We start from the raw sequence: 57,277 nt of genomic DNA, 5'->3' as shown, positions 1-57,277 counted from the left end.
CTGAAATACATAACATATGGAGTGAGGATGAGCCCAGAGTGCCTTGATTTTAATAAGAGAAGGCTGTGTGTTATCACACGTCTCACAAGCTGAACTTCCGATGGAAGCAAATTAATGAAAATCTGAATTGCTGTGAAATGAAAAGTTTGAGTAACAACTAAGTTTCCAGCCAGTCATCTTGCTGAGAAGAAGTGACACACAACAGACCTGTCTTTTGGGAAAGGCAATGCTTTTGTGCTTTGGATAAGAAACGGGATTTTTCAAGCAGAGACATGAAAATAGAGATGGGCATAGTCAGAAGGTTCAGAGCCAAGTCAGAAAAACTGCCAGAAACTGGAAGCAAAGGCGACTTAAATAGCTTTGATCCAAGTTTTGAGTATTCACTTAAAAATATCTTGTTCAGAATTATTTAAAAAAATAATCTGCTAGTCTGAAGTCAGTGTTCAAGCCCTGGTATAAGCAAGGCACTGAACCTCAGGGTTCTGCCCTATAAGCGGAGCAGCTGGAGCGCAGTGTACTTGCCATCATGCCACCATTTCTCCTTTTACTTTTGATTTTAGATACCTTATTGGCACTGGAGAAAAGCTGGTTTGTAAAATGAGATCCTCTTGCAGGCAACATTATGTGAAGGAGCGACAGAATCACTGATGGCCATTACTGGGAAGAGCAAGGAGTGAAAGAGTAACTCTGAGCCTACGAGCCAGATTATGTAAAGGCTTTCCAAGTAAAGCCAGCTACTGCTTATCATCTTTCTCTGAATAGTCCTTGTTTATATCTTTGTTGTTTTACTCTATTGCAACTGAAATTGTAATACTCACCTTTTGCAAAAATGGTGAGCTATTCCAGGAGAAACTCCATTGTGCAAGGCAGTGTGACCCTAGCCAGCTTAGGATCATCCTTTCCTTGTAACCATCAAGAGAAATGTGTGAAAGAAGTCAGCAGTTAAAATAAATAAGCTTTCCTGCCTAGCTCTGTAGAAATATGAGTCCTGCGGAAAATAAAAACTTCCCAATCAGCTCTGGCATATCGGAGAGCTGGCCCTACAGTTGTCACCTTAACATTGTCATTTTGATTGTAACAATGAGTTACAGATCAATTAGATGATTTATGATAGATGCAGCAACTTGGGACATCTGGGTTCTAACTGTGCTTGAACTAACTATAAGACCCTCATGCATGAAAGAGCTGCATGATTTCTGTAGAAATTATTATTACTGTTTTTACTACTACTGCACTAATAAACATGGGTAGATATTCCACAAACTGCATTGTACCTCAGTGTTCTTATGAAGCAGAAATAAATAATATCAAAGGGCCACAGACACACACTGATCTGTTCTGTTCTCTTCTAGGTCACAAATCTCTTTGTTTATCCTCCAACAAACAGTTTTTGGTTGGAATTAGTGTATCACTTGTGGTTTTCTATAGCAAAGGTGTGTCTGGCTAGGGATTTACTTGCAGAAGCATAATCTGTAATGAAAAGCAAGAAACTTGGAGAGATATGAGGGCATGGGAGCATAAAGAAAATAACCATGAATGGTGCTGAATACTGCTTTTAACCCACATAACAAGAAAGCTGCAAACTAAAAGGTGTTCTAGATTAAAGAACAGCGAGGAATCATAAAACAGATTAAAAAACACTTGTTAATGAGCTGCCAGCTATAACTTTTGACTTCTGTAATATTGCTCAAATATTTACTCTCATTCTAACTATTGATAAATGGTGTGTCTCTAATTCCACTGTAACTTCATCCACAGTCTCCAGCTTTTACGTATGTCTGTTCATAACTACCTCAGAGTCAAGGCAAGAAAGAACATGTGGGGACTAGCTTATTTTAATCCTTGTATCTGTTTTTTCTGAATGGTTTTTAAGAGAAGTGTTGAGTCTGTGTTGTGACTATTCCCTGTGGGTCTGGTCCGTTGTTCTGCCGCTGTGAGAACATTTGTATGGTCAGGAAGTCTGTGCCATGGTGTCAGATGTAGATGTGAAACTTTGTCAAGATTACTGAAGTGCTGACATATCAAAATAGAAGGAAGTCCACAAATGCTATAATTAATTTCAATACAACAAGATACAGATGAAAGGCACTGTGAAAGAGATAAATAACGAGTATTTATAAAAATACATATATAACAACAGAATCTGAGAAAGATAGAGTTGTACCTTTTGGCCAAGATCTTAAAAAAAAATCTCAATGTGGAACAAAGTTGTATCCCAATATCAGTCTGTGCCAGCTTCCTCATGAACAGGGTGAGGCTCTGTCTCACCTCCAGGATAACCACCACGAAGCGGGCAGCACACTGTAGACACTTTACTCTGTCCAAACCTTTTCAGTGACCAGGTTGAATAAAGAAAGACCACTATGCTTTCTGCAAACCTGACATAAGGTGTGTTTTGGCAAACAACCAGTTCACCTTGAAAGTCAAGGTAAAAGTGTGTTCTATACAAAGATACCTATAACTTCCCTATTGAAAGAGATTTTAGCAGACTCTGACTCCGCTTCAGATCTGCTGAACAGTATGACTCCTTTAATGCCTGTATTTGATGTACGCTTGTGGAGTCAAGGGTTGCTTATCATGCCCTGCTGTGGCATTTCTAGCTCTTACTACTCATGACAGTTTAAAACTTGTTGACTTTGGTTGTTCTATACAGTGCACCTATCATTATCTTTGTTGAAGGATTGAAAGTCTGATGTAATCTGTCAGTCCATCCACCTTATTCCATTTCCTAAGAAATTGGTTGATGAATTTGAAATACCTTAAGATTTTCATCATATGGATTAAAGACACATAATTAGGAGGAGAAAGATACTGTACTAGTACCAAGTGATTTAGAACCTATGACCAAATCCATCATAGCCTAATTTGATCTCTTCCACCATGAGCCTCCCATCGCTCTGTTGAGGACAAAAGCATTTGCCCTGCTTTCACCTCTGTAGACCAAAGCTGCTGTGGATGCAGTGTTGAAACTGGGATATGAGCTTCTGGTTTGTATCCCTTTAAAGAGCTTTGATCAGGTTCTCTTTTTATTCAGGGTGCAATAAAAATGAAGTGGTTTTCTTACCGTATCACGTGTTCTCCCTGTATCCTTGCCATAGGCCCTGTATGCAGTATAGAATATAGCAGCTTTGGACTTCATAGCCTCTTTGCTTAACAAAAACAGCACTTAAAAAAAGACTTTAGAACTGTTGTATCAGTCTTTTATTCTGGACTCAGCTTTTTATTTGTGCTATAAACTACATACTTCTTATTTTCAATAATCCAGTTCTTAATTTTATCAGTTTTTACTGAGCTGAATGGATTTGGAGGGGGTGAGCTAGAAAAGGTGTACATAGTAGCCTACAAAAGACATATTTAAATTGATACTGTAACCAATGTAATAGCTGAGAATATTACTTCTATCATTAATAAATGCTTATCAAAACAGGTGTTATGCACAATTTACACCCTCAGTATAGATCTGATGGAGCATTTGCTTGCCTCAAGGGAGTGAATGTCCTTCCAGCAGAGCTCAGTAAGGATGGTGATCCTTTTTTTGGAAAAAGTAGTCAGGAAAGCTAAAGATCTTAGCACTTGTAAATTAAAGCTCCAGGTATTAAGTCAAGGGGTAGAAACAATGCACCGTAAGTTAAATGACCAGTTCCATTTTGTAAATAAAGAGTATCTCAAGACACAGTTGAAGTGAATAGGCCAGGGAAAGGTACTAAATTTGAAAAATTTCAATACAAGAGCTCACACAACTCTGCTGGCAGTCAGGCGAATTGAAATACCACCTTCCCTCCTATGACCACAAAACTTAGGAATTAACAAATTTTCATAGCTGCTTACTAAAAACAGAAGATGAGGGAAAATTGTGAAAGGAGTAGAAAGAGGACAGTTAATATCTCTGTCTTGAAGAGGATATTTAGCAGTTCTTGAAGAAGGGAAGAGAGAAAAAAGTGATAGAGGTATAACTTTGGTAATGTAGGAGAATGTTTCCAAAGAAGAGAGAACTCTGAAGAAGTGTTACTAGCTCTCAATGAGATTAACTCATTCTTTACTTCAGTAATTTTTACAGCACGAGAGAGAAGGGTTTCCAAGGCAGTCTCCAACCTCAGTACTGAGAACACGTTCGAAGCTTCCAGCTGCCACGTGAGGTGTGTTCTGGAGAGCATTTTTGCCGAGTCTCATGTCCCATCTTGTGCTTGCAGTCCAGCAGGAGATCAGCAGTCTTCTAGCTGTGTATATCGGGTAATAATATTTTATGCCTGTGGAATGTATCCTCTAATAAAGGAGTGCCATTTAAATTGGGGCTTTGCAAGCCTGCACATGGCAGGTGAGGCTGTGTGCCCCAGGAAAAGCAGGTGCAGCATGACAGCAGCCAGGGAGAAGGATTCAAGCCTTTCAGAGGACCAGTTCAGCAAATAAATAGCAGTAAAAATAGGAATAAAAACAGTTTCACATGCCTTCTTGCCACAAACAATTACACTAAATGGTATGATGTCGCCTTCAGAACCAAAATAAGATCCAGATTGCTCCTTTACAGTGTGTGGTGTTAATCCAGATCTAAACAAATGCAACAGAAACAAGCACAGTCCAGCTTTACACTAATGGAAACCAGTCACTTGGTTTAAAACTTTTGCAATACTCAGATAAGCATGTGTTTGGAAATTGATTTATGGTTGCAAAGCACCCAGGAGAACAAAAAACTAATGTAAGCTGAAATGCCCATCCCTGATAATATCAGCATTCTTTACTATGATAAATGCCAATCCATGATAAATCCCTAATGATCAGTGGCAATAAACAGGGCTCACAACAGAGCATGTTCCCTCAGAGGGAACGCCTTAGCAGCCCAGCAGGGACTTTTCATTCTGTTGTTTACTTTGGCAGTGAAAAGTGAGCACCACCCTGAAATGCTTGGGAGCCTAATCACAGGAAGTACCTTCCTAGCGAAGAAGGAGAAGGATCATGTTGACAGGGACCATCTCTGGAACAGAAATCTTGTGGAACTCGGTAGTGCTCCATTCAAAGTCTGACTCAGGAAATTTGCTGAATAGCCTCAGTCTTCCTCATGCAGAGGCACAGCGGATAGTCAGAACTTCCTAGGATATACAGAACTCAGCTGTTGTAACATGTTTGTACAAAAACACTTTTTTCCCCCTTAGAAACATTGCTACCTAAGCTTGACAATTCCCCCAGAAATCTTATTATTTTAAGGGAAGCATTTTCTCAAAGCCCCTTCAGCCCAGGACAGACTGTCTGATCACAGGGTTAGAGAGAACCATGTGAAAATCACAGGCTTAAGTCACTATACAGGTGTTTGCATATTCCAGGTGAATATATTCATCACTAGACTGGCCTTCTCTTGCTTCGCCACAAAAATCAGAATGCCTTGTTTTCAGTTTGACATGAATTTCAAACCAAGGAGAGACTCTTACCCCATCAATATTAATGTAGTGCCAGACAGTACCTGCTGCATCATTTGGAGAGTTCAAATATGAAGATAGAAACTCAGAGAGACAAGTTACCACTCTTGAATCTTAGCTGTGTAAACTTGGCAGAACTGAGTGAAAAAACAAGCCTCATGATTGTACATGAAATACATGGGTTTAAAACGTTTTTATTTGCCTGTTAAAGGAGTGGAAATACGGTTTTGTGCTTTCACACCCCCCCTTTACTCTAAAGAGTGATCGCAGAAAAATATTATGTGGGAACAATGTCCAGGTGTTACCACCATTCAGATCTGGAAAATAGCTGTCTTATCTTATCATTTAGATTGTACCAGCCTCATGTAGCAGTGACTTTGTTCAAGTTCTGCTAGAACCAGACTACCGCTTGAAAGAGTTAGCAAAGAGGGTTCACAAATAGGATTGATTTAAGCAAACATTTTTGAAATAAATGCATGGTTTTCTTTGTTTAATTCTTAGGGGGAGGGATTTTCATTTTAAATTCTAAAAATCAAAAAGAAATGTTGAAAAATGTTCTAAAAAGCTTTGATTTTTTTTTTTAACAATTTACTCTAGGAAAACCTATATTCTCAATGATTCCTCTTACTGCCCTGGAAAAGAAAGAGGAAAAGAACAAAAAGAAATTTTCCACTTTTTGTCATTTTCAAGCTCTGTTGGAAACAAAAATAATTTCTTCTTGTAAACTTTTCTATAAAAGTGGTGTGAAAAACAAGATTGATGGAGAATTTTCAGCCAGATAATGATTTTGGTCCATCATTTATTTCCTCTGTTATAAACAATGGAGAGATTCTCTTGGTCCTGGATCTGTCTTTTCCGCTTCTCCTAACTGCTGTATACTCTTGAGGAAAAACCCATCCCACTTTAAGCCCCTTAAACCATCTGCAGTAATGTTGCTGGGTTACAGAACCAGGCTTGACCCATTGTATCCAATGTCCTTTTCTAGTTGAAACTTACAACAACAGAAGCAGTTTCATGATCTACATACACATGTGCACAGACATGCCAACAAATGCAGACATGCCATCCAGGGACTGCAAAAAGCCTACTGTGTGCAAACATGAAAACTGAAAAGCTCAAAAACTTGATTTGGCTATATTTTTTTTAGTCCTTTTATGTTTCCTAAAGTGGCAGACTGGCATGCCATATAGATGGGGCACAGTAAAGTTCTGTATTAATAAAATAGAGTAAGTTTGAATCAGAATCATCCTTTGCTTTCTACCCTGAATCCAAAATCACTAGGTACTTTCTGTGTGCTAGGAAAGATCGCTGCAGAAGGGATCAAACCATACATAGTATACTTGTGGTGCTGCATGTTCTGTGCTTTTAGCATATTTTCTCTGATCTGATACAATAGTTTCCAGCCTTTTTCGACTTGCAGACTTCTAAAGATTTTTGAAGGAGGGCAAAATTCCTCCATTGTAGACTAAAATAATTCAGCAATATGCTTCTTTTACTTGCCACAGGTTCCTCAGAAAATCTGTGGTTGAAAATGGTGAGCGAAATGTACTTCATCCACAATGGGCCCGAAATTGCCAGGTTACAAAACAGAAAAATTAACATATTAAATACACATTTTAAATCTCCTTGTATCTCAGTTCTTTTTTTCCCTGGGTGATCATTTGCTTCTATGCTAAATCACAATCCCTGATAATTGAAGCACTGTCTCTTGGTGACATGCAAAGCTGTATCATTGATAAATTTGTTAGAAGATGTACTCATTGTGCTTGCTCCTGGAGCTCGGGATCCCCTGCGCAGAATCAGGAGCCCTGCTGCTTGAGAAGCTGCACATGGCACTCCACACTTTATTGACATGAGTCTCCCAGGAAGCTCCCTTTTTCTCCTGCACCTGGCAGGGCCATAGAGAGTCTACGTGCACTGCAAGCACCACCTCAAAAGTGGGTGTAAACCTGCCACATCCATTAAGTCATTGACTTTCGCTCCACATACTTGGTTTTGTCTTGGTCTAGGAAACTGGTAGTTTGAGTTCATTGTGTCAATACAGCATTTAGGACAAGCCAAGCTCTGGAGAAGATACACTGCAAAATCCTTTGCATATTGGTTAGAAAACCTTCTAGGGATGGCTACTAGACCTTTTGGGATATGGAAAAACTAGTGACACCTGCTTATATTTAACTGTGCATACTAGATCCTCTGGACTGCGTGAGCAAAGCAGTGTTGGCCACTGCTTATGCTCTGGGCCTTCCCCCAAGCTGCTCTGCTGCTCAGGCAGATGCTTTTTCTTAGCACAAACTTGCGTGTAAACAATGTGGATAATGAGGAAATCTATTATGAAAGCAAAGTTAGATCCTGACAATATAGATATGGCTAGAGAGCTTGGGGATGGGATACAGAAGATAAACCACCAACAGAGTAGACTCAATTGCAGTTCAGCTGTCCCTGTAGCAACAGTTCTGCCGCTTTCTTCACTTACTGCCCCTGCAGCGATCCCCAGTGCTTGGCCAGGTTCCCTGGACTGGGTATGAGCTATGGGCTTTATGCACGATCTTGTGTTTAATTTCATTCTCTGTGCCCAAGTACTTTCAGGAGATGTTCTTGTAGTTTGTACAAACTCACCTGAGTGACAGAACATCAGTGGCACTTCTGTTCCTAAGGTCTCCTGAAAATCCTTTCTGGGCTGTGAAATAATCTTTGATCCAAAAATGACCCTTTGAAACTTAGCAGGGAAAAGGACTTGCAGGGCAGGAATGTATAGAGCTGGAGAAGGAGAGAGCAAAATAAAACTGCACTCGGAGGCCCTTCAAGCACCCTTCCATGCATTTCCCATCCTGCTAATGAGAATCCCTCCCTCTGTATAGGAGGTGAGTTGCTGCAAGCTGTAGTTGAGCCCAGCAGAGATTTTCCATCAGGATTTTTTTGCCAATGTGTGTTTTGAATTTCCTGTCAAGATGGCAGACAGAAATCAGGTTTATTTGCCAGCACTCATCTTTTTCTGAGGCAGATCTCCAAGATAAGTGTTGTCTCCAGTTTTTGTCCTGTATGCACTGTTGCGCTGCAGTTCTCCCTGTGTTGCTTTTTGTAATGGTACTTAAACTTGCAGGCTTTGGACTGGCAGGCAGCAGGTAGAACTGATTGGATTGTTTGTTTGAAAAAATAATTGCTTGGAATTTCAACCATGGGTATGGCTGATACGCAATTCACAAATCAAATCTTGTTTTCTTTGGGGCTGCCAGAAAGGTTTTTTTTTTGCATGCTGCCAGTTCTTTGTAAACAGTTTGCTTTGATTTTTCTCCATTATTTATATTAGCAGTACCACAGCCAGGTCATCTGACATTGGTTGTGTCCCTTTGCTACCTGGCTGACTGAAATGTTTGATATGTGAGGTTAGCAAATAATGCATTTTCTGGTGCATATTTTTTGTCTAAAAGACACTGGTGCTAAAGGGTTCACAGGCGGGCTTGCAAACAGTCAGTAGTTTTCTAAAAACTAGAGGATAGGAAATTATTTGATCCTGTGAACCAAACTTTACGTTCTTTTAAATAAAATACTCACGGACTGGTTTCCTTTCTCTTTGACCAAGCAAATTAGGCAGTGGGCTGACCGTGAGTAACTAGCAGCATCAAACAAGAGACTCAGTCCGGCTCATAGCTCTGCTGCTGTAAGCAGCATGTGTTGCAGGCAACTCTTACCTGGAGGGCAAAATGAAAGGGATTATTCATCATGCCAGCACTGGGAAGGAGAGGAGTCTTATGGATGAAAGTTACTTGGCTTAAAGTCCCAGGGATACCCCTCAGAGTGGCAGTGATCAGGACCATCTGCTTCACAGCTGTGTTCCCTGGCAGGTGCTGTGGTTTGCTGGACAGATGGGGTAGCTCCCTAATTTCATGGGTTGCCCGGGGTGGGGGGTGCAGGGAGAAAGAGAGAGAGAGATGACAGCAGGTCACCTTTGCAAACAGGTCTGTTAACATCCCAGCCTTGATGCCATTAGAGGTGAGTCTGACATAGGTGGTAACTCCTGGCTCTGCCAGCTAACTCCAGCTGTACAGCCTGACCTGTACCAAGATGCAAAATGAGCCCAAGCATCAATGCGCATAAAAAGCTGCATGGAGAACAGGGGGACTTTATGAGGTCACGGGTGTGTTTTGTTTGGATCTGTTTATCACCAGAGCTTACATTATCAGGAGCAGTCCCAGGCACACAAGACAATGTACATGTCCATCCCAGGTCCTTGGACTGGGCTGCTTGCTGGTAACTATTAGGCAGTTGCTTTGCAGAGCACCAAGACAGCATCAGGGCCCTAATGTCTGTACAGGCTTGTCTCTGAGCAGAGACAGACAGCTGTGTACAGCTGCTAAAGGGTCCCACTCCTCCTGTCTACATGGTAATGGCAAAAGAAGCAAGCCCAAGTCTTCAGCCACTTCCTCCCAGTCTCTGTCGCCCACCAGAATAGCCCAGGCCCTCCTCTCTTGGCTGGTACAATTCAGTTTGTCCTGCACTGTTAAGGATCAGTGTTTAATAATGTTCCATATGCATATATACTTATTATAATTTTTATATATTTATTATAATTATTGCTATTTATTGTTTGCACTGTGATAAACCTTAGAAGCTGTAGCAAGCCTCCTGTTATGTGAAATGCTATATAAAGCCAGAAGGAGAGAGGAAGAGCTGTACATCTTTTATATTAATGAGTACAACCAGCCAAGACATCTTGTCTTGATCACTGAAGTCTCTTGGGATCTGGGAGATTGAGTTAGCAATGGTTTTTTGCATCCTGACATTACTCACATCCCAGCACCCCAAAAGCAATGATCAGTTCCCCACAAGGCTTTTATTCATGCCCGAGGTTACTCATGGTGAGTTTCTCAAGTGATGTGCAAACCGTGGACTCAGGGCATTGAGTCAAGGGAGTGACTCAGGAGGCTCTGGTTGGTTCACTAGCTGCCTGGCTCCACTGTGTAAAACTAAGGCACAGAGGGAACTGCAGTTGCTACACAGAAATAGGTGTGTTTTCTTCTTCCCTGTGCAAACCGTCCTTGTGTGGGCCTGCACTGTTCCAATCAGCTTCTTGGATGACTTCTAGCTGTGTAATTTGTGTGTCAATTGAGACAGAATTCTCAAACCAATGTACACCTTATCCTGTGCTCCACAGCTCCCTTTGAAGTTGAAGATAACAAGTTATCATCAGTTGGCTGTTTCTAAACCATGGACACACCTTAAGCTGCTAGAGGACAGCCATGACAAAACCAGCTGGTTCAGCTTTGAGAATTTTTATCTTTGGGCTCCCCTTGAAGAGTGAGAAGTGATTCAGATGTGCTGTAACACAGCCCCCTTCCAGGTGCAGTGAATATGCAGTGTAGAGTTCTGCCTCATCTTCTCAACTTTTCCAGTGCCAGCATCAGCTGCTGTAAACTTTTGGAGCATCTTTCACCAGAGAAAATGGTGCTGTCTTCAGCTATGATTTGATTTCTATAGCTGCCAGACTGAGGCATTGATTGAAAGCTCAAAGTCTATGCAGTTTCTTCTTGTGCTGGGAACAGGGAAAGCAGCAAACTCTTCACCTGGTAGAACATTCCCAGGTACACCCAGCAGCAGCGTGACTCCATCTCTACAGACTTCACCTTCTACGAGCAAAACTAAGCAGGACAGGTGGGGGAATAAGAAGGTGTTGATTGTTACCTCGAAGAGGAACTCAAGCTGCCTCCCCTGCTCTAACCACCAGTCCACACACCACACCACCACTGTTACTGCAGAGGTGGCAGCTGACGACCTGAAGCTAGGTCTGCTGCAGTTCATTGCACTGTGCCAGCTAGACACCTGACTCTCGTGGGGATCTGAATACCTGAGGCAATCACTGTCCTCAGTAAAAGGTGACGCAGCTCAGGACCTCTCTAAATTATGTCCTTGATGTTGACACTTGCCCATTAGGAACCTGAGTGAACTAATCAGTGTATTTCATCAGGCAGCATCCTCGACTTCCATCTTCTCTTAAATTTCTCCTTTTAAACGCAACGTCAGTAGTTCTTAAGATGTGATTTATTTTCAGTTTCCTTGTAAGGCACCTCTATGTCATACCTCCCCACCACCTTCTTTTTCTTTCAGTAAGAAACTGGCAAAATGACTCATGAAGAGATGCTCCATGAACACTTTATTCTCAAGAAATATTAAACAAGTATCTTTGTCACTGATGACATTGTAGGGATTAAAATACTGTAATTGTCTTATTTTATCAAAATTGTGATGGCTAGCTTTTGTTTATACATATATAAAGAAAAATGATAAACAAAGGTAAAGGAAGGAGAAAATTCCTCCAGTCCTGAGGACACTATCTTAAAATGTGAGGTCCCATCTCTTGCTCCAGTGAATTCTGTGTGCCATTTCAGTCAGTCTCCCTCATACTGGTGGGTGTTACAGAGCTAGAATAGCCCAGTGTGTTCAGTGCTGTCTTTTCTTAAATAACTTCTGTCTGTGAGCAGCCAGGCTATATCTGAAGGATACAGCTGTGGATTGTGCTGAAAGCAGATGTAAAATGAGATGACCAAAGTGCAGGTTTAAAATGCAGTTGATAATCAGAGGTACAGTAATGTGTCATGTTCAAAGAGCGTGATGTTCAAAAAGCTAAAGCCAGTTTTATCCTTTTGGTTAAGGTTTAAGCCAAGTGCAATTTGGCCAGGTCCCAGGCTGAGCTGTACACCTCTTAGTGACTTAATTACCACATGCAGCTTGTTTAAACAACTAAATGTCCTTTGATTAGTGTTCAGAAGACAGAGTCATGGATGCTTCCTCCATGCAGGGAGAAAATTATGCTTCATAAATACCTGACTAAAGACAAATACAAGTTCTGGCATTTAGGAGATGCATTGATGAATTCTGAAGAAGTCTTGATTCCCATCAACAAATGTGGGGCATAGCCTTTGGAGTGGCAATTTCCAGTATGGAACTTAACAGAGTGCAGTCTTGGCAGTATGCAGCTACAATCCCTCAAAAGATCTGTGCAAAAATATACATGAAGCATCAAGTTTTTTCCCATTAAGTGGTACGAATCTGTCAAAATCTGTGTAGGGTGAGAGAAGCCAAGGTGAATTCTGATTCTTACAAAGAACCACAGAATGACACTGTCATGTTCAGTAGGAGGAAAAATCTTTACACAAGGTATAGTTAAGCTGTAAAAATCTTTGCTGTAGGATACTGTGCATACTAAAATGTTGTACGGATTCAAAAATTGGTTGGACAAATTAATGGAAAATATCCATCAAGGAATGATTACAATGCTGCTGCTTTTGACTTAGGAAGTCTCCAGTGTACACCAGGAAAATATTGGCATATGCTTGTCCTGTTCACATAGTCTTCCCAGGGCAGTTAAAAAGGGCCATGGTGGAAGACAGGGTCATGAGCTAGAGGGAGTTCTGCTTTGACCCACCATGGCTGCTCTTCTGCTCCAGTTCCTATTCAGTGAGAAGTCTGTAGGTGGTACACATGGAAGAAATTTTGTTCCTTACTCAGTTTGGTGTATTTTATTTATTAATAGTGCTGCCTTCTGAATAGAGCATAAGTATCTATGGGGTTGGGAAGGCAGTTCAAACCATAGACTTGAGCGGTTTTCAGCCAGTTTGTACTGGCTGGGGTTTAGCCCCTTGTATGGCAAGCAGCAAAACACGCTTAGCTTGCAGCCAGCTTTGCAGAGACATCAGCAGGTGCTGTGTAACTTGCTGTAAGAAAATGCCAAAACAGATCTCAGGTCATGTATCAGAAAGTAGTGCCATAACAGTTCATTTTCCCTGACACAAGCCTTTACACTTTTGTCTATCTGGGATCTAAATAGTTAATCTACCTGAGCAAATAGGTAGAAGCATTTTTTCTTTCAATAAAGTTTGATTCCTGGAGGCAGATTTTTTTTTTTCCAGTGAGTGTCAGATAATTGGAAGGGTAGGGTGAGGCAGGAAACCACGACACGCCTTTGTTGGGACTTGTTTAAGAGCACGGGAGTAGAAAAGCAGAAGAAGGGTGAGAATAAAACAGGTTAAATAAAGAAGAGATGAACATTTTTGGATGATCACTCAGATTCCACACACCTTTAGAAGGACATGATATAAAGTGTAGGTGGCAAATTTTGGTAGAAAGGAAACGGTTGAGGAGAAAAACAGATTTTCAGTTCAGTAACGAAATCACTTCAGGTAAGTTACATTACTCAAAAAAAAAAGAGAAGAAAAAAGTATCCTTTATTTTCTCTCTTCCAGATTCCTTGAAAAACAAGGCTGTATTCTCAGGCAAAATAGAGGAGGTGTTACATTTTTATGTGGGGAATACAATGTAAAAATAAGATTGTGTAAGAGCTGGGTCATTTTGGTTTTGTGTTTTTCAGTGAATACTGCTCTTTTAAAGTGAGTATCAAGTGAAAGGAGTATACCTGCTGGGAGACATGTGAAGCCAAGCTCTGGGTACATTTTTAATGCATTTTGTGAAACTACTGTGCAAACAGATAAAGTTTAGCTGAATGTTCTCTATTCCATAAGGGTACCAGCATGGTAAAATGCAGATCATCTGTTGGCTGTTTTTAAAACTGTGCAGATCTGAAATGTGCTGGAGGAATAATGATTGTGAATTGGAGCTTCAGATGGTGGGTGCAGGGTGTAATAATAGGAAATTGATCTCTAGTCCTGAGAATGCCTGGAACTGCTTCTGAGTGAAAGTTTGTGTTGCCGTGGACAAACTTTGCTTTGTCTCCAATCAGCAGTGACTCATTGACTATGGACTTTTGGCCGCATTTTTGTCACAGAAGATTAGGAGGCACTGTAAGGTGATTTTGAAGCTTTGTCACAGTAAGTCAGAGAAGTCTGATTTGAGAATCAGTTTGAATCCTTTCTGCAGCAGGTCTAGCAATTTGAACATAGTGGCATAAGGCAAAAGACCTGTCTTCTTTTCCTTTCTTCGGACTGACTTGTAGAGTGACTTCTGGGAAGTCACTTGTGCTTCTGTGAGTAGTTTCTTCATGTGTGGAATGGTGACAGCAGCACTTTCCTGTTCTGCAAATATTTTTTGTATAAAACCAGATTGTTTGTCTCCCTTTCTGTGCCAGAGGCAAGAAGCTTGTGCAGGTCAGAATGGCCTTTCTTTGGCCTGTTTCTCATTAGGCGGCACAATTAAGTAGGGATGGTGAGGACACATTTTTGAAAGGAAGGCACCTGGCAGTGCAAAATGAAGTCTGGGCAGTGATCGTGCTTCTGCTCTGGGAAATGAACACATATTTGTGTCAAAGAAGCCAAGACAGGTTTTTGGCAGAGCAGACTTTGGTTCCTACAGCACACCCAAGCCTTGGTTGCTTCCCTGGCATTAGCATCATTTCAGTGAGTCTACAAAATGAGCAGATTTGGAAGCAGATTTGATTGATTTGATTCTGACTGTGTTGGTTTTGGTAGAATAACTGGAAAGGAACAGCTTTTAAAGCAGAATGAGAAGATCAGATTCCTAGGCTGTGAGGTAAAGGAGAGATAAGGGGCCATTTTTTAACCAGTTCTTTTAGTCCTAGGACAGTGGCACCTGAAAGGCTTGATTAAGAGGAAAGGGCACCCGAAGAGATATTTGATATGATGGGAGACATGGCATTTGCTTTTAACATAGTCAGTGACATGGTTTGGAGGCATCTACTGAGTCTCAGAGTATTCATGATCAAAGGGCTGCACTGACATTAAATATTATTAATCTCAGCACCTGCTGGTGCCTCTTTTTCCTAATGGAGTGTCTCACAGCAGGAGCCTAATTAATGGAGGGAGGAGAGAGCTGAAAGGATGTGCTATGAGAGTGTAACAGCATTCTGACAGGAAAACTGGAAGGACATTGTGGAGGAATAAAAGAACCTGAAACGTGCCTGCTTTCATTTTTCCATTAAAATATGTCTTTGTGGCTATTCCCCTTCCCTTTGAAAAACCTCTTTAATAAACTTTATTACCATTGCACACAATACCTAAATTCTGAAATAATAAGAGAGGTTTGAATGTCCCATCTCAGACTGGCTTAGTGTCCTTGTCAGTGTGCTACACTGCAGTTAGGTGGAACAGGGGGTGCGGGAGGCACCCTGCAGTGTTGGGTTTATGTGGAAAGCACAGATCTAAGCATGCCTTGCAAAGCTGGGCAGCTAGTACTATCCTGCTTTTCACTGCTGTACAGAGAGGAAGCAGTGTGCACAAGTGTGGCAGTGCTAGACCTCTCCTGATTCCTAGTGCCATTAAGGTCTGCAAATTCCCTGGTTTTGTGGGTGCCATAAGCACACTACAACCCCTGAGCTTATGATAAAGCAGCTGTAGGGTTACCCTGTCTTATGCTGCCTGCACCCTTTGAGAGTGATTCCACTTCACAAGTTCCTGCATGTTGCTCAGAGATGATTGCAGGTGGCTTCTCTGATTCAACAGTGCTATTGCTATGCCACAGACATAGCCCACAGCTATGTCTTTGTGAATCCAGATAGGAGCTGGTGAAATGAGTCAGTCCTGGCAGATAATGGAAATCCAGCTCAGTCAGCCTGTTGGAGCCTGGGCTAGCTTTTGCATTCATGTGGCAAACACACGTGCAACACAGATCAAAATGCACCCTGTGCTGGGGCTGGGCTGTGGCATGTGTGGCTCCAAAGAAGTGGATTAACCTCTTGTTATTTTTTTTTTTTGATTGGTATCAGAGCAAGATATTCCCCTTTGTCAAGGGCAGGCAAAGATGCAGAAGGTACATTCACTCCATGGTGGTGCTGGCCTGCTCCAGCATCCATAACCAGCACCGCTTCCCAATAGCAGATAGGAAGTGGAGTTCTGGGACTACAAAGCAGTAGGAAAGCAGTTTCCAAATACAAAGCTGTGTTCCCTGCCAAAAACACTGGCAAAGCCAATGGTGCTGACATTTAGACAACAGCTTCCAGCATCTGTTTTTAGGGAAGGAGCTTGAAAGATGCTTCCGCTGTTGATGCAATAAGGAAGAGTAGCAGGGATCTTGCCTTTCCTTGGAGTGAATGATCAGGAACCCTTCCATTGCAGGGGACTGTCATCCTGCTGGAGGAGGAACTCTCCTAACGCATATAGCTCCAGTCTGGCACATGCCTGGGAATCAATGCCCTGGATAATCCCTTGGAAATCCCCAGTGTCAGCAAGCACTGTAAGGGTTGGGTGGTATCCTGCCACCAGGGTTGCGTACGGGCTTGGATGTGGCCTCAGGAACCACATTTACAGGGCTGTTTAGCCAGGCTCTGGGCCTGAGGTGCAGAAAGTGAGGGCTGTGGGCACTGTGAATGTTCTCTGCAAAGCTCAGCTGGGCCTGTGATAGGAGGCTAAAGTGGCTTGACTGATAGTGTGTGTTCTGCACTCAAATTGTTCCTGTCCAGCTCTGGGAATAGCGGGAGATGCTCAAAGACAGAACTGAATCTGAACTTCAGATATTCCTGCAGATTCCCTGCTGCATCCTGCCTTGTGTCATTATTTATGCATGGGCAGTACAAGCATAACATCAAGGGAGCTACTTGGTAGACCCTTTGCAGAAAGGTAGATGGAATCATGAGCATCAAACTCAAATGATAGCTGAATTGGATGGCATGGTCTTGGGTTCTGCCTCAAGCTGGGCTCTAACTTGGAAGGAATTTTGCCCAAAGCTCTTTTTTAGACTCAGCCTGTTAAGTGTGTAGTTTTTAGTACAGCTGAGCCTTCAGCTTTAAGGAAGAGTCTTCAAATACAGTGGAGAGTTTTGGCCTCATATCACCTTGTGGACTAATTAAAATCTCTTCCTTCTCATTGTTTATGGCTGTACAAGATGAAACGTTATCTTAGAGAGACTAGGAGTGAGCAACTGTGTATTTCCTTCTGACAGAAGTGTTTTCTCTTCTAGCTGATGTTTCTTTTCCACAATTACAATGTTTCTTTGAGGTATTCCTGCCTTGGCAGACAGTCATACCTCTGCTAGAGATTGTAATTTGGACTAGAGAGGGATCCAACTCATGAAGACAATTATACACAGCATTCACGGAATAGTCAGTGTAGACTGACCTGAGCTGGCGTTAAATTAGATCAGATTCCAAAGCTGCAGACGGGGCCTCCAAACTGTCTCTGCTCTACCTGTAAAGCAAGATAAAGCACTTCCTACCTTAATTCCTTGCTGCCGAAAATAGCTAGTTTGAAGGTACCTCCAGTGTTTTTCTGCTTCACTAAAGCAGTGCTGTGTCTATGGCATCAATGAACCCTGAGGATGCACGGTATTACTGTCAGCAGTGCAATGGTATCTCTGGTTAGGTTTTTTCTGGCAGTACTGGCATGGTGTTAGGTAGCTTACTCCTGCAGCTGCCTGCATTTCTAATCCTGTACTGTTGAGTCCTGCCCAGAGCAGATGTGTGGGAGTGGCATTTGGATGCTGTGGTTTTGATCAAGCCTTTATAGGGGCACAACCAGAGACCATAGTGTAGTACCACAAAGTCTGGATATAAATCCAGGTTTAAACTTCTCCAGCACTGAGTGAATTTGCTTCAATTGCCCCTGTCTCACTTGTTGGCTTTATAACCCCTCCTGCTGTTTCAGCTCTGCTGCATTGTGCAGCATCCAGTTTTGTAGGCAAGTGGTGCTGGTCTATTAGTAATCCTCACATGGCTCTGGAAAGGCACTGTAAACTCCATGATGTATATGTCTTCCTGGCAGTCTAATCCCCAGCTGAAGGGAGAAAAGTGGTGGGACTTACGGGGAGCTGTTTTCATCTTCTACTATTCACTGAGTTCTGAGTGCAGTCTCTCTGCTTTCCCTGCAGGTGGCAATGGTATGGATTCTGTAACAAAGAAAACGAGGCAAGATGGATCAGAAGTTACTGAAAGACGTAAGGAGAATATTTTTTATTTTTACATCACACACCAAAAATCCCAGAAGCAGATGCACAGTTTTGTAAGGGGTTGAATGATGACTAGAGGTCCAGAACTAAATTCTACATTTGTCTCTGTTCTCTCTGTTGAAGTCAGAATAAAGAATAGAATAGGCCAAGATCAGACATTTAGAGACATGTAGCATGACCTGATTGTTTAACCACAGATGATTGTCCTGTGGTAACATCTCTAGCTAGTAGTGCAGACATTGGGATTCTCCTCCTAACTCTGATATCAATGCCCTGCGTGGCATAAAAAATGTTCTTTAGATATCTTTTTTGGCTGTGTATAAAACAGAGGATAAGTTTCCTGCTGTCATTATGGGAATTAGCTAGTAGGAAGCTAGTAAGGGATCTGACCGTGGGCTTTGCTGTTACAGCAATGGCTGTGGTTCAGAAACGCCCAGAAATAATAAAGCTTCCATGTTTTACGGGGATCTTGTAAAGAAAAAAAGTCCTTAATGGCAGTGATGTTCTTAGTTACTGTAGAGAAAGGCCTGCAAACAAACACACAGTGTTGTGTGCTAATGAGGCTGCAGCCCCCAGGCAGTGTGGTCTTTAGGAACTTTTCTCTAAATGAGTTGATCTTTGAATGAGTCGTGCTCTTACATGGAGATTAAGTAGGCCATTGATCTTCTTTGACTATATTAACGTGCCATTACTTCTGCTCTCTTTTCTTTCCTCAGTTATTACAGAGACTGTAACCACAAGACTGACATCCTTACCACCCAGTAAGTAATTGTCAGTCATTACATTACTTCTGCTCAGTGTTCTGTGCCCTTCCATGCTATTTGACTGCATTATTTCCATAATGCAGCAGGTCTTGGTGCAGAAAGACTTGCACCCAAAGAGAAGCTATCTTCAGAAGTGCCTCTCCCAAAATATTTGTTAGTGGAGAGAAGGAGCAGTATGTGGGGACCTGCCTGGGTATTGTCAGAAACAAAACCCACTAAGCCCACTAAGACTGGTAGACCAGATTCTCCAAGGGCTTAAGCCCAGATATAGAGTCTCCAGTGGTGACTGTCTCTTGGGGACAAGGGTCAAAAGTGATGGGTCTGCGGCCTCCACTGCTGGGGCTGCAGTATATTGCCCTGTCACCTTACCCAGTTGACAACACTGAGTGAATCTTTTCTGGTAACATCAGATGTCACAGGTGATTTCTACCTCTATAGGGAAGTATAAGTACCACATAGGAAAGCGACGTGCGGAAAACAGACTCCACAATCTATAAGATTGTAAAGTAGGTATGTTTATTTGGCGCTGGGCGGCACGAGGGGTAGCCCCACCAAAGACGTGCGCACTCCAACATGGCAACCTGCTTCAAACTTATACAGTTAAGTGTTACATATACATAAGATTTCCCAATACGCCTATACATATGGATGACCTATTCCCGCTTCGTATTAAAATTAGTTCCAAGAAGTCATTTCCATAGACTTCTCCCAATTGCGCTTGCGCAGTGCCTCCTTGTGGTGGTCGTCGGGGGTCGCGGAGATGAAGGCTTATGGCTCCTCTTCACCACCGCTAGTAACCTCTCGTTCTCGCGCAGACTCAGTTTCTCCTTGGCTCTTGCTCAAACTGCAGGGTCGATTTCAACTGGTTCTCAAGATGAATTTCTGACTCTTATCAGGAGCTGTCCTTTGTGAGGAACCACAAGACTTCTTGCTTCAATTAATTTGCACAATAGTTAACAAATCATTAACAACATCTAATTCAATTCCTTGAACTATACATCAATCTAGATAATCATTAAACAACATCTTATCTACTAAGATTCCCTTAACTCCTTCTCTCAAAAGAATCCTCCATGCTCTTTATACCACCGTACTCTTGATTAGCTTACTGCAGCTGGGTTGGAAAGGAATTGCACTATATCTCATTTATGATGAGGGTTAACAGGAGTATACTTCAGTCCATGTATGGAGCAAAACTTGAATACAAACCTGCTGGGTCTGCAGTGTGAATGCTTATCTGCTCTGCCAAGACACTTACTTCTCTGCGGTTCCGATATCTCACCAGACATGAAGCTATACTTGCCGTTGAGTGTAAGGACAGTCTTGCAGTGTCCTTGCTCTTCTCATCTTTCACCCTAAGATAATGTCTCATTTTGTGCTCATCTATTCCAGAAGGAGGGAGCAGCAGTGGGCTCAAAACATCATCCCACACTGGAGGGAGCGGAGTGGAAAAGAGGTCTTACACCCATGGCAGCAGCTATGTGACTTCAAGTAAGGAATGAAGACATTGAACAGTGAGGAAACAGAGAGCAAAGGCAGCAAAGGTGGGAGGAGAGATTCAGGGCAAGGAAATAGGATGAGCCAGAGGTAAGGAATACAGAGTTCATGAAAGTAGAAGTGGGAAATACTCAAAGCAAAGGTATTCCTTCCCTAAAGCTGAGTGTGAAGATGGGTGAGTAAATGGCAAAATTCCCATTTTCCATGGGGAAAACTGGGTTTCAGGAGAACAACAAAAAAAAATGCTATTCCCACTGTTGTTAAGAAGTCATTCAGAAACCAAAGTTCCCTTCTTTCAGGATTTCCAAGTCACAATCTTTCTGATTATTTTTGTTCAAAACCCAGTTTTGATCAATCTTTTTGTTGATCTTGTTAGGGATAGAATACTGCTAAAGAATTTCCTAGAAAATATTTTCTTGTGTGTGTGTGTCCATGGCTTTAGCACTTTGAACAGTCCACCAGAGTCTCCAGAGTCCACTAGGACATGCTAATTCACTATGTGCTGCCCCCTGTTTTACTCCATAAAAACAGGGTTCTTCTCTAATGGCATTCTTTGCCCAGCTGTTAAATTGTCATAGCAAAGATTTCTGAAGAATAAGCTTCCTAGCCAGGTTTCTGGCACACCTCTCCCTCTGTCCCCAGTGGAGCAGACTGTATAACTATCCTTGTAGAAAACATTCTCTATGCTCCAAAACCTCTGACAAACCAAAGGAAGTGAAGTGCAGTTTCAAAGCTCAACAGGAGAATTAGCCATACCCAATAGATCTGACAGGCACCTCCATACTAATTAAAGACCAGAGTGTGGAATCACTTTGCCTCAGGGCAGATGTGAAGTAACTCCAGTGAAGATGTCTAATTGCCTGGTCTGGCACCAGTCGGAGAACTAAACCTGGCCCTGCAAATTCAGACGACTGTGCAGGATTGCTGTCTTCCTTGTTATTTCTTTTCAGTGTGTGGAGGAAGAGAAAAGAATCTGAACTTTGGAGATAATGAGTTGTTGAAGTTTCACAGAGCGTTTTCTAACCTCTGCTTTCCCACTCTGCTTGCAGAATGCTTCCAACAGAGGCCTACTTGTCACAGTAGTTCTTTCTGCTGAATTAAGTGGAAAAATTACTGAACAAAATAGGTCCTTGTAGAGGGGAAAGTCGGCAAGGAAACACTGTTGGGATCACAAGGGCACGTTCTTTTTGCAGTGATGGGTAAACAATATCCAGTCTGATCCTGCTGATCAGCATGGATATGTTCCACTTTATCACAGGGCTCCCTTTTTGCTGCACTCTGATCATACTCCAGCATTAGATTTCATACAAGAGTATGAACACATGAGTTATGGCTGCTCAGTTCTTTCTCCACAGCAGGAGGATTAGGAAGGGAAATACTTTCCTCTATCTAAATGTAACAGCCACTAATAACCTCCAGGCTGTCTTGGGCCTGACACATACCTCAATCACTTCTCCAGAAAATGGACTAAGGAATGACTAAATGAGAGTATGGATAGCTGCTTTGGAAGGGAAGTGGACTCATCTCTATTTCCCTTATCTCATGAACTGCATCCTTCAGCATTTTAAGCTTGGGTTAGCTATCTCCTATTTCTGTGGCCTGTGTCATATAACACTTAAGTTTACAGGTGGATTTGTATCCAAACCAAAACCCAGCACCATCCAGAGCCAGTTTTATTCCTGCTCAGGGGAGATGGCTTATTCATACCCCTAGGCCAAAACCTGCTGTCATATATATCATTGGCAAGGTTTGTTTTGAAACCACAAAGATAACCAATACTCCTCTTTGCACTGAGTGCTGAGGACAGTCCGAGTTAGACCCAAATGTGGTTCTTGCCCATCTCTATTTGTGAGGTACCAGTGCAAATTTGTCCATCTCGGAAGACAGTAACGTAAAGCACCCAGGGCATCCAGGGTGTGCATCCAGGGTGTACATCCAGAGCATATCTTCAATTTGCCGAGGGCATTTTGTTTTGCCTATAGGTGGAAGTGGTAGATTGAATTCATCGTCATCATCCTCCGGCTACAGACAAACCCAGTCTCCCAGCTCTACTCTCACCAAATCACCTGGTTCAACATTTGAAAGAAAAACCTATGTCAACCGCCATGCAACATATGAAGGTATCACAGAACATGCCATAGAAAGGAGGCAAAATGTAGTGCACTCTGAGGTTGCATTAATGCAGGATTGTCCCAAATAGCACAGGAACTCGTTGTGGTTTTGCTAGGAAATAAGCCATCAGGGACACATTTTAATGATTAAGTCCTATTTATAATAATGCTCATTCCTAAAAGGAGTTGTGACATGTTTTTGTTGAAAGACATTAGCAGCTCTTTCATATAATCCTGAATAGCTCTTTTTTTAAATGGAAATGTTTGTTGCCCACTGGGATTAGACAGTTACCAGAAAGACGTGTTTTGAAAGCTTTTCATGATCTTGTGTGAAGTATTAATGAACACTTTTCTGTTCTTTTCAGGGAGCTCCAGTGCCAACTCCTCTCCTGAGTTTCCCAGAAGAGAGTTTGGTATGTTCTTTTTAGAGCTGTTCCTCTGAACATTATGGCAAGGTTATGTGAGCTGGTGACTACGGTGGCTTTTCGCACATTGCTGTGTCTTGCTCTACCTATGCTGCCTCTGTATTGGGCAACCAGTGCAGCTCCATGACTTCAGAGGAGTTATTTGGTATTTACATTAACAGCTGACAGCAGGGTCTCTAATTGATACATATTCAAATAGAGGGTGCATACCATATATCTGCTACCCTCAACTGCTTTTGTGACACTTGCCGTATGGCATAGGACATGGAGAGGAGAATATAGACATGGAATGCTTCATAACGTTTACTCCCCCTCACCATAGCTGGGAGAACAGCTCCAAGCAAGAAAGCCCAGACACTTAGGATTTTGAGCCATTGCTGGATATACTTTTCCAGTAGCTCTTTTTCTAGGCTTCAACATGTTTATATGGAAAGATGAACTGGCTATCAAGTGATATATTTACACTGAACATTGTCAGCAAGTATGAGCTTGCCCTGTCCAAACTCTGAGCTGCCAATTTTACTCAGTGCAGACAGTGAAACAATATGATCTTTCTGGCTCAGAGAGGAGGCAGGGTTTCACAGTGTCCAACCTTGGCCAGTGGGATAAATAGACCTATTAGCTTCCTTTTGGCCTGTTGAAATGGGAGATCACCACCTATGAACAGCATTTATGTGTACAAAAAGAAACAGCAGTTGGTCCAAAAATGCTAAAGGTGCTACTGATTCTTTAAGATACCTTATGGTCTAAAGAGGGCCTGGTAAAAACTCTAAGGGTTCAGTTCCCCCAGCTGTGCCCCAAGTAAAGGTTACTATCTGAATGTGAGCACTCTGAGCAAGATCCATGTGTTCATTTTCAGAGATGTCACAGGCAGTAAAGCCTAATACTGTTTTTCTCTCATTGCTATTCACAGCATCTGCCTCCACGAGAGGGAGGAGCCAAAGTCGAGGTGAGTGGTACTGTTCTTTTAGAAGCCTCCTTTGTTTTCTTCAGTATGGTTCAGGGTGTGTTAAATGGACCTATTCCTTAGCTGGAATCAACCAGTGTAGAGCAGTCAGATGAGATATGTGGATTTACACCACTGCAGATGTGAACCATTTATCTGCAAGCAATTGCTTAAAATAGCTCAGTGTAAAAATTGACCCTAGTGAAAGTCATGATGGTTTGGACTGTATCGGAAAGGAGGATCTGCTTGGGGACCTGGAGATCTGGGGGCATAGGACATAGTCTTCCATCTTGTCTGTTCACTAGCATAAACTCAGTCTATCCATGCTCTGTGACCCACCTCTGACATATTTACAGTAATTGTATTCATGATCTTCCTACTGCGATCTATCTTGCAAACCGTAAGGCCATATTCTGAAATGATCTCATGCTGGTAGTAAGGAGATGGTGAGGAAATTATAGACTTGCTGTGGTCTGTTTAGCCAGCTCACTGTAAAGCTCTGCATTGTTTAAATCATTCAGCTTTTCTAATAATTTAGTAACAGCATTGGGGAAAGAAGGATTATATGGGTCTGTAAGAGTGTAATATCTGTTCTCAGTTGCTTGAAGAGGAAACCATAATGTCACTTTGTCCAAGTTAATTTTAGTAGTGGATATAAATCAAAGTGTGCTCTTGCACACTCCTCCTGGAGAGTGTCATAGTTACCAATTATTCTACCTCAGATCTTCACAGTCTCCTTTAGCACACTACATACCTGAGCTCCCAGAAGAACTAGGCCATACATAATAAAATAGGCAGCAGAGAATCAGCTCCAGCTTCTCATATTACTTCAGAAAATAATTCCAATCCATCAGCTTCTCCATATGAATGCCAAAGTTAGTGTTTCTTTTATAGTGCATGCACTATCAGATTTCATCTTGAGCAGCATGTATCACATGTCCTGCCTGGCCAATTTGCTTGCAGGTAGGAAGTTTAAACGCTTGCCCCAACCAAATCCCTTTAACTCTATAGTCTCTTGTGCTAGACAGTAAAAGTCAGTAATAAAATCGAGTACCTGGTGAGAATGTTGGCTTAAAACTGGCCTGTTTACATTCAGTGAGCCAAAAGAGAAGTCAACAGGTTCTAAGAGACTAAATCCTACAGCCAATTGTAAAGATGATACTGTGAATTTTACCCAAGAAGTAGTAGAGAATTTGTGTATTTAGTAAGTTTCTTTTGGCTCTCTCTGTTTTTGTCCAGAAGAACAATAATAATAATGTTTGTAATGAGTGGGAATATCAATGTGATTGAGGACTGCATAATTTGTCCTCCTGTATGTCTGGCAGTAACAATGCTATTGACTTCAACAGAGGCCCTCAATGAGTAAAATACAGCTCTCTGGAATTAAAAGTAGCAAAATATGACCCCAAAACAAAAAGTCACCCAAAACCATTTACAACCAATTCACATGGGCCATAAGTGGTGCTCAGATCAAGCTACAAGACAGCAAGATGGAACATAGACAGCAAGAAGGAAGGAATTCACTTCAGCCTGAATATTCATTCCCAGCCCAGGGCACAAATGCATCTCACTCCAAATTCATGATCTGCTTTTTCCCTTTCCAGAGAGTGAAATACGAGTCCGACTGCAGAGTGCATCTCCCTCTGGCAGATGTAAGTGCCATGGCTTTTATTCCAGGGGGATCAGGTATAAGATAGAGGGTGTTGCTGCTCTGAGTGCATCTGCAGTGTCTCTGGGACCCAGTCTTCATGATGATAGATAGCATTATGTCATTCCTTTTTTCCTGTTAAGAACATTCATTTGTCTCCCCTTTCTGAACAAGGAAGCATGCTGTGGGTTAGATGGTGGTCTTGCAAGGAGGTAGTTGTACTTAGTCCCAGAAATGAGGCCCTGAAGCTTTATTATTAAGTAAGTGGCATCCCCAGATGGCACCCCCAGAAAGTACAACTTCATAGACACTCACAGGTAAATTTCACTGAATGGTTTAGCCAGAGCAAGATTACAGCTCAGTGAAACAATGGCTTTTGGGTGAGTCTGGACACTTGCTTTTCCTGCCAGGGACGGAGTTGGATGATGTGAAACGTTTGCTGAAAGGAAGTCGATCAGCCAGCTGCAGCCCTACTCGATCACCGTCAAGTACACTCCCGATACCGAAAAAGGCTGTGGTGGAGACAAAGATGGTTACTGAGAGCTCTCAGTCAGGTACTTGGCAGAGGATGGTTAGCAATGCTGGAGCCATTCCAAACATTATTTGCCTTAAAACTGCCCAGTTCTAAGAACATCCGAGTGAGAATACATGGTCTCTGTCCCGGACAGTGGTGGCAATACAGAAAAAGGGTCAGAATGCTGGAGGACTCTCCAGATGTTACCCTAACAAGAGCCATCTTGGGTAGCTTTCTAGTGACTTATGTAATTTCCATAAAAATAAGCCAGTTCCTGCTACCACCAGCTTTAATTCAGAGGTGCTTCTGGCAGAGACAAGGCTGTATGCAAATAATGTCTTAGAGCGATTTGATCTCTTATCTCCAAGCAAGATGGAGATAGCAGCGAAGACAACATTTGGGTTGGTGTTTGATTTATTGGCCACACCACATGGTTCAGAGATCACTAGAACTTGATAATAATAGAAGTGGTACTTAAAATACTATAACCAGCTTTTATTATTTGTAAGCCTCACCACAATGCTTGAGGCAGTGGTATTCACATTCACTCCACTGTCCTCCACTCGTATCTAGGAACAAGCAATACTTTTTTTCTTATGCGTGGTCCAAATCCTGTCTAAAACTGGGAATTTTAGTCCAATACACTAGTGAACCAATCAGACCCACATGTGGGAAGCAAAAGTCAAATGTCCCATGGCCTATGATGATTTATTAACAGAATGGCGGACTGAAGGGTTTTATTCTGGTATCATAGCATCTACAGGCAATGAAATCTCTTCAAGTGTTTTGTGAATGATTATGCTATCAGGTCAATCTTTATTCCATTGATTAAAATTCAGGTGGGCTGTAATCAGGTGGCATTTGAGATCAGTTATCCCATGTTAACCTGCAGTCATTGTGCTGAATCCACAAGGTTAACTGAAATTTAAGATGAAGGTGTTTGCCATGTGAACCTGCAATGCATGCTAAGCCACACGCCTCGTTTTACTGAAAATCACTTATGTTTGTTTTTTTTACAGTGTCAGGGACATATGATACAACCGTACTGAATACCACCCTCCCTTCATACATGTGGTCCTCCACTCTGCCTGCTGGGTCTTCCCTTGGTGGATACCATAACAGCTCTTCCTTGATTAATGCTATGTCTCACTCTACAGGATCAGGTATAGTCTCTGGACCGGCCAGGCTTGGTGGATTTAGCTCCATACTGAAACTGGGTCAACAGCAATGCTTTTTTTTTGCACAGCAAGAACTAAAATGATGGAAGAATCGAGATGGCAGGGGATATGTTTGAATTTTCTCTAGTTTTCTGTAACTTGGTGCTCTCTGCTTCTACACTGACTGTATTTGAAAATCCTTCTTTGTGAGGATCTATTGTCCTGACTGCCTGATCTGTCGCTAAACTTTGATGATAGCTTTATCAATGAGGTCAGGTTCACATTCCCTATCAAAACTAGTTTTAGAGTCTAGTTAACATTCGATTATCCTGACCTATTTTAAGAATGACTGGGCCTAACCCCTCAGTCCTCATACACTAAAGATGTGATCAATAAGCATTGAGTGTGCTTGTAACTTGTGAGGCCCACTTCTAAATGCTAGGGATGCTGCATTTCCCAGCTGCAGAGAAAAACCACAAGAAGCCTTATGATAACGTACTATTAAAAGCTTTGCTTTCTCACGCTGTCTCATGATTGCAACTTGTCTGATGTAGAATTTTCTCCTCTTTGTCAGTTCAGTAAAAGAGTAGTTTGGTGTCACAATTTTCAAGATTTTTCCTCTGTGCAACTATTGTGCATTTTCACTAACTACATTTCCAAATGATTCTGACTCTTAATTTCTGTGATTGTGCCACTGACCTTCAGGTGCTGGATTTCTGATTTCAGAGAAGTAATAACATTTCACTTCCTCTTTTTGCAGTTTTTGGTGTTCCAAATAACCTGGCTCCCAGCAATCATACTCTGAACGCAGGCTTGAGTACTTCCTCTACAGGTCAGATTTTTCTCTTCTTTCCTTCACACTTTCACAGCACCACAGTCCTGGCAGACATGTGCAATGAAATAATACCTGTATCACTCTGTTTCTTTTCTGTTCCTCATCTCAGTGTCAGCAGCTTGTCTGCACACCCCACTTATTCTTTGATTACAGTGGATTTATTCTGAGTCAACCCTGTATAGCTGTTGTTAGCTCCTGACTATTTTTGTCTGGGAGGCAGGGAAAACTAGACATTTTCCAAGGAGAATAATTTGTCTTTTGAAAGACACCTATCAGGCCAGCCTGCTTCTTCCCTAGAACAACTCAGGGTAATGGCTTAAAAAATAAACTCATGTCCTAATCCTTAAAGGCCCACTGCTCCTCTGTCAGTTTTCTCTGTAATTTCACTTTGCTTCACCTGGCTCATGGCTTCTGGCAGAGTCTCTTCAATGTCATTAAACCACTTCTCTTCCTTTCGCAGTCACACACGCTATGTCTACACAGCACAGTGCCATCATGCAAGGTCTCTGACTGGGTCTGCAAAGACAGCAGGGTGTATGAGGGCAGTCTACACGGCACTAATATTGCCACACAGGTTCTGGTGCCAAAGGTGCCACCTTCCAAGCTGTTTGCTTCTCTCTGGACAGTACTTTGACACATACTGTGGGTAGTTAAGTCCTTAAATTTCCCTTGGTCAAACCAAGCCAGTTTTCTGAATTTACCTTTTTCCCAAGTGCCCCACCTGCAGAAATGTCCGTGCAGCCATGAGAGTGGCCTTGCAATCTAACTTGAGATAATGTTTTAAAATGGTCACCATTGTTGTCCTGAGCCAACAATAACTTATAGAGCAAAATGATCTAAGGAAAAAAACATTTTGTAAGGAAGATTTTTGAACAGAAATGCTTAGGCCTGTCAACCTCCAGCTAGCTGGTGAAATTTCTTGGGAGAGGTCATCATTATTATAATTGGGTTTATTTTGTTTTTAGCCAGAATACCACCTGCATTGCAGGACTCCTATAACCCCCACTGCAATGTTTTTCTTCGCAGTGTTTGGAGTTCAAAACAACCTGTCTCCAAGCTCTTCAACTCTGACCCAGAATGCTACTGCAGCCTCCGCAGGTCAGCAACAATTTAAGCCTAGATAAAGTGTGAAGGTCACCAACGTGTGCTGCGTTCTCCCACCTTTTCTGTAGTGACTAGAAAGTTCATATTGAGAGAGTCTCCTTCATTACCATCTTCTTCTGTGGAGCAGTGTGGTGTGAGGGGATATTGAGAAACGTTTCCTCTGCTTTGCATGTGCAGGAACAGCTCCAAGTGCCTATGTAAGCACCAGAGATTTGCTTGCTGGGGAAGCCCTTGTTTGAGTTGTCATAGGTACCCTGAATGAGAAATGATTTTTGAAATGGTGTGCAGCCCAAGGTTGGTGTGTGTAGATACCTTGTTATCCTTCATCTCTTTCATTCTCAAATTTCTTCATTGCAGCATATGGGATGAAGAACACTTCTCAGAGCAACACCATGGCAAGTACTGGTGTGTCTGCCTCAGCAGGTGAGCGTGTCATTCACAGTTGTTTAGGCATGGCCTTGTACATGCGTATCATGATAAAACCGAGTTAGAGATTCAGCCGAGTGACACTAACACCTGGCTCCTCAGGACCATGACTTGTCCCTAGCCAAGTCTCCTACCAGTACCTTTCTGAAAAGAAAGAAAATGAGCCAGAAGCTAAGAATGAGCAAATGGGCTGGTCTGATTCAGATCTCCGCCACTCTCTGGTAACTTGGATGATCTAATTGCAGCTATTGCTCAACAGGCAGGTAACTGGATAGAAGATCACGTGTGTGAAATTGTGCTTCATTTGAAGCCAAAACATTTGCAATGTGCCTCTTAGACATCATTTTGCAGTAGTACCAGGCTTAACCACTCAAAAATCAAGGAACTGACTTATACATGATCTTTTTTTTTTTTAATGAGAGAAGCTGAGGTCTTTCTACTGGCCTTTTGTCCTTGAGTGCTTCGGATTCATCTTTTCCATCTTTTTTCTGCAACTCTGAGAGCTATAAATTAGTCTTTTATTTTTTGTGTAAGAGGAGCCAAGTTTCTTTTGTAATCCAAGGACTCCCAAAGATGAGGCTTAAAAATAGATGTAAATACCACAGAAGTTATGATAACATTTCTAATATAGGTTTACTCCAGGTTTGTGCTAGAGTAATGGAATAAATCCATTCTGGTTATCTTGATTTTCAATGTTGTGTCAATTTATGTGCAAATTCAGGTTTGTACAGTGTTCCAGGCATACTTGATACTGCCTAATGGCAGAAGCATGACCACACCAATGTTTTTGAGCCTTTTTTGGCCTTTGCCAAACCCCAGTAAGCTACAGTTCAATGTCTCATAACCATGCCTGGCTCCCGAGGATATGGAGTGCTTTGTGCTTGACAGAGTAGGTCTGCTAAAGATGTTCCTCAGCTTGAGCTGTGCTAGCTCTGATGACCCTTGAATGTCTCTCTCAGATTGAGTTTCTATGGTTCTATAGTAAGCATGTTTGAGAACCAAAGAGGTCATTGAGCAAACAATTTCTGTATGTGATTGAATTCCAGATGCTCTCCATTTCTGGTAGCAGTTGCTCCCCTGCTAGTGAAAAACACATCTCTAAAGAAATCTAGTGATATGCACAGCTCTTCTCTTAGCTTCAGTGACCAGTGTGTCTCTTGCTGGGTGTTTATCCAATCACAATAGGACTACTTATTTTAATGAACAAAAGTGTTATGGCTTGTAGTTATCACTCAGTGGCCCACACTCATCTCCTCCTTTTTCCCATCCTTTACCAATATTTCAGGGGGAACAGTTTTGAGCTCCCAGGGAGACGACATTCTGCGCAAAGACTGCAAGTTCCTGCTGCTAGAGAAGGAGAACGCCCCAGCAAAGAAAGAGATGGAGCTCTTGATCATGACAAAGGACAGTGGCAAAGTCTTTAGTGCCTCTACCACTGGGCTTAATGGAGGTAACTTCTCTTCTTTGGGACATGTGAGTATACTGAGAGCAGAGAAATGGAGACTGATTGTAGGGGGAGTTCAGAGTTCAGGACACTACGCCTGACTCAAACCCCTGCAAGCCAAACAAGAAGCTCTGGCAGGCAGTTAGCCTTTAACCATGTCAGCAGCAATCTAGGTCTAGCTTTTGCATTTGAAGCTCCAGAGTGTGCCTTGGAATATTTCACAAAGCTCAGGAGCTTTGAAAGCAAAAAACTAGATCTGGTTTAAACAGGCAGAGCTATTGCATCGTACCAATAAAAAATATGCCTTTTGCCAATGAAAGAAGATAGGCCTGGTTGAACTGCTGGTGTAATGTTTTTAATTATATTCCATTCCTGTTCAGGATCCTTTGTAGAAGACACCCTGAAGAAAGAGAAGCAGGGATTTTCTTCCTCTTATGCTACAGATACTGGCCTGAAATCAGATGCAAATGGTAAGAGTTTGTCCCTGTAGAAATGCAATAGAACTTTCTCCTTCTGCCTCCGTTACTACCTTCCCCTTTCAAGCCCATGATCTAAGTTTAATCATGCATGGAAAGACTGTTAAAACCTCTTTTACTGCTGTTAAAATAGGAGGACTGAAATCCGTGCCAACAAGGGACAAAGCAACTTATGCAGGTAAGTGATGCAATTTAGACTTTCATTGGAAGAAACTCCAAAGCACAATATACAAAAAAGCAATCATTCTTGAGTAACAGGAGTGATCTCTGTGCAATGACATCAGAGGGAGGGAATGTTCAGAAGGCTACTCTGTCTGTAATGAGCAGAGCATACACCAGAGAAATTGATATCAGTGATTTGATTGTGGATGAGTGTGCAGTTGGGGTCTTTTTTTATCTCTGGAGAAAATCGTATAGCTGAGAGTACAGCTGCATCCTGCTACCGGGACAGATTTACGGCGAGGAGAGGGCTCAGATAGACCATGCTGGCTATTGCTGTCATTTATGGCTCAAAACCATACAAAAAATTGACCCCAAGGGGATCACGTTTTTCAGCTGTTATTTTAAAGCGCACTGAGTGTTGTCCCCTGTTGGAATTCCCATTGGAAATGCTGTTCCCAGCTTCCACAACGACTAGAGTTGCACCCAGCGTGTGCAGAGTGGGGTGTGAAGATTGTTCTCCATAGCCCTTTGTATAATGAATCAGACCTTGGTGTCCTTGTTCTAGTAGCATCTTGAGTCTGAAGTCAAGAAACTCTTCATTAACCAGGAGACTGCCCCTTCCCTCTTCCAGAAATACGAAATGGTGATGCGGGGGGTGCAATTGGATCAGCACCATCCTGGTGTCCCTGTGGTTCCTGCTGTAGCTGGTGGAAATGGCTCCTGGGTTTGCTTCTGGCCTGGTTGCTTCTCCTTGGTTTGCTTTTTGGACTCATTGCTCTGGGTAAGAAATAACTGAGGAACAAAATGTTGAATGGGACAGAAAGACAAACAGAGGGTGTAAGCTGCAAAGAGGCCAAGTACCAGAGATACCAAGCCAGAGAACTGAGAAGGAGCACATTCAGCTTGATGGTGACTATCACTAAGATATTACAAATGGATAGAAAGAATGAATAAGGAATATAAACCTTTGATGAGGAGTGATACAGTCTTGGGATGAGTAGGATAGGAAAACTCTTGAGATCTGACATCTTACTTCTCAGAGACTAATAGATTCCAAAGTTGTCATTTAAACTCCAGATATCCCTGCCAGAAAAACAGATACAAAGAACAATCCTGCAAAACTCATGCCTTGACCCTGATATTAGGAGTAGGTGTTTCAGGCCTGCACCTGTGGCAGCATGTTCCCTAGCATTTTACTTTTTTACTTTAACCTTCCAGCGGAAGAAGTGAGAAAGCTGAAATCTCGTGTGGAAAACCTGGAAACAATCAATGGTGGCCTCCTGACAGTTAACCAAGGGAATTCAAAAATAGAAAAGGATGTTTCAAGAGTAGACTTTCTTCATGGTATTTCACCCTCCTCGGCCTTCCCTTACGAAAGTGAAGAGTCAGTCTGGTTGATGGTGAAGAACAGATTGAACAAGGAAATAGAACGAGGTGAGCAGAGTCAATGTCTGTGTTGCTGCACAAGACCAGATGATTTAAAGGGGATTGGGAGGATTTGCTTGCCCAAGGGCCTAAAGACTAGGACTTTTATTGTGCAATGAAGTCTGTCAAAAATAGTGCCCTCACCTGTCCTCACAAACAGGCTGTGCTGGATCTTAGAGTGCTGCCACTGACACTGGTGGTGCATCCCTTAAAGCCATCAGAAAAGGGAGAAGAAAGGAGGTTGTGGATATGCCATCCTGTGCCAGGATGTATAATGTTTGCTGTAGCAAGTGAGTTTTCCATTTTGAAAGAACTACACAGAAAAATGAGCCCACACCTTATTTCTCATGCTACTTTTGTTAGCAACGGAAAGATGATTTACTTCTGCTTAGCAGATGATGGTAATAGGTTAAGAACAGAGGAGCCTACGTTCTCCAGGCTTCAGAAGTTTCATGGATTTGTGAAAGTAAATTTGCTGAGGAAACTCTGCTTACAAAGTCATGCTGTACTTAATAGCCTGTGCTGCCTGCAGCCTCAAAATCCAAATGAAAGGACCCTTGTACATGAAGAGAGTAGCTATTCTGTTGTGTAATGCATTCTAACTGCCCCTTCACTTCCTGTTACAGGCTACTTCCGAGGGGAGAGAGGAGAACCTGGTGAGAAAGGTACAGCCATGTAGTCCTTCTCTTCCTCTGTCCTATTCTTTGGCTCTGGCAATGCACAAGTTTGGGGTGGATGTTGCCACAACGAGCAACTGGCAGTGAGAAAGGTGAATCTGGTTTATACTTGAACAAAAAGAATCATAGAATCGTTTAGGATGGAAAAGACCAACATCATCGAGTCCAACCATTAACCTAACACTGCCAAGTCCACCACTAAACCATGTCACTAAGTGCCACATCTACATGTCTTTAAAATACCTCCAGGGATGGTGACTCAACCACTTCCCTGGGCAGGCTGTTCCAGTGCTTGATAACACTTTTGGTGAAGAAATTTTTCCTAATATCCAATCTAAACCTGCCCTGGCACAACTTGAGGCCATTTCCTTTCATCCTGTCACTTGTTACTTGGGAGAAGAGACCAACCCACACCTCACTACAACCTCCTTTCAGGTAGCTGTAAAGAGCGAGAAGGTCTCCCCTGAGCCTCCTTTTCTCCAGACTAAACAACCCCAGCTCCCTGAGCTGCTCCTCATCAGACTTGTGCACCAGGCCTTTCACCAGCTTTGTTGCCCTTCTCTGAACATGCTCCAGCAGCTCAATGTCTTTCTCGCAGTGAGGGGCCCAAAACTGAACACAGTATTCGAGGTGTGGCCTCACCAGTGCTGAGTACAGGGGGACGATCACTGCCCTTGTCCTGCTAGAGTGTAAAGCTAGTTTGCCCTGTAAACTGTAGAGGGCCAGATTCCATGCAGAACTAATACAGGAGGCCCAATCTTGCATTGTGCCAGCGTGAAGGGCTAGATCCTGTTCGCCACTAATGGGATGGGAATCTGCACTATTCAAGTGTAAAGTGTCCCTGTTCACCCAAAACTCCTTCATGTTTCATCGAGGGTGGGAAAGCAACTAGAAAAACAAAATGAATGAGTGATCATTGGAAATACATCCAGGATCTCTCCTGATTTGATTTTTTTTCCTCTTTTCTCAGGTGACATGGGAATGCAAGGTCCCAGAGGTGAGTCTGGAGTTACCTGCTTTCTCAGGTAGATAGGCAGCCTGCTTAGGGTCTCGGTAGAAAAAGGATTTTTGTTACTCCAGAAGTTTCTGTAGTCCAGATATTGTTGTGGTGGTCGGGTTTTTTTGCTCTTCTTCTGGGCAAAGACAATTTTAGCGTTCATAGTAAAAGAGATAACAGATCTACTTTGAATCTAGAAACTTCTTTCACCTGGGTGAAAGTAGTTTCTGAAGCCAAGATCTACCTGGTTTAATCACAGAGTGCTTCAGAGGATTTTGCATAGTATGAATGATTCAATCCATTGCATAAGTGCAAGGGGGCCAATATGACATTGCTGGAGATGGTAGAACTTGTAAACATGCCAGGAACATGAACTCCTTTTTATGGGGGGTGAGGGCTGGCCAAAGTGACAAACAGGGAAGACCTGTTCCCCACTGACTGTCTATTTCTTTCTCTCTACAGGAGAGCGAGGACTTCCTGGTGTCCCAGGTAGGCAGCAGTACAATTCCTCTTTGACAGAGGATACTTAGTGACATTACTGTAGGAAAGAACAAATTGTGCACTGCAGAACCAAAAGCCCTTAGTATCAAGGTGGTTCTCTAAAGAGTCAATATTTAACACAGACTAAGTTACAAGCTGGTTACAAGCAAGGCCTCAGCCTGACTTCCACTTAGTTGAACATGCCTAATTCGGGGTTGTGAAGATCCCAGCCTACCTTTGAAAGAGTCCCACAGCTGCATGAGTACTTGGCCCAACTTCCTTGTACTCTTATATGTATTGCGTTCTTCTAAAGAGATCCCTGTTCAAGTACCCCCCTTCCAAGTAATATATTCTTTAGCCCAGCTGATGAATCTCTCCAGGCTTCAGGTTCCCCTAATTTGCATGTTACTCTTTCATGGTACACAGACAAGGGCTCAGAACATTTGCTGTGTTTTTCTTTCCAGGCATTCCTGGTCCAATTGGGCACCAAGGACCCGAAGGACCGAAAGGACAGAAAGGCAGCATGGGTAAGCATTTCTATCAATGCTGTGAGACTCTCACAACTGATTGACACATGGCATGGGAATACAGACGCCGGGTTGATGTTATCATTGCCTTCCCCCATGGAGGTGGCCATCGATCCTCTTGTCCAACACCTCCCATAAAGACACCTTTTTTTACAAGGCATTTGTTTCCTATAGGTGATCCTGGCATGGAAGGTCCCATGGGACAAAGAGGTAGAGAAGGGCTACCAGGGCCTCGAGGGGAGCCTGGACCACCTGGATTTGGAGAAAAAGGAGACAGAGGTAGGAACTAGGTGTCTCATTCTTGGATAAAGCAGAGATGGACAAAAGCTAGAGTTTTGTCTTGATTTATAAAACACCTCAGTGATAGAATTTGATCTGATGATTATTGAAATCCAGATTTTGTTTCAGACATTTCCCAGCACAAGCAAATCTGGCCTAAGGGATTTTTTTTTTGCCAAACTTACAATGAGTAAACAAGGGTTGTTTTGGTTTGCCAGATCTCACAGAGAGGTTTGAGTTTGGCAGAACCAAAAGCATTTAGTATCAAGGTCTCCTTCTTGCCTGTTATCCAAGTCACCAAAGCTGGAGGATTTGTCTTGCTCATCCTAAAGCCCAGTGCAGTGAGATGAGATTTTTTTCTTGGACAGTGCATGCTTATCTGGGTGTTTTGAACTGACCAGCAGATTATTCATGACACTTGCCAGAGAAAGAATAACAGGAGATGGGATAATGGAAAAATGGGATCACAATTGTATTCTACCGTATCTCTTCATGCTCTTATTCTGCAGGTGTTGTTGGTGAGCCAGGTCCTCCAGGGCCACCTGGTCCCCCAGGTTCTGCTGGCCTTAAAGGTAAATATGAAGATGAACAGAGAGCGCCTAGCAGACTGGTTAGGAGTAAATGAGAACTCCAGCCTTCATGTTTCACTTGTGTTACACTGCAGTAATCAGAAAAGTGAATTAATGGTCCTCATTTTAGATAAAATTTACTTTCGTAGGTGCACATAACCTTTAGAGCAATAAATTCTTGGAAATTTTTAATGAGAATGGGGATTGGCAGGGAGGTTTCTCAAAACACCAGTCTTTAAAATGTGTGATGTTTCCAGCTGTTTTTTCTCTGCTTTCAGAAATAATAAGGTAAACTCCATATCCCTAACAGGCTTCTAACAGAGTTACAGCTCTATGATCCATGTGACCACGATAAAAATTGCACTATAAAAAAATGGGTCCCACCTGAAGCACAGATCCCCATGTCTCAGCCAAGGTGGAAGGCTTGAATCTCTTTACCTTACTTTAGGGAAAATGACTTCCTTTATGTCTCAAGAACTAAGTTGTGTAGATTTGTTGTCCTGGTTTTGAGGATGCCAGTGATGCAAATTCTTCCAGTGGATGGGGGAATTCCAATCTGCTAAACACCTCTTGGATTGTGGATGCTGTTGGGCAAACCAAAAGACATTTGTTCATTTTCTAATTGTGGTGTTACTGAAAGAAAATCCATGTTCCTTGTTCACAGGTCTGATGGGTTCTCCAGGCCCACAAGGTCCTCCAGGTGAGTGCTGCATTCCTTTGCTATGGCATCTAGAGACTAGAGGAAACAAAACCAGAGTGGCAGCTTCTCATAGTTTTTCTTCTTCAGTGATACATAATGATGAGGGGGGTGAATTAAATCCCCCATCTCATTTTTCTGCAGGTCCTCCTGGGCTGCAAGGATTTAGAGGAGAAGCAGGTCTCCCAGGTGCTAAAGGTAAGCTTCTCTTCCCCTTGCCAATTACAGCAGCACTAGCTGATGTGCTTTTCTAGCACTGCTCTGAGTAGCAGACTTGGTCTGAGCATGTAGCATTTTGATGCTAGGGAGAAAGAAAAGCCTAAGACTGAGGAAAGGGGATGAGGAACTAAACTTAGTCAGTGATTGCAAGCTAATATTGAGAAATACAAGAAACACAGAGGTAATAGAACAGTCTAGGTGAAGAAGCATGATTGGATGGATGGAGCTGTATTGAAGGAAAGGAATTTCCAGTTTGAGTTTGTCTGATATCAGAGTATCTGTATTTCCACTATGATTTTTCTTGATGCATGAAATTCCTTTCCCTTCTGACTTGTTATTACTATTCTTCAATCATCCATTTTTCTTTCAGGTGAGAAAGGAGCTACTGGACCCCCTGGACCCAAAGGTATGTTGATCAACTAGATATCTTTTGTGGATATTTTCTTTAGATTCTTTTAGATATGGATACTGTCCATGGGTATTAACTCTATCCTTCTTTGGCTTTTTCTTCTGTGCTCTTGTCAGAAAGCAGACTTTATTTTCTCTGATGGAAATGAATGAAACAATCTCACAGAATCCTTTCTTTTTTTGTACCACAGGTGATCAGGGTGAGAAGGGTTCTCGTGGAATGACAGGTCAGTAGATTGTTTTCCTGGAGTAACAGCCTATCTAATAAACACATGCATTATTTGAATTTTCAAATAACAGTATAGCCCAGCCAATCCCCGTTTTCTGAAAAAGTATAATGATGTTATTGGTTAGAGGAGTTCTATATTTGCATCCAAGTTTTAAACAAATAGATCCCATTCTTGATTCCAGTAATCTTGGTAGCAATCTCTGTATTTAGCTTTAAGAAAACTCTCCCTCACGTGCCCTGCATTCACGTCACCTTGAGCTTTTCTAATGCCCAGAGACAGTCACAAATCATGAGGCCTGAACATCCCGTTAAAGCTGTTTTTCAATTGCAAAGCACCAAATATTGCTGACAGTCATAAACTATATCTTCAGCAAGATTTGTTTGATTCATTTTCATACCATTTCGCTACAGGTGAACAAGGCTCAAGAGGAATGCCTGGTCCTCCAGGAGAACCAGGGGCTAAAGGACCTGTAGGTGAGTAACAGAAAACAGCTGTGTTTGTATGTTGGGCAATGTCATTTCCACTCAGGGTGTGTTTCTGTGAGCACAGACAAGGAAACAACATGGGAGTGAAATTATACTGGTTGTGATCCTAGGTCTTTTCTCTAGATAGCTAAGAGTAGTCTGTATGTTCAGGAAAGATGTCCTACAGTTAAGTTTCACATGAATGTTTTCTGGATCTTCAGTAACCTCAGCCAAGGTTTCTTTCAGATGCAATATGATGAAAAGCCATTCTCTCGTCTTTAGGGCTGTGCTCTGCTTAGTAGGAGGACAAGGCAACTGTAGTACTATTTCAGTAGTCTCTGACAATCTCTTTTCTTTGGACAGGACAAGCTGGCCGTGATGGACAGCCAGGTGAAAAAGGTAAGGGATTGCTTTGAGGTAGAAGTGCAGGTACTTTCTAATTTGGCAGGAGGTTGATTTGTAAAAGGGATGGGAGAAGATGTCAGCAGTTTCATGTTCTGAGATCTCGCTGTCTTAGAAGAACTATAGAGTCAACCATGTAAGCACAGAACTGAGACATATAATGGAGCTGGCTGTAAACTCGTGACAGAATTCTTCTCACTAAAGCACTCTTCCGTCATTGATGTTCACCTCCCAGACACTGATGCTGAAAATGGCCAGCTGGCTATGAGGATACAATAGGTAGAAAGTGCTGCAGAACGGTTGGTGGCCAAGCTTGAATGGATTGGTAGATTGTAAGTCAGTGACTTCTGGCTTGTTAATGGTGATTATACCCCTAGGTGAACCAGGTCTTATGGGAATGCCAGGAGCTCGAGGCCCTCCAGGACCCTCTGGAGATGCAGGACAGCCAGGTAAAAGCATACAGCAAACAAAAATACTTTTTGCTCAGTCAGGAACACAGATGTCTTTGTCAACAATTTCCAGTCTTAATTTGAAGTTAAGGCTGGTAGAGAACCTCTGTACTGTAAGGTGGTAATGAAAGGAAAACACACAGGGAATCTAGACCCTTTGTGATGTCAGTATTGCACACACCACAAACAAGAACATCAACTGCTATGAGCCAACATTCAGTTTACATACCAGGTGCTAGGCCAATTTACACCACTGTACTGCTATAATTTCAAGTAAATGTAACCTTTTTCTCCCTGCCTATCCTTTCCCCACCTGAAATTTGTTTAATTATCTTAGAATTTTTGCTTTTTTCTGCCAGGTCTCACAGGACCCCAAGGACCACCAGGTAGGCTTATCCACCGTGTTCCAATTTATCAATGACACACTTTGATATGGGCTCAAAAAACCCTTGTAATTTTCCCTCTGTGCTGCTCGGGGCTTCCAAAGCGATATCCCAAGGTTTCTGCATCTGCTTTGGCTTTTAAGGCAGGTTTTTGTGGTTGGCGTGTACTTTTTGAGCAATTCAGGGCCTTGAAGTATTGAAAATTTGCCTCTCCTCAAAACATAGTTTGCAACAAATAACATGTTTCAGTTCCCTGTGCATCACTGAAAAATCCTAATCAGCACCAGAACCAGAGGGGAGAAGATGTAGCAATCGAGGTGGAAACAGAGGACGTGACATCTGCAAGCAGAGGGTGGTTTGGGGGGCAAGTCACCGGGGAATTTATCCAGGAGCCTCAGGACAGGGAGCAGTACCTGGAAGAAGCTACAGGTAAATCTAGGGAGCAGTGCTATCATCCAGGGAGCCATGGCAGAAGGGAAGCCCTTAACTATGCCCAAGGACACTACCAGGTCAGTCTACAGTCCACCGTGAATTCTTCCACTTGCTGTCAGGGACCTGCTTATAAATGCTGAAAGCCAGGGTCTTGAGTAGGGAGCTCCTTCTATAAACCCACAAGTAAAACTCACCTAGGATACCTGAAAAAAATAGAGCAAACAATATTTGCAGTAATCATTTTAAATTGTTCATCTACCTCATATCAGGACTTCCAGGCAACCCAGGCCGACCAGGGGCTAAAGGTGAGTTTTGTTTCTTCCCTAATACTAATTTTCTCTCTAAGCACTTCATTTTAGGGAGGATTATCTGCTCTGCTGAGCAGTCCCTGAATCAACAGTGGCATCTAGTGGCTTTAGGAAGGGAAGGCTTGAAAAACAAACGGTAGCCAAAGCCTCCCTGGGCACACAGGAAAGGCAGGGCATCTGCTGAGGCACTTAGCATGACAGTTCTCCACTGAGAAAACCTCAGCAAACCTGATTCTGCCCTGAGCACGCGAGTATGATGCCTGATGACTACAATGGAAGCTGTGTACCTGTCTCAGATAAATGAAGGCCTATTGCCTGTGCTGGCAGATGTAGTGCTTGGAAAGCTGATGGGAGGGTATCATCTCTGGATTAGCTGAGCTCTGTTCTTCCCCTGTGTTCTACTAGTGCTGCTATGACTTCTCAGACAAGAGGTCAAGGGCAAAAAGAACAGAAATCACATGTTTAATAAGACAATGTCATTGAGCTAGTGACAGATCTTCCCCAAAACCAAAGTTCATCTTTTGTCTCTTTGTTTTCTTAGGAGAACCTGGAGCTCCAGGGAAAGTCATAAGTGCTGGTATGTAGTGCTGTGAGAGTTCAAACACCTGGTTTTGGAGAATTTTCTCTGTTTTTTGTTATGCCTCCTGTGTGTCAGACCTGTACTGGGGCTCCCTGTGATGGGAGAATACATAGTCTGTAGATGTGTGATTCCTTAAGGATAGATTTGTTATATATTTGCTGGATGTGTGTATATAAGTGTATGCGTGCAAATTTATGTGTTTGTGTTTCAGAGGGTTCATCAACTATTGCTCTGCCAGGCCCACCAGGTCCCCCAGGCCCAGCCGGCCCCATTGGACCCCCAGGTGTTCCAGGTGAGGAAGCTGCTCCTCTGCTGTGATTTTTGCTGGCAGCTGACATTGTTGTGCATCCAGTTCTTAACTTAATGTGGTGTTTATTGTCTCTGCCAGGCTGCCCTGTCTGGGAGGCAAGATTGCTCAGGCAGGACTCATGGTCCTCACCCTTCCCTGCAGAAAGACCAAGATCTCAGGCTGAGTTAGGAAGGCAGCAGCCTCAAGGGAGAAATGGGATATAATCACAGGGGAAGGACAGAAGGGGGGGCTGAGATGATGAAGAAACTGGGAACACTATTGTTATCCTTTGATCTGATGAGTACAAAGTAGTGATATGTCAAATCCAGCGAGTAGAATCAAGCTCTTTTGCCTCTCAGGAAACCAGGCTTGTGTTTAATCCCTTTCCTGGCACTGTTACTGAAATCAGGAAGTGCTTGTTTTCCAGTCTCAGCTTTGAACTCAAGGCAGCAGAAATCCCACATGAGCATCTGCAAATCTTTCATACAAACACACACACACACAGAGACTCTGGCTATGCATGAGCTTGGTCCTGCCTGAGACTCCTCTGTCCCAGGTCTGACACCGTCCTCCAGCACGCTGGTGTCAGGCAGCAGAGTTCCTGAGCCCTGGTTCTCATGACACTTCTGTGCCTCTCCCAGCTGTGCAGCTGGAGCTAATCCTGGAGCTGGTTTGGTAGAGCTAGCCGCAATTTGCAGCAGGGAATGTGAGAGGAGATTTAGGCCTATTGCATTTCTATTGTGGTCAATGACATTCTGGTTATCTCCCCAGTCTAAGAGGCACCAAGCACTTTAATTGCCACATGATGGTACATAAGCCTCTTCTCTGGAGCTTCAAGTAATACATGGGACATCGATGAATTCATACGCCATAACAATTCCATTTACTTGTGCAGACAAATACATTATTTGACAGTCTCAGTTCTTATAAAAGATCTATTGATTCTTTCTTGCTAGTGTGAAATACAACCAGGAAAATCTAATGCAGTCTGTTTTTTTTTCCTTTGAAACCAGGTCCTGTTGGACCAGCTGGTCTCCCTGGACAGCAAGGTACCATTCCCCATCAGCTTTGATTCTGCTTCTTGAGAGAACTGAATTCATTTGTTTTTCCTTTGTTTCTAATTCTCTCAGCCCTTGGCACAATCCCTCTCCCTTTTGTTTGCAGATTTCTTCCTTTCAGTTAATTTTGCTGCATCATTTGACTTAATTAATCTTGTAAAGAATTTCTATCCTTTTTTCTTTCCCAGGGGAAGAAGGGGGGTGGTAAAAGCCAGTGTGATGTGGATGCTGCAAATGTCTTTTTTTCTTATGTTATTTTTTCTGGAGGCTGATATTTCTAAGGCACTTCTCAAGCGCAATTGCTTTTCTGTGATAGGGGATATAGCCCAGCTGGATACCTCCTGCCATTTTGAAAGGTGGGAGAATAAACTAGAGCCAGATTGGGAATAATGTCACTGTGAAACCACTGCCAGTTGGACAGACATCTGTTTGGAAGGGCCTGAACGGAGCTGACTCTTAAAAACCTTTCTTAGCTGGTTTGCTATGATCCTGTTAGAGCAAATCGTGCAGTAATTTCCACATTTGAATACAGTGTCCCTCAGAGCCAGGGACTGAGTTCATGCTCCCTGTTCACATAAGTGAAGCCTGCATCTGTTGTCAGGGAGGTGAGGCATGGGTACAAAATGTCACCTTCTCTCAGTTACATGATTCACTTTCTCTTTTTTTTTTCCTGAAAAAGGTCCACGGGGCGAGAAGGGATCCCCAGGTGAAGCTGTGATAGAAACTATCAAAACAGAAGTCTCATCATTAGCATCTCAAAGTAAGTGGGCTTGCCTTTCCACTGCTTTTCTTGGAGAGGTGCCAGAGGCCTCAAGGCCTGCTCACAGCTAACAGGAGATGCCTCTGCCTCTTTCCCCTCAATATAATATAGGGCAACTGTGTGTGGGTGCATGTGTGTGTTTGGTGGCGGGACACCAATACTAGCTACCTCTTCTGCCCTCCTTCTTGTCTGTGCATTCCAAAGTGCTTTCAAAAGGAGGTAGATGGCATCACACCCATGTCATAGAGAGGAAAGATAAGGAATAGTGATGAGTGAACAGTCCCTAACAGCAGAGATGGTCACAGAGCTGTGAGGTTTCACCCTGGCTTTTAGCCACTGTGTTTGCACAGGGCAGTTCCCTATGTAATATGAACACAGAGACATCTGTAAGAGGAGAACTCGTTTGAAAAGGCACGTTAATCTGAGCAACAGAAATCAAAATCTCCCTGTGAATTAGAAGACAAATTCACAGGGGAGCAAAAGCTATTTTAAGATTAAAGTAAGTGGAGCAGAAGAGAATGGTTTAGCAGCAAAGAGTCTGTTGCTCTGTGCAATACCAGATGCGTGGTGCACTTACAGTCAGTATTCCTAAGGTCTGGGACCTCTGCAAGACTGCAGGAAAGGCAAGGTAGAGGAGGGCATAAAGACATAAATGGTCTTTGCCTGATCACCATCTGAATGGGGTCACATAGATCCAGACCATGCTTCAGTATGGTCCCATCCCCCATTCCACAGGCTTGGATCTCAGCATCACTGAACTTTGAGTTTGTGCCTCAGCTGGGAGGTGAGATTACATCTCCAATCAAGATAACACAGTGCAGCTACTTGTTAAATAATGGCTGCGTAATATTCTCCTCCCCAAATTTGCCCCTCTTTGAAAGAATCTTTCCTCTCCTTGAAAGTTCTTTCCCTGCTTCTCTATCCTCTGAGTCCTTTGCGGATTCCCTCAGCAACAATTACTCTCCAGAGAGATCTCCTCCTTGTTTCCAGTATGCTGCCAGCCTGCTCAACGCTGTATTTTGGTTCATGTCCTAACCTGCATGCTGCCACGAAACACATCTCTCCTCTCTGCCTCAACTTTGGCTTAGGTCACCCAGGTCCTGCCTTAGTCCACCTTTGATTGTAAGAGCTTCTAACAGCAACATAACAACAGTGTTCCCATAGCAGCAGCAGCTCCATAGCAACAATTTTCCCTTTTTTGTCTGTGTTTCCTTTGCACAGTGCTGTCAGATTTACAAGGGCGAGCAGGACCACCGGGTCCCCCTGGACCACCAGGTATGTAATATAGCAGAGCTCAGTACGTAAGCAGGGGGACGCTAACACACATGGCATGTTTCTGGGCCATGCAGTTTACTCAATAAATATTCTATAATACCTCTGTTTCTTTTGTCATCAGGTGAATCTGTGCAGGGACCCCCTGGACCTCGTGGTCCCCCAGGTAAGAGCTTGTTTCTGTGAAACAAACCTGGAAAGTGGGAGGTTTTTCCAGTGCCTCTATCCTGTGCCTTGCAGTATCCCAGATGCAATCTTGGACCTGGTGGAAGTTAGTAGGGCTGACTTTACTGGAAGCAGAATTTCACATAGTGGGTTCCTACTAACACAATTTCACTGCAATATAGTTTCACAGCAGCAAGACACTGCCCAAGAGAGATTTGTGTTGGCAGAGGTTTGCTAGCCAGAGTAGTAATTCATAAAAGCCATACTTTTTTGGGAAGACACATAACATTCTCAAGTCCCCAGAGGAAGTAACTGCAATCAATTCCATCTTTATTTCTTACTTGTTCAGCCTTAACTTCCAGCTGAGGACAGATGAAGTGGTTCTTATCATGAGGAACATATCTCTACTCCACTTCCTGTAGCACAGATTTCCCTTTCACAGTCAGAAGAGAGGAGGAGCAGGAGGACACGAGACAGAAGCATAACCCCATTCCTTGCTCTCTGCTCAGTAGGAAAAGGGAGCAGGTCAGGTGTGTGATGAGACGAACCTTTCCTTTCAATGTAGAGAAAGCCAGCTGGGATAGGCACTCAGTACCACAAAGAAAGGAGTTTTCTGTCCTGTGTCTGCTGTGGTGGCAAATGATAATGAAAAATAACTAACAGGGATACACATGTGCGGAGAAAACAATGATACTAGCCTACACTTGGAAATATTTGAGCTATGGCCATGACTGAAGATGTAGCAGCTCTGACGTACATTTACTTACATTGCTAAGGCCCATCCTTCCTGAAGCCTTTTTATGTCCCTTTTGCCTAGGAGAGGGATTGCCAGGACCTCCAGGTCCACCAGGGAGACCAGGATCTTCCATGTCCACTTCAGGTAGGTTCTTCCCACTCATTCCCTCACCTGTGCCCTGGGAATGTCCTGACTGTCGGGGTTCCAGAGAGCACATCCTTGGGTAGGACCAGCTGGAGCGAGAGGAGACTTGTGTCATGTTCTGTTGGATGTCGTGAAGAAACCTTTTTGTTTTAATTACAGAAACATTCTTCACAGGCCCACCAGGTCCACCAGGCCCACCAGGCCCAAAAGGAGACCAAGGTGGGTATATCCTGCTGCCTCACCAAGATACTAGATGGATCTGAGCACCTCAGACTGAAAAGAAGGAAGGGCGGGCTTGGAAGCAGAAAGTGTCCTGCCTTTCTGTGGCCATAAAAAAGCTAGCACAGTGGTCACTAAATAGGACTCCTGTGTGCTACCATAAAACAAGTCAGTCTTTGTGGGAGAAATTTATTAGCCTCCAGTACTGGTGTCAAGGCAATTGCTGTGTTCACATCCCAACTTTGCAAGCCCATTAGATTCAGGAGCATTTGAAGCTTCAGATTTGCCATTAAAGGGGAACAATCTTTCTTGCAAAATGCAATGTGGACTTGGCTAAGTCAGTGCAAGGAGGGGGCTCTGTGAAATGTAACTCAGCTCTCAGCTGGCAGGAAAACATGGGACCTACTCTCTTTATCCATTTCTGCCCTGCACATTGAAGGCCATGATAATATTCTGCAGTGTGGGCTGGGATGTTGCAGATCAGTACAAAGCAAATGCTAACGCTGTTCCTCTGCCTTCCTGTTCACAGGCGAACGAGGTCCACGAGGATTCACGGGTAAGGAGGCTTCCAGGAGATATCAGTGGTGTGCAGGGTAGCTTGCTTGTGTATATGACTGCTCCTCCATTTCTGTGTCCCATGCAGGAGAACCGGGTGAGCCTGGCCTTTCAGCATTCTCCTCCCATGGTCAGTCTGTGTGCCCTTTTTTCCTTTGAATTCATTGTCCCTAGGCTGAAACCAGGTGACAAAATCCTGCTCTATTGATTCTTGCTTAGTTTTACTGGAGCCAGGATTTTGTCCACAAACTTTATTCTTGTGAATCTCTTACTCTCCTTCTGCAATTGGCAGGTGACAGAGTCACCATGCAGGGACCTCCGGGAGTTCCAGGCCCGCCAGGCCCACCTGGACCCAAAGGTGAAGTTAAAAAATCTTCTTTCTTTCTTTGCTGGTGGCCTCACACAGCCAAGAGCAGTTGAGATTAAAGGATGGCGCAACCTCGTCCTCTGGGAATTAAAGCTGTGCCAACCCCTGCCTTTTCAGGCAGAGCAGGACCATGGCAATAAAATTGCTCTGAGCACAAGGCACCTGGGCAGGTCACAGAAGGCTCAGGAAAGCTGCCGTGGCCTCTTCCTTCTGCTCTTCCCCAACAAGCTGCTAATTCAAGATAGTCACTACAAGGGCTGGGTAGTTGCTCCTCTGACAACACGTAGCTCAACTGTTTTACACAACCAAGTTTGCAACATGCAGTGTCACCCATTACAATTGTCTGTCTCCCTCACTCTGGTTTCCAGGTGATGCAGGTGTCCCAGGCGCTCCTGGCATCCCAGGAGCATCTCGAGGTAAGAGGCCAGACCATCATTGCTCTGATATTATCAAGAAATGCTGATATCCTGGTGGAGACTTTGAAAAAGGTCCTTTAGGTTTCACAGGTGTGGGTGCCAACATAATGCTGATGGGATTTGTGTTCAAAACTTCCTTTTGCACAGCCTGCCTTAAATCAGACAATTTAAGAATGGCAAGTTTTCTGTTTCCAGCTTACAGGGAATCCTTTGAGCCAGAGTTTTTCCTCATGGGACATGAAAGAAAGGGATTCCAGGCTGGCTAACCATGTTCTACAAGGGATTAGAGAAGCTGCATTGAACCCTGTAGCGGAAAAACTTCTGATCAGAACAAAAGTGCCCTTTGTTCAGTTTTACTTACCCTCAGGTGGATTAATTTGAATTAAGCTGCTTTCATTCTGAGTAAGAGCATCTCTGTGTGCAGGATATTAATGCAGTTTCACAAAAAGTGCATATGGATTAACTTAAGTGTCCCTCCATGTGAACAAGCCCTCTGCTTCTCAACATCATGTCTAGGAATACTACCTCAGGATGCTGGGAAGACAGACACCTTAAAGAGCATGAGGTGTCACTTGACACCATGGTGACAGGAGTCACACAGGGCCCACCTGTGTCTTGCAATGCTGTTGAGCAAGGAGGTTCTTGAGCAGGTGCTGCCCAGGCTAGCTGGGATTGGGAGCAGCAGGGCCTAATGAGCTTGAGTGCTTATGGATCTCCATCTATAATTCTGCACAGCATCGGACTCTGGTGCGCAAACTGACCAGGTCTGTCAGTACGAAGCCAGGGAGGTGTCTGGACTCAGCCCTGCAGAGCTGCATAGGCTGAATTATAAGATGCCCAATTAATTGAAGACGTTATACTGCCTAATAGCCCATGCTCAGACTGTGTTTAGAGATGGAGAGGGAGCCCCTCCATAGTCCATTTCAAAACTCTTTCCAGACCTGTGGGAAGGACTCAATGCAAGCACTCTTTGGCACCACTTGGTCTAATGGAACCATGCCAAAGCCACTCTTTCTCCTTACAATGCTTTCTGTAGGCGGATCCAGACAAATTCAGGGACCTCCAGGACCACCTGGGCCACCTGGTCCTCCTGGCCCAAGTGGAAGTTCATCTCAAGAGATCCAGCAGTATGTAACTAACTACCTGAAGAGTGAGTATAATGAGATTTTGCCATGGGGCAGCAGATGCATTTCTCTCTCTCTTTTGCTCCCTGAGCCCCTTGTCACTCTCCCTTTAGAAACAGTAACCCTGTTGCTCTGGTCTTATTTCTGTTGAATACTGTGAAGTGCTGTTGCCCACTGTGGCCTCTGCAGAACTGTCCTTCTGTTGGCCTGCTTTTTGCCAGGGGAAGAGGGTCCAGTAACAGTGCATATGGCTGTTGCCTTCCCTCTAGTGATGTGGGCATATCTTGGGCTTCTTACCTAGGTGACAACGTAAGGCATTATTTCACTGGTGCCCAAGGCCCACCAGGCCCTCCAGGCCCACCTGGAGTCATCACCACTGCAGATGGGACGAACTTGGATTATGCGGAGCTGGCTACCCGTGTTATGAGCTATATGACAAGTAAGCACCATGTTGGTAAGCTCTGTACTGAGTCCCGCTCTCGGCTGAGCTTGTGCAACACCTAGGAGGTGAGAACAGAGGAGAAACAACAGCCTTTAAATAGCAGCACCCCAACCTAATTATTCATCTTCTGCAGTCTTGGCCCAGGACTCCACACAGCTGAGGTGGCCTCTGAGCCTTGTCTCATTTTAACGGTTAGATTAACTAATAGTTGCTGCTGTTTAAAAAGTCTTACATTAAACGTTGACTGTTAGGTCCTGTATCGCCCCCAAGACCCAAACAGAGGTGGCTCTATTTGGTATATGTAGTCTCAAGTATTCTGGGGCTGTCTTGTATGCTTGGGGCCCTCCTAAAGTAGGTGAAATTCCCAGAGCTTTTGGAAGTAGCCTGGAATCTCAGTCAGAAGAGCACAGACCACACAGCTGTGGAGACGACCAGGATGTGTGACAGAAACTGATTCATGGTTGGGGGCATGGGAAGCCCATTCCAGCAGTAAAACTGGATTAATTCTTCCTTCCTTTGTCCCTGCCTGACCCCTCTTCACTTTCTGTCTCATCCTGCCTAGCGTAAATCCTTTTCATTCCCACAGGCTCTTCAGATCGCTATCAGTCATTTGCCAGTTCGGTGTCAACTACATCCATTTTGTACCAAGAACTTCTGGACATGCTGCAGAGTAAGTGACCCTCAAGGGAAACATGGGGGCTGAAGGTAAAGCATCCCAGCAGCCTGGAGATCTGCCCTTCCCTTCCAGTCTCCTGTCTCCAACTGGAGTTACCAGCAGCTGCTTCGGAGGGCAAAGGCCTGCCATAGGTGCCACTGAGCGACCTGCGATGTCTCCTTCCAAGTCCTTTGGAGACAGATTTATGTACTATTGTACTGGAGAGTTTGCCTGCTTTCCAGAAGCTATACGTTCTTACCTGTTTGCTTTTCATACCAACTATTGTAACTCTGCACTTTCCCATTCTCTCCCCTCCCTTCCCCTCCTTGGCTCTCTAGGTGGCATCTGCCTATGTCCCTCTTTCTGGAATTCCTCACAATTTCCCCCAATCTCTCGCTAAACCTTAGACTTCTATTTTCCAGCTCCCCCACTCTCTTAGGGTTCCCCTCATTCCTTCTTGCCCACCCCAAAGCCTTGCTATGTCTTGTTCTGAACGTGAGGAGGATACTCAGATCTATGTTCTTTTCTACGCACATTGTTACCGTGGGCTGATAGATAAATCACAAGGATGTAATTTTGCTGAGCCTGAAGGTATTGATGATGCTGGCCAACACTGTGGTCCTCCTGTGTGATCCAGTGGGGAGTCAATCAGATTCCACATTCCCAACAGACAAATGGCTGCTGAAATGCCACAGAGCTCAGCATGGTCTTTCCCAGCTGAGCCACTTTTTATTCCGTTTACCCAAGATGTTGTCCAGGGTGTCCTGAAGAAACAGAGCATGAGGAAGTCCCTTCAGCAATCCAAATTCTCATCCTTCTCATACACTGGGTTGTGGGAGGTTGCCAGTCCTGTCACAAATGTTTCTGGCACATACACAAGGCAGTTCACACACAGAAAAGGAGGAGAGGGGGGAAAGGACCTTTGCATTCATAGGTTTTGATGGTCTCCCTAGTGGTGGGGGCTCAGCTCACAGACTGGGAACTCCTTACACCTGGTATCTTTGCAGCAGCTGGACAGCCTTAAAAGATGCATTTTTCATTTCCAGGAGAAGAAATTCGTCAGTATCTAATTGGACCTCAGGGCCCACCAGGACCTCCTGGACCAGGGGGAGATGGCATGTCTCTGTCACTGGATTATGATGAGCTGACCAGACGGTTTATCAGCTACTTGACAAGTAATGGTCTTTACTAGTGTGCATTTCCCTCTGTTTCTTTGGAGCTAAGCAGAAAGCTCGTGCTATCAGTGAAAACCCTTCCAGTGTTAACTGTGTGAATCCTTATGTGCAGAGACCTCCTCAGAGGGATTGTGAGAGACTTGGAAGAGACAGAAGATAACCCTATAGCTAAGATACTATCCACAGATTCTAGTAATGAGTTCTCGCTTTGCTAAAAACTCAGCTTAGGAATGTAATTTCATCTTAGAAATCCCATCAATACCTTCAAGTGCCCTTTTCTCATTGGCTCTGTGGCCAGCATATAGCTCTCTGTGGAAAAGTGGATCTATGCCCACTTCATGTCGAGGCAGCTCAGGCAACAAACTCTTAGAAGTTTAAAGTTAGTTGAAACTTTCCCATCTGTCAAGGGGTGATACGGCATATAAGAACTGCAGACAGAGAGGACTCTCAAGCATCTCCAACAGCAGTGCTAAAATGCCTAATCCTGGTAGCTGCAACTATCTGCTTAAAGCCACAGCCCAGTCCGTGCTCAGTCTCTCTGACCTGCCCTTGGAGACCAGATTTCACCATAGGCTCCGAAGACGGTGGAAATTTCCTCTTTGGCTTTGGAAACAGGAAACTGCTGTTTGACAGCAGCACCCCAACACCTCAAGCAAGACAGCTGCATTTTATCTGCAAGGACATTTCATTAAAGCAAATCACAAAGGTGCAAAGTTTTGCACCAGAGCTATTTGCAGATAGGCAGACACAGGGAGAGCAGCACATGCATCAGCCAGTGGGTCACAGCTGAGCTGCATGTCCTGGGGTGCCCCCCACCCCATGTCAGGGGTTCATGAGGTGTGCAGAGCTTTTGCCAAGAACACGGGCCTGATGCCTTCTGGTCTGCAGGTGCCCTTGTGTTGGGATTAATGGGGCAAGCTTTAACTCCAAGTCCAGAACAAAGCTTGAGCTCTGGTTCTCAGCACAATCTACTGATGGAAACACTCCACCCTGCAGGAGTTCCTCCTGCATTGCCTGTGAAGAAACTCTGCAGTCTGTCTGCTCACACTGTAACAGCCTGTTTTGATAATGTGCTACTCTTGGATTTGTTTGATTTTGTAGGTTCTGGGATGAGCATTGGGCTCCCTGGACCACCTGGGCCTCCAGGGACACCTGGTATCTCTTACAGTGACCTGCTGGCATACCTGCGAAGTAAGCCAACTTCTTTACTCCCTGCCATAGGTCCCTACACACCCCCAGAATCTTTTTTCACAAGCTTAGTCACAGAATTTCGGCTTTTGCCCATCACGACAAAGAACCCTCTCTGAGACTCTGATGGTCCCTCTGCCTTAGCTAGCAGCACTGCCAGCACCTGGACAGACTGCGAGGGGCTGCAGGCAGATCACCATGCTCCTGTGGAGAGCAGCAGCAGCCGCGAGGTGCTGTCTTGGGGACGGAGATAGAGGAACCCTTTGTCTTCTCCAAACTCTGCAGCATTATGGAATTTCTCATGCTACTTTTTAAAAGTATATTTAAAAAATAGGGACTTCTACCCCCTTTGGGAGCTCCTGATTTCCCAATGTGACATCTACATGCAGGGAAGTGAGGTGCACCAGCAAGGCTGCACCAGAAGGTGCTGGGGAGAAAAAGGCACGTTATACTTGGCTATAGCTGGCATTACCTGTATTGTCAGGGAAGGTTCATCAAGGTTGTGGTGGTTTGAGTGACTCCTTTTCGTCCTTTGTGTCTTACAGACTCTGAATTCAGTGGTCTTGTTGGCCCCCCTGGTCCTGCAGGGCCCCAAGGACCTCCAGGGATCCCTGGATCACCAGGCACCTCTCTGGAGGACGTCTCTGCTTACCTACAAAGTAAAGCACTTCTGTATCTCACAGCTGGCAGGGAGATTCTGTTTGTAGGTGCTGGGGGACTGAGGCTGAGATTTAGCTTACCAGGGGTGTGACCGCCTGCTGAGAACAAGGTCACTTTAGAAAAAAATAATCTCATCAACATCAGGTGGAAAGAGATAGAAGTTGGGGTTGGAACCTTTAAACTTTCAAGATCCCCAGATATGTGTGATTTCGTTATCCTCTCACTGTTTGAAAATAATTCTCCATCTCTCTTGAGGTGTGGGATACTCTTCCCTCTCTGGACTCCAGGGCCCACCTGGCCCTCCTGGCCCTCCAGGACCACCAGGCTTCTCAGGAACCGGCCTCCTGTCCTATGCTGACATCACCAACAGTGACGAGTTCAGGAGCGAGCTGATCCAGTACCTGAAGAGTAAGGGGATGCCATCCAACCTCCCTGCACACACCCTGAGCCTTGCTTTGCCTTGTGTAGGCTACTGGTTCTGCCACAGCTGAGGCAGTCCTGTAGGCGCCTTCCCTAAATCGGGGCTGCAGCAACACCTCATCTCTACAGCCAGGTCTACGCAGGACTACCCTGCCCCCCGTAGGCTTGTCTCCTCTCAGTCCGACCGCAAGGCAAAAGTCCACGTTGTGAGCCAAAAGGGACAAGCACTGGGGAGTTACAATTGGCCTGTATTGAACAGCGAGTCCCTAGTAAGGTCACCTGCAGGTTTTGCCATGGAAAAAGCATTTTCTTTGACAAACACCTGCCTACAGAGCAATGGGTTATGTAGGGGTTGGAGGACAGCACTGAGCCAGTTGTGAAGCAGCACTGGTCTGAGCTGTCATGATGGCAAGTCATCAAGGGCGGCCTTTCAAACGCATGGGGAGCCCTTCACTTTTGGGAAACTGGTCACAGAATGGCTGTTTGGCAGAGGTGCTGAAATTGGCCTGAGAGGGGTGCACTCTTCTGCAAAATCATTGGGCATGTTTCCAAGATTAGGCACCCAAAATTGTGGGAGAGAGGGGAAGGAGGAGGGTGTCATGCCATCTGTGGAGATCAAGGTTGACATACATGCCTGCTGCCTGAGGAGTGGCACTGGATGAGGGTTACTGCAATGATTGGCGGGACAGAATTTCACACTCCAGTCTTCACTCAGGTGGTATCACAGGACCTCTGCCAAGCCTGAGGGGCCCAGGTACCCCAGTGTCCCTGAAGTCCCCCTTCTTGTATTTTGCAGGTGATGAAGTTCGAAGCTACATCTCAGGGCCGCCTGGGCCCCCTGGGCCACGGGGACCACCAGGACCCAAAGGAGATAGTGGCTTGGTGGCTGGGTCTACGTCTTCATCATACCAAGGGTTACGGACCTCCGAGCGGTTGCATGGAGGCTCTCTTGGTGCTGAGGGATCCCATGGGGGATCACTGGGCACAGGCAGCTCCTATAGCAGCTCCATGAGCAGTATGTCATCTTACAGTGCCTCAGTGGGCAGTGATGGCTCTTACGATGCCTCCATGGGCAGTGATGGGTCTTTCGGTGGGTTGCTGACAGAGGAGGAATCACACCGGAGATCAGCAGGTACAAGCAGATCCTACAGCAACTCCTTCACTGGTTCCCTGGATTACAACGAGCTGGCACTCCGCGTGTCAGAGAGCCTACAGAGTGAGTGGAATGCCTCCTTGTCCTGACCTTCCCTGTCCCAGCCCACAGTTCCCAACCCCTGTGCCTAATGTTACGCTGTTCACTTCCCTCACCCTTCCTGCTGCCTACAGCTCTCCCTTATAGCTTCCTGCCTCAGCTTCTAGCCACGGTTTTCCCAGAACTCCTTTCAAATGACATCTTTAATTCCTCAGGCCAAGGTATTCTCCAGGACCTGATGTCTTACACTGCACAGGGACCTGCAGGTCCCCCAGGCCCTCCTGGTCCCCCTGGCATCAGCAGGGTCTTTGCAGCCTATGGCAATGTCACCGAGGACCTCATGGACTTCTTTAGAAGTAAGTGACATATTGACTTGGTGTTTCTGGCTCATGCATATGACATTTCTCCAACCTCTTATAGACGTAGTGAAAAAATACAGTCAAAATAAAAAGCTGGAGGCAGCAAGTCTTTCCATCCCCTTCCTCCCTTGCTGGGGAAGTGCAGTCTCATCACTAGGCAGGACATCAGATTTTCCCACTATTTATAGGAAACACCTCAAACCATGAAGGCCACTGTGCTTGCGACCCCTGTGGCCCGTTTTAACACGGCTGGGCTGGCACATGTAGAGCAACATGATCAGCTGCTCGCTCTGCTCTCAAAGTCCCCTCCCTGAGCATGGGCCAGCTCCAGCCCTGGTGACAGCCAGGACACCCAGAGAGGGGGGCAGAGCAGCACTGGTGAAACGAGATCACAGCTTGCCCCTGGGACTTTGTTGGGACCAAAACCATTTTTTAAAAACTTGCTCTCAGTCAGTCTAATCCCGTCTAACCTAGAGAAATGTCCTTCCAGTGTGACTCGCTGCTTCTCTAAGTGAGCACAGAGCCCTTTGCAAGTGATTTGTCCCACTCATTGATCCTCTCCTTCATTTCCCTCTCCAGCATATGGTACCATCCAGGGACCACCCGGTGAAAAGGGGGAGAGGGGTTATCCTGGACCCAAAGGTAAGGCTTACCATCCTTTCCCTCTCAAGCCCAGTAATGCCCAGGAAGCAGCACTGTGTCTGGAGAGACAGTCGGCACAGAGCTGCTGAAGGTCACAGCCTCCCCACAGCGGAGGTGGCACTTTCACGATCTCTGCCCAAGCATCATCTGAACTTGGTCTTCCTTACCCTGGCCTGTCCCTGTTCATGGGCCAGTCATGCTCAAGGGCAAACTTGGTCTTCTCATTCCTTCAGGTGACCCTGGACTGATGGGGCCGCCAGGACGCCAGGGGCACAGGGGACCAAAAGGAGAGAAGGGAGAGAAAGGTACGAACATCTGCCATCCCAGGAGAGCAGGGTTTGCCTATTGGGGAGTGGAGGATTCCTGAGGCACCAGCCCATCTCTGGGAACTGCTGGAAAACCCACACAGCCCCATTTTTTTTGTTTGTTTTGGGTCTTTTGTCTTTTTTACCCCACATGAACTTTTCAAATAACCCTCCTTTTGACCTTCTTGTCCCCAGGTGAACAAGTGTATGTTGGCAGAAGAAAAAGAAGAAGTGTTGGGGTTTAAGGAGAGAGGCAGCTCAGTTCTGCACTGGGCAGCATTCCCAGCAGCCTATAGAGAATTAGCTTGAATCTTCTCTGCCTTAATGCTAAAACATCCTTGCCGATCAGTTAACCACTTTTAGACTTGATAGTTCAGTGTCGCTGCTGTGATTTGAATGGCTCTTTTATGTTTCCAGCACGGCCCTAACGTGAGTATTTGCTCCTGTTGCTGATGTTTGGCTTAGTGCCCCTCGGTTCCCAGGCTTACATGTCTTTGGGCTGACAAGAGTTTCCTGTCTTGCCCAGTCCAGGCTTCTTGTATTACTCCCAGCTATGTAAAAACCTGGTTTTTTAACAACTAGACAGCTATCCAGCAAAAAAAAAGAAAAAAAGCAAGCAATCCCTCCTCCACCAAATGCATGATTTTTTCAGAGCCCAGATTCAGCCCACAGGACAGAAGGCCCTGTAAGAAACCCTGGGACTAAGCTTGCTCACTGTGCTGAGATTTCCTCTCCACAAGCTCTGCTGTGCCGGCCCTAAGCGGGACGGCCTGTTGAAGCAGGTGCTGGTGGTACTGCGTGGGGCTGTGGCTCAAGGGTCTCTGAGAAGGGACATACTGCACAGAGGTACCCCAAACAGTGACCCACACGAGACGCTGAGCCCCAGCCCTGCCAATGCCCAGCTGCTCCAGCGAAACAGGTGATACAGGGAGAAATAGCTGGGCTCTGCCTTCCCACCCAGCTGTGTGGCAGGGCTGATGTCTGCCTGATAGTCCCCACTGTAGAGCTTCCAGACCCTGGGGTCAGCGCCCACGGTCACCTCGGCCCATGACTTTCTTTGGAAAGCGGTGCCCTCCCAGCTCGGCAGTTTTGCAATGCTCTAGTGCTCCTCACTCTCAAGTCCTGTTACTGGAGGGGCTCAGACAGCAATGGGGTACAGCACTCGGCAGGGGGCCTGGGTCGGCCTGTGCTTTGCAATGCCCGTTTATAGCAGCAAGACATGACATGCACAGGGACTGAATTGAAGCACTTTTAAACGTAATTTGTTGATCTTTAAAAAAATATTTTTGTATTTTTTTTCTGTTTTTTAGACATCGGGGAAAAATAATGTTTAATGTAAACAGCCTCATTAAAGTGTGTTTTTCACCCCAAGCTTGCCTGGTCAGTGTTACATTGGGCAGTCAGTACCAGCGTCACTGTGACCACGGGCAGCCACACCTTGTGGTTTTGGCAGCTTTTTTGTTTCTCATCAGTGGGATGTGACCCAAGCAGATGCCAAGCTGCTTCTCAGGTGTCGGCAGTTTCCAGTCACATGAGCAGGAGCCCCTGCACATTGTCCCAGGGTGCCACAGCCATCATCTTCTTCCCTGCAGTGAGGCAGTACTTAGAGTTTATGTGGTTTAGTGCTGGGGAGGTGGGGGGGAAGCCTGATGGTTGGGCGATGGCGGAGCTGCAAGGCAGCACCGGGCCAGCATTTCAGTGCCAGCGTGCAGCCAGGGCAGCTGGCAGCCCCTCGCACAGTGCCTGGTCACCGCCTGTGTGACACCACATCAGCTTTATGGTCTTCTGGGGCCACGCGCACACATGTACACATGTGTGCACACATGTACATGTACACACACTCTGAAG

General features: G+C 44.3%; 1 protein-coding gene across 1 annotated transcript; it reads left to right on the top strand.

Moving 5' to 3' along the window:
• The first annotated feature begins 18,184 nt into the window (after positions 1-18,184).
• On the top strand, positions 18,185-55,674 carry COL17A1 (collagen, type XVII, alpha 1). The gene is made up of 55 exons (XM_009699485.1): positions 18,185-18,239; positions 20,408-20,506; positions 22,495-22,632; positions 22,989-23,036; positions 23,962-23,997; positions 25,599-25,646; positions 26,053-26,196; positions 27,176-27,319; positions 28,074-28,145; positions 29,175-29,246; positions 29,610-29,675; positions 30,964-31,128; positions 31,503-31,592; positions 31,732-31,776; positions 32,392-32,541; positions 32,979-33,194; positions 33,812-33,850; positions 34,833-34,859; positions 35,322-35,348; positions 35,804-35,866; positions 36,041-36,145; positions 36,655-36,717; positions 37,379-37,414; positions 37,556-37,609; positions 38,001-38,036; positions 38,230-38,265; positions 38,679-38,741; positions 39,096-39,131; positions 39,512-39,583; positions 39,943-39,969; positions 40,668-40,703; positions 41,248-41,283; positions 41,498-41,578; positions 42,589-42,624; positions 43,313-43,393; positions 44,615-44,668; positions 44,790-44,831; positions 45,651-45,710; positions 45,870-45,929; positions 46,459-46,485; positions 46,573-46,614; positions 46,777-46,842; positions 47,220-47,267; positions 48,304-48,417; positions 48,693-48,830; positions 49,420-49,503; positions 50,535-50,663; positions 51,765-51,854; positions 52,397-52,510; positions 52,767-52,919; positions 53,728-54,147; positions 54,339-54,479; positions 55,062-55,124; positions 55,358-55,429; positions 55,625-55,674. Exons 1-55 carry the CDS (start codon positions 18,185-18,187, stop codon positions 55,672-55,674), a joined length of 4,509 nt encoding a protein of 1,502 aa, XP_009697787.1.
• Positions 55,675-57,277: the final 1,603 nt, after the last annotated feature.

Source organism: Cariama cristata, unplaced genomic scaffold (assembly GCF_000690535.1).
Source record: "Cariama cristata isolate BGI_N322 unplaced genomic scaffold, ASM69053v1 scaffold6414, whole genome shotgun sequence".
In the NCBI taxonomy this organism is placed as follows: domain Eukaryota; kingdom Metazoa; phylum Chordata; class Aves; order Cariamiformes; family Cariamidae; genus Cariama; species Cariama cristata.
Note: the sequence above shows the minus strand (reverse complement) of the source record. Positions and strands in the feature narration are given on the sequence as shown.

What these genes read in the sequence shown, in the direction of transcription:
- COL17A1 (XM_009699485.1), top strand. Translation starts at nt 18,185, where the DNA reads ATGGATTCTGTAACAAAGAAAACGAGGCAAGATGGATCAGAAGTTACT. An exon ending in GTCTCACTCTACAGGATCAG is followed by an intron (nt 27,320 to 28,073) that starts GTATAGTCTCTG and finishes CTCTTTTTGCAG; the next exon opens with TTTTTGGTGTTCCAAATAAC. An exon ending in AGGTCTCCCAGGTGCTAAAG is followed by an intron (nt 37,610 to 38,000) that starts GTAAGCTTCTCT and finishes TTTTTCTTTCAG; the next exon opens with GTGAGAAAGGAGCTACTGGA.